Source organism: Quercus robur, chromosome 3, assembly GCF_932294415.1.
Source record: "Quercus robur chromosome 3, dhQueRobu3.1, whole genome shotgun sequence".
NCBI classification, from domain to species: Eukaryota; Viridiplantae; Streptophyta; class Magnoliopsida; order Fagales; family Fagaceae; genus Quercus; species Quercus robur.
This window is the reverse complement of record NC_065536.1, coordinates 35,530,718-35,602,806: the sequence shown is the minus strand read 5'-3', so window position 1 is coordinate 35,602,806 and position 72,089 is coordinate 35,530,718. Positions and strand designations below refer to the sequence as shown.

General features: G+C 37.2%; 3 protein-coding genes across 6 annotated transcripts in view; 2 read left to right on the top strand and 1 right to left on the bottom strand.

The window, feature by feature from the left end:
* The window catches only part of LOC126719574 (exopolygalacturonase-like), an 11,181-nt gene extending 1,028 nt beyond the window's left edge, over positions 1-10,153 (top strand). The window contains exons 3-5 of the mRNA XM_050422106.1: positions 225-740; positions 847-1,072; positions 9,657-10,153. Of these exons, the coding sequence (XP_050278063.1) occupies positions 225-740; positions 847-1,072; positions 9,657-10,153 (1,239 nt within the window). The remainder of the gene's footprint in view (positions 1-224; positions 741-846; positions 1,073-9,656) is intronic.
* A 5,800-nt stretch (positions 10,154-15,953) lies between these two features.
* On the top strand, positions 15,954-17,926 carry LOC126717919 (protein COFACTOR ASSEMBLY OF COMPLEX C SUBUNIT B CCB3, chloroplastic). Its single transcript, XM_050419908.1, has 3 exons — positions 15,954-16,119; positions 16,257-16,300; positions 17,290-17,926. Exons 1-3 carry the CDS (start codon positions 16,077-16,079, stop codon positions 17,827-17,829), a joined length of 627 nt encoding a protein of 208 aa, XP_050275865.1. The 5' UTR covers positions 15,954-16,076; the 3' UTR covers positions 17,830-17,926.
* A 35,126-nt stretch (positions 17,927-53,052) lies between these two features.
* LOC126717918 (large ribosomal RNA subunit accumulation protein YCED homolog 1, chloroplastic) lies at positions 53,053-62,992 on the bottom strand. 4 transcript variants are annotated; one of them, XM_050419904.1, is made up of 4 exons: positions 62,859-62,992; positions 62,328-62,791; positions 59,564-60,323; positions 53,053-53,583 (listed from the first exon to the last, which is right to left on the bottom strand). In XM_050419904.1, the coding sequence occupies exons 3-4, from the start codon at positions 60,121-60,123 to the stop codon at positions 53,181-53,183; spliced, it is 963 nt and encodes a 320-aa protein (XP_050275861.1). In that variant the 5' UTR covers positions 60,124-60,323; positions 62,328-62,791; positions 62,859-62,992; the 3' UTR covers positions 53,053-53,180. The 4 variants fall into 4 exon arrangements, with proteins under 4 accessions (XP_050275861.1, XP_050275863.1, XP_050275862.1 ...); XM_050419906.1 differs by lacking the exon at positions 62,328-62,791 and having other exon boundaries at positions 62,859-62,991; XM_050419905.1 differs by lacking the exon at positions 62,859-62,992 and having other exon boundaries at positions 62,328-62,843.
* Positions 62,993-72,089: the final 9,097 nt, after the last annotated feature.

Sequence of the window (72,089 nt, the reverse complement as noted above, 5' to 3'; positions counted from 1 at the left end):
CCACGTTCACAGAAACATTAGTTTGTAAGTTTTTATGTAATAATATTTGCTACAACTTTACCATTTCTTTTTTATATTGATTTAATGATCACGTTCGTTTCCAAACAATTTTTTTTTATATATTTTTGTATAATTCGAAGAATCGTTCCCATTTTACTAATTAAAATGAAACTCGAGCGCTCATATTTAGCATTTCAATTTATCTAACTTGTAAACATGAACAGAATATAAGGTTCGATAAAGTCACAAATTCAATAGTCCAAGACATTACATCGAAGGACAGCAAATATTTCCACATCAACCTTTTGCAATGCACGAAGTTGCAATTCCAACATGTTACCATAACTGCACCCGCAAATAGCCCCAACACCGATGGAATCCACGTGGGACATTCATCTCAGATCACCATTACCAATGCCAATATTGGAACAGGTGATGATTGCATCTCCGTTGGTGCTGGAGCCCAAGATGTTACTGTTAACCAAGTAACTTGTGGACCTGGCCATGGTATCAGTGTTGGAAGTCTTGGAAAGTACCAAAACGAAGAACCTGTTTCAGGAATCAGAGTTACTGGTGCCACACTTAGCAATACAGATAATGGTGTTAGAATCAAAACATGGCCTGCTTCCACTTCTGGAGCTGCTACTGATATACATTTCGAGGATGTTGTCATGAAAAATGTTGCCAATCCTATCATCATTGATCAAAACTACTGCCCAAACAGTCAATGCTCAAACCAGGTTATTATAAACATCTCAAATATATACACAAATTTTGATGTTAAAAAAAAAAAAGTTAAACTACTAATATCGAATTCTTGGGTGCGCTTTTTTGTTTTGTTTTCAGTCTCCCTCTAAAGTTAAGATCAGCAATGTTAGCTTCAAGAAAATTAGTGGCAGTTCTTCGACAAAGGAAGCTGTGAATCTTATTTGCAGTAAGAGTGTACCATGCCAACAAGTGGTGCTTTCTGACATTGATCTCACGTACAAGGGAAGTGGAGGATCTGCTACTTCCACTTGTACTAACGTCCAGCCTGCAGTTTCGGGCAAGCTGAACCCTCCTGCTTGTGCCAGTAAAAATTAATGAAATGCTTCCCAAGCTGTTAAAACTAATGTACAATGAACAAATACAATTCGCAGATACGTTATCGGAGTTCTATTCTAAATAGAATCCCATCTAACATGTTCCCTTTTTCTTTATTTAAATGAAACTGTGGAATTTTTTTAGTTATTTTTTGAGTTGTTTAAGTTCAGCCTTTTGTTGAAATCTGCTATGATCTGTAGTGTTGTTGTAGATAGTAATTGTTCTATTATTGCAATTGAGATCATTCTTAATAAAAAAAAAAAATTATTCAACTCTTCCTAAATGCTTTTTATTCTTAAGTAATACAGTCCACCAATATTGTTAAGCATCTACTACCAATCCAATTTAGTACACAATCGAGTAAGTAAACAAAAACAAAATGAGCAAAATTTTAGGTTTCAATGGAATTTTGATCGTTTTTTAGGTTCCGGGGGTATTTTGGTCATTTTTGGGTTTTAGAGGTATTTCGTTCAATTTTTAGGTTTAGGGGGGTACTTTGGTTTTTTTTAGGTTTTGAGGGTATTTCGGTCATTTGACGGGTTTAGGGAGTATTTTGGTCATTTTAATGTTTTAGAGGTATTTTGGTCATTTTTTAGATTTAGGGGGTATTTTGGTCATTTTAAGATTTCGGGGGGTATTTATTTCATTTTTAGGTTTAGGATGTATTTTGGTAATTTTGGAGGTTTTATGGGTATTTTGGTCTTTTTAGTGGTTTTGAGGTACTTTAGAGTTTGGTGATTTGTAGAAATGATATTTAGGCTTAATTGGGTACCTAGTTAAAAGCCAATTAACGTTAGTTATAATTGGGTCTAATTGGGTTACTACCCATTTAACCCAATTAATAATTGGGTGGGTTTAGGTCATATTTTAGTTGGTGGGTTTGCGTGGGAAAATGGGCATGGGCTGATTTTGCCAACTCGACTCAACCCATGGATAGCCCTGGAGATCACCATCATCAACCAAAACCAAAAGCCCATTCAATTGTATCTCTTTCACAGAGTCACTAAATTACATGCCAATCCTTCAGTAAAAAAAATATTTCGAGGCTGCTAGATTTATCCATTTAGCTTGGTACTTACACACCTAACACGTATCTATAGTACTATTTAAAGATATTGCCCTGTTTGGGATCGTCTATTTAGATGTCCAAAATACCCTCAAATTCATCTGTTTCTAAGGCTTAAATCATAGGGTTAGACATGTAAAATTAGTACTTCAAAACCACCTAATTTTTGTCCAACTTAAAAAAAATAAAAAATAAAAAGTTTTTTATCCCACCTCCACATTTCTCTCTCGCATTAGTAGTCAAGTACTAATACAACTTCTTCTTAAAATAAAAAATAAAATAAAGCTCCCATGAGTAAAACGTGTGGACCCAAAAAATAAAAAATGAAAAGCATCGTCGCACATGCGAAGCACATGTGATGAGGCTAGTTACTTTTAATCAAGCTTATGAGAATCATTTCTAACTTAAAGAGTAAAGACTAAAAGCCAGGCCAAGCACCCTACCATTTCAGTAAATCGCATGCTAGTGTTCTCATATGCCATAAGTAATAAGAAAATCAGGTGATATAACTCGAATAGAAACAGCATCACTAGCACTGCTACCACAAAGACACCATGCCTAAGAGGGATAGTGCTAGAATTCCTAACCTAAGAACATCTTTAACAGGTTCCTTAGTGTCAGCAGTAGTCTTACAAAATATTCAGACAATTAGAATATTCATATAAACTGAAAAAATAACCCGAGTTTGTAGCAAGGTTCTACTAGACAAGCTAGAAGTCACAGATTATGAGAGGATTTACAATTCCCTACATTGTAAGAACAATATTTCTTAAAAAATATTTTTGTATGAAGATCCTTTAAACCTCTTAATCTTGACAATATTTAAGCAACGACACCAGAAAGGAATTGGAAGCTCTCCAAGATTTTTGTGTTCTCGTTAAAATATTTCTCTAGCCCTATTTCCTCTGCCTTTAGAGTTTCTTTATCCGCAGCAATCCTAGAGTTTTCAGTTATCACAGACTTTAGGCAATGCCTCCAACACGGAACTAGAAGGAGTTTGCAACAGCTAGGCTTTTCCCCTCTACGAATAGGCTTTTCATAGGAGAACTGAAATCAAGTAAAGAGTTGGTAACACTATCAAAATGCTAAAAAAAAAAGGTTTAAGAGATTGGATGTAGTTAAATTAGTCTACTTTTGTGACAAAATGAATCATATTTATCAAATTATGAAGCACTGACGGTTATTGGGAAATATTTATTTTTATAAATATACTCGTTTAGAATACCATGATTATAACTTTTAGCATCTACTCCAAGAAACTAGCAAATTAGGTATAACAGGAGATATATAGGACACATACAAACTTCCAAGATAGTAAGGAAAATGATAGAAGTCTTATCATCATAACCTTCTTTCGCTCTAGATATATGGTAGTTTCAATGATATGATTTGGAGTAGCAGTGCATTCTAAGCCTAACAAATAAGGTGGTTCAAAAGAGGTGGTGATACTAAGCCAAAACCCAACCTAAAGGTGGTTCAAAAGTAGACTATCTGCATGGAAGAACTATGGCCCTAAGAGAGTCATGGCAATAGAAGGGGCTATAAGTACAATGTCTAAAGATGATGACTTGAAATCTTCAGTCTTTCTAGTGTACAACAATGGTCTACGCTCAAGTACTCGATTAGTGGAAGTTGAGAAAAATGACTGTGGAACCACTTCTCTGTTATGTTTGGTGCACTAAATTTTAACATTCTCAGATTATTACAAGGAAGCAGATTGACCTCACATTGTTCAGGCTAATGTGTAATTACAAGATAAAGATTTGATGCTTTCAACTCAACTCTCACAAGATCATCGTTGAGTTCCATCTCAATCAACTTGGCTTTAATAAGACCGAAGAACTTTATACTTTCCAATTCGTGGCACTTCATAAATTTCATTTCTTCTATCACATGACTCCCAGCAACTAGTTTTTGAATAGTTTATCATCTGCATCAATGCAAGCTAAAGGCAGTGTTTTCAAAGAGGATAAGTTTATATTACCACAGTTTGTGTCCAACTTACACCAACATAGAGTCAACACAGTTATGGATTCTGCGTCCAAAACACTTTGAGGTAATTGATACCTTTCATAATAGTAATCTTGATCAAATATACAGTATCCAGGAACAAAGATTGGGGATAGCTTTTGACATCACTCTTAACCACATAGTTAATCCAACGATCAACAAGAGAAAATGATTTGCGATTATCAAAGTAGTGAATAAGTGAAAATTCCTTTATACTTAGCCTCCTTACAATGCCTTCCTAAAGTTCTTTCCCCCAAGATATAAAATTCCCATAACTTTCTCTAGATATCCATATTTTTCAGCACCTCGAAAGAACCAAACAAGGTTGTGTGAACTTTTAGAACTAGGATTGCAGTCCACACATGTTTCCATCTCTTAAATAGTATAGAGGATTGAAAAACTTCATTGATGGAAAGCTAAGACAGAATATGTTGTTGAAGATAGTCTAGTAGTTCAAACACCCTGTCCACATCTATGTTGTTCTTGTGATCCATAACGTGGGAAGCTTCCTTTGTATGTATTAACAAAGAATACAATATTTTCTTTTGTTTTTACCAATGAAATAGGAATAGGATTCCTATACCTATAGGAAATAAAATAGATTTTGTCAATGGTTGTTTGTTTGTTTTTTTTTTTTTTTTTTTTTTGATGTCAATGCTTCATTTTTTTAATACACTAATTTTCAATTCAGGTAACATTTAATTTTTTTTCCATACAATTACTATATATTTTAAAAGTCATGTGTCGGGTCATAGATTGAACCCGATTAATTAATTCAATTACCCAAGTTGATTGATTAGGTCAAATTACATGCCAAATCATGGAAGTGCACACAAATCATCAAATAAACTAAAGTGCAGTGGAAATTAAATTATCATGGTGATTTGTTGACTAATGGGAAAAACCTCTCGCAAGGCAAAAACCCTATCGGGTGATTTTTGGGTTGGGATTTGTACTTGGACGTTTTTCAAATTTATATTCTAAAGAAAATTCATTTCAAATTGATAATTAAGTCCTCAAAAGAATAATTATTTGAAAGATAATTACTTCTAAAAGCCTAATTATCAATAATTCCCACATTATCAGATTATCCCTTTTATTCCTATGCAACCAAACTCTTTTTAACCAATTCAACAACCAATCTCATAAATTATTTAATTAATTTTAATTATTGACTAATCAAAATTAATTTCAATTAATCATGAAAGCTCGAAAATGTGTTAAAACACAAGAGCTGTTTAGACCCCCAAAATAAAAATTACGGCTAGATTGCTTTTACTCTAACTTATCTAAGTGCGGAAACAAGAGTAAATAAAATGCAATCAACCGATACTACTCTAGTGCATAAACAAGAACAGCAAACAATACAAGTAAAGCACAAGAGTAAAGGAAGAGAGAATGCAAACACAAGATAACATCCTGATGTGTTATCGAAGAGGAAACCGAAGAACTCGACGAAAAACCTCTCCGCCGCCCTCCAAGCGTTAAATTGATCCACTAGACAATAAGTTGGGATACACGAATAGCAAGAGACCCTCCAAGCCTAATCAACCCAATGTACCTAAGCCCTCCAAGTTCTTACTCCAACAAGGCTTCTCAGAACCATGTCTTGTCTAGCTTTCCGAATCCCGCAATACGCCCGATTACATCCGCCAAGCCTCACCGGCTTCTTTTGGCTTAGTCCCCAAAGCTTCCCAAGCTCCAAAACACTCTCTACACTCTGAAAAGGTGTGGGTTGTATTTGGGTACAAATCTCCTCTCAAGGTATGACAATGGAAGAGGGAAGGAGAAAAGGCTAGAATGATTTCTCACTAAGGATGAGTAGCTCTCTCTCTAAAAGTTGGGTGTGTGTGTTGTAGAAAACCTATCTGGGGTTTTTCTCTCTTAATGGCCTCTTTTACTTTTGTGGGTAATGAGGGTATATATAGTATGGGTGAAGGGTAAAAAAGTCACACTTAAAATTCTTCCAGGCAGAGAGTTTCGCGACTACCTTGCAGGAAGGCCTTACCTGCGAGACACTTGCGAAACTGACAGCCTGACATGACTCTTCAGCTTCCAGTCATGTGCTTCTCATGTGGCTACTTCACAGGTTGGCTTCTCGCGAGCTTCTCACGAAATCCACTTGATCTTCAATTAAGCTTGAGTCTTCACCAACTTAATACTAAACCCAATACAATAAAATCCCACAAAATACAAGGAACAAAATTAAAGCGATTACAACACTTTTTGTCATGGAATAAGCCAACATTAAAACGTAGTTATAAATTACAACTTTACAAATCAAATGTGATCGGTTTCACCCAAATGAAATGCATTCAAATTGGTTGCTAAGAAAGTGAGAGAAAAGAAAATAAGACTTAAGAAAAAAACCTTGATGCGACATTTTTTTTAGAGATTAAATCTGTAAAGATGTGATATAAAACCGAAGTATTATACCTTCAGTCCCAAAATACCACATCATCTTATTACATATTAAAAAATAAACACAACCACACTCAACCAATTCTAATCCCCATTTGAAAATCCAACCAAATTGGGAGTTTATTGAGATGCTATTAGGTGTGGTAGGATATATTCAATCTCTTATTAGATGGTGTAAAACATGGGTATTACACCCCATCCTTACCATATTCGGATTTTTTTTTTTTTTTATGTTTATTAAAACAAATTTGTTATTATTTTATTAGCCATGTAAACTTTGGTGCACATCATTTATCACATGAGTCCGAATTTGATAAGGACGTGGTGTAAACTCCATAGTTTATTACCCCTCCAATTATAGTGTGCCTGATCAGTATTTTGCAAAATAATGAATAGGTAGTATCACACACATTCACTACTCATCCAAAACTCATATGCTCTCTCACCAAACAGCCACCGGCCAATCTTCTTCAAATCCACCTCTCACTGGTTACTGCCACCATCATCCATGGCCATGACTCCAATCAAATCACCTCCCACAAATGAAACCCAAAAGTCACAGCAATTATAGCTCCATATCTTACCGATTATCCAAATTTACCATTTCAAACTAACCCAAAAATCAAACCCAACCTCAACCACTTCTCAAAGTCAAACTCAACAGCATAGAAATTGAGATTAACTACATGTTGTGGTGATGGTGGTTACCAGCAAAGGTGTGACGCAATGAATCTCGACCTTGGGTTCCTCATGGTGAGAATAGAGAAGATGAGAGAGAAACGAGACTAGTATGGACATGGGATCAACAGTGGTGACCTCTGGTGAGCAACAACAACAGCAGCAAGAAAGGATTGCTCAACCATGGCCAATGATGTTTGCACTCAAAGAATGGGTCTGAGAGAGATGTGCTAGGATTTTGTGGTTTTAATCAAGTTTTATTATATGTGTGCATCTTTGGTGTTTTATTTTAAAAAGTCTAGCATGGCACTCATTTATGTTGGGGTTTATGCCCTAAAATCCAATTTATTGGCATTTCATAAATAATTAATTTGTTTAATTATATGAGACTATTTGCAAATGAACTAATGGGATATTGTCATAGTCCTTGAGATGCATTGTATGTGATTTAGTCACAGAAGATATAAATCACAAGTTCCTTGTAAACTCAAAATATAGTTTGTAGTCGATAATGAAATTGGGCGTTTCATCTGTGAAGACTATAATACATCAACTAAGATGGTTTGTCTTGATCATGGAAGTGGAGACTTTTAGTTGATGTGTTGCTGTGTCTTAAGAGTTAAGACATATTGAACTGGACCGCTGTGAGATTAATTATTCAATCAACAATTGTCACCTGAATAATTAATCTCACGACTTCTAATTTCATAGACTCTCAATCCTGAGAGGGTAATGAACTTGATCATGAAATGTAGGTTACTTTGGTATATCAAGAGTGAGATCTAACATTCACAGTCAAAACCTCAGTATGTTGGGTAACCACACGTAGTGTTGATGGAACACATATTCTCAAGATGGAATCCAAAATCTCTTTTGTAGAGACACGAAATATCCCCTTGAGTTAAGTTTAATGGGAACTAGTTATTCAGATCGCCTACTTTAGTAAGGAGTTACTAAAGCTTATATTTATTGAAATTGGATTTCAATAAATGTGAATAACTAAAAGATTAAAGGGGTACTCAAGAATAAAATAGTTGTTTACAAAGTGACAGTTCCTTATGACTTTGTTCACTATGGATATTTCATGGAGGGGTCAAATGATATCATTAAAGTCTTGGGATATAATGTTTTAAAAAGGCATAGAGTGCAATTATATTTATATAGTGGTATTAAATATAATTAATGGTAACTTTAGACTTGTCAAGAGTTGACAGATAAGCTCAAGGCCCATTGGAGCTAGAGTCTTATTTGTTCCTTTTGGTCCCATCTCAAGCCACGAACTAAAACCCAATTAGGCAGGCCCAAAAGGCTAACCCAATTAGATAATCAATTTTTATTTAATAAGAGTTATTAAATAAAGTAACTACCAATGTAGTTAGAATATACGTATGATGAAAAGAAAAGAAAACAGTTTTTCTCTACAAGGGAGAAGAAGAAGGACTTTCTTTGAGGATCAACGTACATAAAAACTAGTTGAGAGACTACTCTTCTTGGGCACCATGTGTAATTGAGATGATGATTAGAGGTATTCTCAAGTCTTAGTTTTCAAATTTTACAGCATCAAGGTATGCTTTCTATTCTTTGTTCTAGAATTCAATGTTACATGTTTTCTCTCATGAATGAAGTTGATCCGTGATTGTTGTTTCCGCTGTGTGTTTTGTATGAGATGCAAAACCAATTTTTCCAACAATTTATTGGATGGTGTAAATAAAGAGGGTTTACATCACTTACTTACAGAATCCTAGCAAGTCAACCATGGAGTTTCGATAAGTCCTTGGTGGCTATTCAATGCTACGACAAAGGTACACATGCACAGGATTTACTCTTTGATAGGGCTCCTTTTTGGGTGCAAGTGTATGATATCCCCATACAGTTTATGAATAAGGCTGTGGCTGAAGGGATATGCTCAAGTATCGAGGAAGTTTGCGCATCAGATTTCCCGACTATGGAGGGTGGTGATTTCTTGAGGGTTCGAGTTGTACTTGATATTTTGAAACCTCTTGGTCGTGGCCGGAAAATCACTCTAGACGATGGCACAATGGGTTGGGTTTCGTTTAAATATGAGTGATTGTCGAACATTTGCTACTGGTGCGGGTGCTTGACACATGGGGATAAAGACTGCGATCTATGGATCGATAGCGAAGGTACTCTGCCTGTTGAAACCCGTCAGTATGAAGCATGGCTGAGTGCACCACTTTTCAGCCAAACTCCAAAATCTACAGTTGTTGTTCCTGGTTTTTACAAGCAACGGAAGGAGACTTTGCATACAAAAGCAACTAAGGGACCTTCCCTTCTTTCAAACCGCAAAACTCACCGGTGTCTCTACCACCTCCGGTGGTTCCTATACGGAAGGTAACTCCTGTATCTTCGCCTATCATTATTACTAATCCCATCTTAGATGATAACTCAAGGATTTGTGAGGATTTTCCTCCGGGTTTTGAGGGTCAAGGAGCAGAAAAAGGAAAGTTCGCACGACAACTACAAGAGATTGATGAGGACTTGGCGAAATTTGAGGATATGGAAGGAATTAATACCAGTGCAACATCCTTACCTTATAAGGACTCTAATACATCAATTCCTTCTGACTTTGAGGAGAAGTATGTGACTCCAAATACCTTATTTTCAGCAACCCGTGATCTCTCCGCACCAATTATTGAGTCCATGTCAGCTGCTTTTCCTATGAGGGATATTCCAAACACACAAGAGACCCACCTCCAGGTCACTCATCCACCTGGACCAAGGTGGACAAGTGTTTCTAGGACTGTCTCAGGGGTTTCTGAAGTCTTAGACGTGCATGTAGGGAATAAAAGAGTCTCACACTCGGCTCTCAATCATTCTGGGTTACTAAAAAAATCAAAGCTGGTTTCTCAAGATGGAAAGGAAAACACTTCATGATTGGCGGAGGCTGGTTCCCATCCCCGCCAAGGACCATGAGTCTTCTATGTTAGAACTGTCAGGGGCTTGGGAACCGCCAAACAGTTCAAGAGCTTGGAGATTTCATCTGAGCACAAGATCCCTCAGTTGTGTTCTTGGATATGGCTGGATGAAGCAAGGCTTGGTAACACGTGGTGGTGGTTTAGCTCTCTTTTGGAAGAAAAATTTCAGTGTATCTGTTGAACCTTCATCTCTACATCACATTGATGTAGTGATAAATAAAGGCAAGGAAAATGCATGGCGCTTCACAAGATTTTATGGGGCACTGAAGACTCACCTTAGAGATGAGACATGGAATTTGTTAGGTGATTTGCACAGCCGGTTTTCGCTACCTTGGCTGTGTGGATGGGACTTTAATGAGCTTCTAAAATCGCATGAGAAGCGCCGAGGCCGTTTACGACCTTATGGACAGATGGAAAATTTCAGACAGGTGCTAGATGAGTGCAACTTGCTAGACTTGGGATATGCAGGAAACAAATTTACTTGGTCAAAAAGCTTCCCAAATGGTAGAATGGTGTGGGAGAGATTGGATAGGGCCGTGAGCATGGTGGAATGGATTGATATCTTTCCGGTGACAAAAGTGCAGACCTTAACATGCGTAACCTCGGATCATAGCCCGATTTTAATCATACCGGATGGTTTCAGTGCAAAGTTAAATCGTCCCTGGTGCTTTGAACAGATGTGATTAGAGAATAGAGGTTGCCATGACACGGTTAAAGGAACAAGGGAGCTGGCTGCCTCCGGTTCACCTATGGCAACAGTAATGTTGAAGATTGAAGCGTGCCAATGAAGCTTAACACAGTGGAGTAAGCACTCTTTCTGTAACGTTTCAGTTAAGTTGAAGGGAAAAAAGAAATTGCTTCAGGCAGCTGAACTGGAAGCGGCGCAAGGAAAAAATATTGAACTCTTCATGCAGCTCAAAGCCGAGGTCAGTGACTTACTTAGTTTGGAGGAGAAAATGTGGCAACAGAGGAGTCATGTTCATTGGATGGTCTCTGGGGACAGAAACTCCAAGTACTTCCACAATCAGGCTTCTCAACGTTTCCGTCGCAACACAATTTCTGAACTCCGTAATGCCGAAGGCGTTCTAGTTTCTGGTGATGAGGGTGTCTTGGCCATGGTGGTGGAATACTATTCAAGTTTGTACACGTCCTCAGTTCCGATTGAAATAGAGGAAGTGGTGCAATTCATTAAGCCTGTGGTGACAGAGGAAATGAACAGAGACCTGTTTGGGGTCTTTTCTAGGGATGAGGTGGAAGTGGCTGTGAAGCAAATGGCACCCCTTAAGGCACCTGGACCTAACGGCATGCCCCCCATTTTTTTCCAAAAATTTTGGAACATTATTGGGAATGATGTAGTTGAAGCAGTTCACTCATGTCTGAATTTGGGAAGTATCTTGTCAGGTTTGAACCACACCTTTATTTCTCTAATTCCCAAAGTTAAAAGTCCTGAACTTGTCACTAAATTTCGCCCTATTGCTCTATGTAATGTATTATATAAACTTGTGTCCAAAGTGCTAGCTAACAGATTAAAAAAGATTTTGCCCCATGTTATATCAGAATCACAAAGTGCCTTTCAGTCGGATAAGGCAATCTTAGATAATATTCTTGTGGCCTTTGAGCTAATTCATCATAAGAAGAGGAAGAAATCAGGGAAAACAGGACACATGGCTTTGAAATTGGACATGAGTAAGGCGTATGACAGATTGGAGTGGCTTTTTCTCCAACGGACCATGGAAAAGATTGGATTTCATTCGAGATGGGTTGGCTGGATTATGGAGTGCATTAGATCGGTCACTTATTCGGTGTTGATCAATGGTGAACCAAAAGGCCACATAGTTCCGACTAGAGGTATCTGCCAAGGGGACCCCCTCTCCCCCTACCTCTTTCTCTTATGCTCGGAAGGCTTGAATGGTCTCATTGAACAAGCTGTGCATGATAAGCATATTGAAGGCTTCTCCCTTCTTAAGCATGGCCCAAAAATATCTCACTTATTACAGACGACAGTCTCCTCTTTTGTCGAGCAAGAGTGGAGGAGATGGAGAAAATACAAGAGCTATTTAGGAAGTATGAGTTGGCTTCGGGGCAAAAAATAAATTCAAGTAAAACCACAATTTTCTTTAGCAAAAATGTTCCTACAACTCTCAAGGAACTCATTCAGAATTCTTTAGGGGTCCCCGAAATTAAGGAATATGAGAAGAATTTAGGCTTACCAGCTGTGGTTGGACGGAATAAAAAGGCAAGCCTAAATTATATCAAAGACCGAGTTTGGGGGAAACTCCAAGGATGGAAGGAAAAGTTATTATCTCAAGCTGGGAAGGAGGTTTTACTGAAAGCAGTAGCTCAAGCTATCCCTACTTTTGCTATGAGTTGTTTTCGTCTACCGGTTGGTCTTTGCCAAGACATTGAGATGCTCATTCGCAAGTTTTGGTGGGGCCAAAGGGGAGAAAGGAGAAAAATTCACTGGAAGAAGTGGGAGGTGATGTGTAAACCAAAAGGGGAAGGAGGTTTGGGGTTCAAAGACTTATGTAAGTTCAACGAAGCTATGCTAGCAAAGCATGTGTGGAGACTTATTCATGACATGGACTCTTTATTCTATAGAGTGTTCAAAACAAAATACTTCCCAAATTGCTCAATCTTTGAAGCAAAATCATCCACGGGCTCATATGCTTGGAAGAGCATTCTAAGGTCTAGGCACTTAATTGGAAGAGGAGCAAGATGGCGGGTGGTTGATAGGCAAACCATTAAGATCTTTTAGGATGCTTGGCTACCAACTGATGCAGGTAGAATCACAACACCTCACTCTGATCTAGCCCTGGAAACAACAATGGTTGTGCTAATAAATCCGGTCTCGGGATGGTGGAACGTTCACTTCATTGATAGCCATTTTTATCTGCCGGATGCAAAGCTTATAAAGTCTCTGCCTTTGTGCTCAACCCCACAACCTGATATTCTGATCTGGCCCAAGGAAAAATATGGAAACTACTCTGTAAAATCCGGGTATAAGCTACTGTGAGTGGCAAAATGAAGAGCTGAATCGGCACCAAGTTTCTGATGTTGAGAAGAGCTTCTGGAATAGCATTTGGAAGATTAAAGTTCCTAGAAAGATTAAGCACTTTATATGGAAAGTGTGCTTAAACTCTTTACCAACAAAAGAAAACTTGATGAAACGAAAAATTCTTCAAGAGGCAGTTTGTCAACGTTGCTCAGATGGCATGGAGGACGTTTTACATTCTTTGTGGAGCTGTGACAAGTTAAAAGCGGTCTGGGAAAAGGATTTTGACTGGGCGGTCAGGTCTGGGAATTCACTAAACTCCTTCTCCAAGCTTATAAAGTTGATCCAAAGCAAACCCCACTCAGTGGCTTTGTTTGCAGCAACGGCTTGGTCGGTCTGGTACCACAAGAACAAGACCCGTCTGAATGAAACCACCTTACCCTTGGAAAAGATCACTGACTTCGCAAGAGACTACATCCGTGACTTCAATAATCTGATAAAGATCCCTCCTTGCTCATGTTATGCTGTTCAGAGGAGGTGGTGTCCACCTGTACCAGATTACTGGAAAGTAAATTTTCATGGCATAGGCGTGGTCATTCGAAATTCCAATGGCGAAGTGAGGGCTGCTTTGTCCGAGAAGATCAAGAAGCCACCTACTGTGGAAATCCTGGAGCTACTAGCTGCCAAGCGAGCAGTGTTATTCTCCCTTGAAACCGGTACTATGAAATCAGTGATTGAAAGGGATGCTGAGACAGTGATCAGGGCACTTCAGTATGGCGGCTGGGAGAGAGCTCAAGGGGGTCACCTAATAAAAGATATTTCTGCTATAAAAAAACTATTTTCAGAGTATTTCCTTCTCTCATGTTGGTCGGCAAGGCAATACAGTCGCTCATGCCTTAGCCCAGAGAGCAAGACATTCATTTCCTTTTTCTGTCTGGATGGAGCATGTTCCACGTGACATTGTTTCTTTTCTTTCATCTGATTTTCATATTCCTTAATTAATAAAGCAGCAACACATTTCCTTCTCAAAAAAAAAAAATATATATATATATATATATCATATTATATATAATAAAAGTTGGGCTTAGACGCCGTAATTACGCCACGTGGCTTCACCAAATTGCAGAAATTTTAATAAATTTTTAAATTTTAAGAATAGATATATACAAATTTTTTGGATAAATATGATAAATCAATAGTTGTGTCTATCTAAAATGTTATCAATAAACCCTAAAATCAATAGAATATAGCACTATTTAAAGTAGATCAATTATTGGATTTTGATATCATGATACATAAATCAATTCCATTGCTACAAGGGAATGATATCAATTTCACACTTTCATTCTATATACACGACATGCTGCAGTCTATCCCTCTCTTCAGTTTTTTCCTTATTTACAAGGTAAATTTCTATCTTCTCAATCTAAAAGCTACAATAATGTTTGTTTATAATTTAATTTGTTGTGCTCGAATATGGTTCTGGGGATTTTCTTAACTTTTGTTACGGTACATATTGATGGTTTTTTTTTTTTTTTTTTGTGGACATATATATATAAAATAACTCATAGAACCATACAATTTTTTTTTTTCTCTATTCATCTCTTCTTCTATATGTATTTGTTTACTCTAATTTATTCATCTCTATTCATAATAGCTATCTTCTTTTTATTTTTTATTCATTGTGTTTCTATTTTTCTATTGACGTGATTCAATTATTGTTTAAATTCTATTATTTTTATAAAGTATTTTAGATAATGCAATTCATTTTAATTATTGATATTTTTTTTAATTTGGTGTTTTTAATTGATTGAGCAGATTATTTCCTCACTAAGGGCAATATCAAAATGGCTAGACACGGGTAATTCATATGTAAACTTTTACATTTATATTGCAATACAATATATATATATATATATATATATATTTCTCTTTATGTACCTTTATTTATCTATTTTTGAAATTATTTTGAGTGTAGTACCCTAGAAGGTCTAGATACTTATTTTTATTTTATTTTTTTTGTAATTTATGGAATATTTAGTTCAGTCATATATACAAGAAATTTTATCACCAAATCTATTTGGGATGGAACTCATCTACAATATGAAATTAGGAGATTTATGTGAGAAGAGCTATCTTTTTTATTTTATTTTATTGTGTTTCTATTTTTTCTATTAACATAGTTCAATTATTACTTAAATTCTATAATTTTTATTAAAAAAATTTAGATAATGCAATTCATCTTAATTATTGATATTACTTTTTGATTTGGTGTTCTTAATTGATTATGCTAATTATTTCCTCACTTATGACAAAAATTTACATTTACATTGCAATCTAGATACTTTATTTTTGTAATTTATGGAATTTTTTTTTGGTTATATATGCTAGAAATTTATTTATGGTTAACACTTCTACTACTCCACATGTTAGCAAGTATAATAGAAAGATTTTTAGTGCCATATATATATATATATAAACAAATTAAAATTTTACTACAAAGAACTTCTAAAAATTTAAAACTTGCCATAATTTTTAAAAATTACTATTTTTTTTGTTATTAAATTATATTATAGTATAAAAAAAATTTTAATTTATATATAATTTTTTTATTAAGCCTTGCATCGCACGGGCATAATACTAGTATATATATAAAATAGACCAAATTAACTGCGAGAACAAATTGTGACCAAAGTAAAAGCAACCCCAAAAAATGATAATTTCTCCTATAAGCTAATGTAGATGCTAAGCGGGTCACATTTCTAAGGATTTGAAGCCGACCCAGCCAGCCCGATCCAATTATATATTTGCTATTAGAGTGAGTCCCAGGTCCCAAAAAAACTGGAAAGATAACGTTCCCCCCACCGCTCTTTCTGGACGCTAGACTACCATGGCGACCTGTTCTCACCTTCTCAACCACGTTCAAATCAAAGGTACAGTGCTTTTTTTTTTTTTTTTTGGTTGGGAATTACATCTGTAAAGTTATAACAACTATTTCTTATAATCTTTTTCAAGTTGGGTTTCCATGTTACTCATAGTTTCGGGTTGTGCTCTCAATTTTTTTTCGTAGGATGGCCTTCTCTGTTATCCAATCGAGGGCACTCCCATTTTTCTGTGAGTACCCAAATCTTTCTTTTCCAGATATTCTCTTGAAATGGGCTTGCTGAGATTAGTTTTTAAGATAGAGACATCTTTCAGTGTTTCCTTCTCATTTGTTTCTAAATTTGGCATATGTGTGTGTATATATATATATTATCATAATGAATTCAAAAATCAACATGGGCTGTTTTGTGCGTGTCTGTTTTATTAGGATAGGGTACATTACACGAGCTATTTGCCTATCTTACAAATTTTCTGTTGTTAATGTTATTAACTCTGGTTTTGCATAAATCATAAGTTGTTTTGTTTGACATGCAGATGGTGATTGTTGTCACCATTTTGTTATCTACGAAAATTATTGATTTTTGGGAGAAAAGATAGAAATTAAAATTATTGATGATATGACAAAATCTAGTCCACCCGTTTCAAAATGGATGAAAAGTATTTTAGAGAGACCATGGTACCTAAGAAATCTAATTTCTAGAGGATCTTAATCTTTGGTAACAATTTTTTTGCTACAGAACTTTTGAATAAGAAAGAAAAGATAGAGCCCTTCTGCTTGAACTTTCAAGAAGAGGTTTTTATTATTATTATTTTTTTTTTTTAGCACATAACTAAAAATATCATCTGTGTGTGTGTGTGTTGGGGGTGGGGGGAGAGGAGGACTGCTAATCAATCAAGCTGAATTAGAAATATGGGGCGAATTTTGTATCTATATGGTTTTCTGCTGAAATCCTAGAGTTGCAATGTGAGACTTCCAAAACCTATAAAATATCCATGAAACTTAAATTCTTTATTGTAATGTATTTCCAGTTCTGGACTCTTTTTCTGCAAATTCATTTATTTGAAGAAATATTGATAATTAAGTTACATATTTCTTACTATTTTTAATGAATTTCAATTAAGAAATTCTGATCCCAAAATATTTAAAATTAAGATCTCTGTCCTTTTCGTGCTTGTTGGAATTATAGTCCTATCCACATTTGCCTTTCACCTTATGGCAGGAAAGCTTTAGGCATCCAGCTAAAAGAAAGTCACATCGGCGTTCCCAGCTTGCTCAATGCAGCTCATGTTTTACAGATATCATGGCTTTCCCCAGCAATGAACTTTCACAATTAGATGCATCTCTTTTAGGAGAGCCATTTGATGTACACGAAGTGGCAAAAATTCCCACGATCAACATACTGGAGATATCACAAAATGCTGGTATAGATTTTATGCAGAAATTGGCATTAGCTGATTTGGACCCTGCTTCAGCAAAACTTGCAATTGGGTTCCTAGGACCCTTTCTCTCAGCATTTGGTTTTCTGTTTATTTTGAGAATAGTAATGTCCTGGTACCCAAAACTTCCTGTTGGAAAGTTCCCATATGTAATAGCTTATGCTCCCACTGAACCACTTCTCATCCCAACCCGTAAGTTGATTCCACCCCTTGGTGGAGTTGATGTAACTCCCGTGGTCTGGTTTGGATTGATTAGTTTCCTTAATGAAATATTAGTGGGCCCACAAGGGCTTCTTGTCCTTCTTTCTCAACAAGTTAGTTGATATACATCTAAAGGATGTTGGTATGAAGAATGCTTATCTATTGAAACATTTTTCTCTGCTGTGATTCTTATATGGAAGAGTGATTAACCTTTGGACAGTACAGCGTATTAAGGGTTTTGGTTTCTTATCCATTATATGTATTATGTATGGTGGTTTGCAATGTTTGAAGAAAATCAATAAACATCCTTTTCCGGGTCCTTTTTCGGCTTGGGCTTGGGTTAAATACACTTAATTATAAGTTAATTTTAAAAAATTCAATATACATCTGCTAACAATTCTTTAAGAGATCTTAAAAGTGGAGGTCATATGGAATTTCTTCCTAGGATAGTTTGTCAAAGAACAGAGCATATCCTTTAAGCATACGGAGAATTGTTTTAATGGGTCCAAAGTGGTTCCACCATTCTATGAACTAAGAGAGAAAAATAAGACAGATATCATAGTTAAAATAGAGGAACATAAGGCGTTGATAGTTTTTTTGTGTTGAAAATAAAAGAGCACTCAACCACTCTACTTTTATTCAAATAACAGATTGAAATGGTTGGGCCAATAACTTGTAGCCGAATGGTATTGTTTGGCCTCCTTTACGAGGAGAACTAATGTTCAAAATCCTTCTCTCATTTGTTGTAAGAATTGAATTTTTTTTTTCTTTTTTGATAAATAAATTTTTTTAGAAGAAAGAGTTCTACCAAATAAACGAGGTGTATACAGCGAGTACAACTATTTGAGTAGAAACCAATTGCTTAGTATGTATATATGTATGTTTTAGGTTTGTTTAGCTTAGTTCTCATATGTTTAGGCCTAGGGTTAATAAGAGAACATGCTCACATGCTAAATTTGTTAGATCAAAGATTAGGGTTTAATATGTGTATGAATATCAACATGAACATGCATAAAAATATGATCATGCATCAAAACATAGGTGTTGTGGTGATGATGCATTAAGGTAGGTAAAGTAAGTACATGCATTATAACATGAACATGCATTCTTGTTTGATGATGAACATGAATAAAACAATATGAAATGAACTTGTAATGATGATATGATGAGATGCTAGCTACCTTGAGATGCTAATATGATATGGTTAATGCCATGTGATTATGAGATGCCATGATATGATGTATGAGATGCAATGTGATATGTTATGAAATGCTATGATGTGGATGAGATGATGATATGCCTTGTTTAGATGAATGCTAGGGTGTATACTTAGATGTATGTTAGGATGTGCTAATATAAAACAAGAGAGAGAGAGAGAGAGAATGTGTGTGTGTGTGTGTGTGTGTGTGTGTGTAGGATAACCTATTATAGGAACCTTTGATATAATTAGGATATGGAATACAATGAGTGGAGGCCGACCTACAAAACGGGCACGATTGGGTGCTTAACACCTTTTCATTCTTGAACCTTAACTCCAGATCAAGATTCTAGATATACAAGGTCCTCTATAAGAGGCCTAAGTTTGGTTTCTAGACCTAAACCATACTACTTAACCCTCCACTTTCCATCTACTTGGCTAAGGCGTATTTCCTAGAGCACAACGATCGTGTGCAACAAGGCAAGTTGAACAAAATCACTGGATGGGCGCTTGTGCCCATAACTACGTTGCAAGAAATAAATACATAGCTAGCATGTGAATATTATTTAATATATATATCTAGCATGTGAATATAATTCGACAACATAAAAACGAAGAGAAATGATATAAAATTTTCACCTTATACCTTCAAAAGCAAATTTATTCTCCATGTGTCATTCTAAAGCACAAGACACCATAAACCAAAATGGCTGGAGTAAAGGAAGGGGAAAATGTTAGCTTGATTGGATTTCACTAATTCAATCGAAATGAATTATGGACATGTCACAACTTCTTTAAAAATTATGCCCTTAAAAAGAATTTGTCGTAAACATTTTTATTTGTATAAAATTTTCATTCCTTCAAAAAAGAACTTTTATTATTAGAAAGATGAGAAAAATATTTATATCCCTTTAAAAATGAAACCCCTTTTACATTTGAAAAAAAAAAGTATTTTCTCTTTGAAAATCTCAAAAAATTTTGGTAAGGTTTATCTTTTAAAAAAAAATGTTATCTCATGAATTATTGGAAAATGGGATTTTGAAAAAGATTATCTCATGAGCATTTATGAAAAGAGATTTTTTATTGGAAATCCTTGAAGAACAAATTTCTTTTAAGAAAAAAGGGATTTTTTTTCAAACCTTTTTGAAAGAGGATTTTCTTAATGAAATGGTTTCCACGGTTATATATAGGAAAAAAATTGTTTTAAAGGCAAAACTCCATGGGTTTTTGTAAGTATTTTTGAAGGAGATTCAAATTTTAAGCCTATTGGAACTTAATCTAGAAAGTGATTTTGAAAAGTGCATCAATCAAGGCCTTATTTAAAAATGCCCCCTTGGAAAGCTTATATTTAAGGATAACTTGAAAATTTCTCTCTTTTTTCATTTGAAATACTCATATTTGAAAAGGGATAGCTTTGGAAGTCTTTTGGAAAACAATTTTAACAAAACCTTTTAAGAACGCATTGTTAGAGAGTTCGTCTAAATCAAGCCTTTCATTATTTGGTGGGATAGGGTTTATGGTATTAGCTAAAAAGCAAGCACCTTTAAACCTTCTTACTCATGAGAAATCAACAAGGATAATTGTCACACCCTTTGTTTAAAAAAAAAATGTCAGATTTTTCTTTCGACCCATGCGTGCCCCACCTACCCAATTTGTTCCCCACCACTCATTCTCAAAATATCTCCTTTCCTTTGACTGGTCATACACCTCACTTTCTTTTCTTATTTATTTATTTTTTTCACACAAACAAAAATACACTCATATCTCCCTCTCTCACACTCCCACCGGTGCATTACTCCACCACCTCCACAATTATTTTCGAGCAAGTTTCACAAAAATAAAAACTCCATAAAAACTTCTTAAGTTCCAAAACCTCATCTTGATGACGCACAAAAATTGTCAACAAGGTGATCATCCACACACGTGCCAACGAATGTACCTGAAAAACAAAAAAGAAGAACTAATCAAAGGGCACCGGTGGGGTACCGGCCAAAGGCCCTCCAAAGGTTAAGTTAGTGATAGAAGAATCTTCAAGAACTCAAGAATGCCAGAGCTGGGGAGAATTCACGTACCTCAAGAAAGGTAAGGCTTACGATTTATATAGGGGAAGGGAACCACCCCGAATCCCTTAATACGGGGGAATTTCCTTATAGAGAGAAAGGTTCCAAGATACTCAGGATTACCTTTCCATATAGGGAAGATCTAGTTGCATGGTAGGGCTTTTGGCCGTGATGTGCAAGTAATCTCCATGTTAGGATGTGTGAGTGGGCCCCACATAAGCCAACCCTATGAGGACGGGTCGTCGGGATCAAGGGCTGCCTAACCCATTGGCCTATGGGTTGGTCATCCCCCTCCCCCCCTCTAGGGTGAGTCTTCCCCCCTTTGTCAGAAAGGTTCGGCACCCCATGTCTTATTCACGTTTAAATTATCCTCATCAGCTGCCTCCTACTCCGTGAGTTGTCGGGATGGCCAACAAGTCACGAAGTCATCATAAATGTGTCACATTGTAAATAGAGGCAATTATGTCCTTCTAATAGGGTTAATGACATGCGTCACTTCCTGATTGGGGGAACCAAATGTCGCGATACTTCATTTCCCATGCTAGACCATCCTATAAATAGTCCAATGCCGTTACTGTCCTCATTACCTGAAAATTTTCCATTCTGATCCTAGAGCTCAATTGTCAGTTCCTTTGCTTCGTCAATCTATCGTTCGTCCGTACCTTAGGTATGCACCATCGGTCTCTTTTCTTCTCCTTCTTCCTCTTTTGTTTGTTAGTTGCACACTTAGGAAGTAAAGTAGAATCTTAGCTTTCATTCGTCGCTTATAGGTGAGCGATGTCTGGAGATAGTGAAGCGACGAGTGAACGTACCCCATCAATCCGTATGAGTTCGGATGACGACTTGTCTAGTCACTCTAGGCTTAGGTACTCATCAGACGACTCGTCGGTATCTGATAGGGAGTCTACATTTGATCCCTCCTCGGGGAAAGCCAGTCCTTCGAGGTAACGACCAAGGGAGGTTATCCTTCCCGATGATTGGTCCATTCATGACTTCCCAGTTGACATGAGCGACGAGGTCTTTGGCAGACTAAGGCCCCGTTTCTAAATACCTGATAATGTGCCCATTAGGAAGGGTGTCATAGGGGAGAAGTGCTATGTCGGGAGATCATCTGACGTAGGTTTCTACAAGACCGCCTTCATAGCTGGGCTTTGTCTACCCCTTTCCTCCCTGCATCGTCGGCCAGCCTCCTTCATCGACGTTTCTGTCAGTTAGATAGCCCCTAATGCTTGGAGGATCTTCATTGGGGCTGAGGTGCTGTGGGGTTAACTTAATGGAGGTCATCGCTCTTTAACTCTAGAGGAGTTCTTCTATTGTTATAAACCTCAAGTGATCCCTCGATCTATGGGATTTTATAACTTTGTGTGTCGTCCGACTGCCCTGAGGTTGATATCTGATATGCCAGACTCCAATCGTCAATGGAAAGCCAGGTTCTTTTTGGGTCCTTTTATGACCACTCTTGGGGGCTTCTGAACAAGTCTGGTGATTCGTCGATGCTATCTAGGATATCGGTTTACATTCTTTATTTAACTAACATATCTTTTCTATTTGTTTTATTCACAGTGCGCTTAACGATCCTTCCTGAGCAGGAGGGATTTTTGGAGAGGGTCTTTGAGATACCTTTTGAGGAAAGGTCTTGGAAGAAGCTTGTTTATTTAGACACACTCCATGCCTTCTGTGGTGGACCCATCCCTTCTGAAAATGCCCGATGGTTGGATCGTTCCTCACATGTTCGTAAGTATTTTTGATCATCGCTCTTTCTATGCTTTAGTTCATACTTGTGCCTCTCCTAACCCACTCGTCGATTTCAAAGATGGAGTCAACGAAGAATAAATAGGCTAAAAAGAATAGGCAAGAGAAGATTAAGAAAGCCGCTACCTTGGGAGCTCAAAGTGGGGGATTGTCGGCCCAGCCCATTCATGCCTCCAAGAAGTGGAAGCACACCTCCGATGTTCAATCGTCAAGTAAAGGTGTTAGTGATTCATCCATTCGTCTAGAGGCATGCAAAGTTGTTGTTGATGCTCCCCATCATGGAAAGGGGAAGGGTCTCATGACCTCCCAAGGCCCCGTCGTCCCTCCTCCACTTCCTTTACTGGTGAAGGATAAGGGCTATGTGGTGGATACTACTCGTTCCATCGTTCGGGATGCTGATCTGGATGAGTGCTCAGAACACAAGACCGACCTTTTGGGTGACTTTGGTCTTCATGACACGATGAGGGTATGTTTCCATTTCATTCATCCCCCTACGTAGACTCATCCCTTTATGTTCTTCGTCCCTCTCTAACTTTGACTCGTCCCTTCTTACTCAAGGCTTGGTGAGGATGCAAGCTTTGCAAATTCGTTGCTCATCTTGTGAGGCATCGATCAAGCACCTATTAGATCATTTGGAGTTCGAAGTAGATAACTTGAAGAAAGTCAAGGATTCTTCTCGGGCTCATGACCAGGAGGTGATTGATCTAAAGGCCAAGTTGAGTGGGATGACCCATCAAACTGACAATCTGGTGAAGGAGAATGCCAATTTGAAATCTGAGGTGGTTGTGCTTCATGAGCATATAGAAAAAGTGGAGGAGGCCATTAAGGAGTACCAGGTGTCTCAACCCTATTTTGATTAAATGGGGGGTTACTATGGGGACGGTTTTGAGGACTTTCATAAACAAGTTGTCTTCATGTTCACAGACCTGGACTTTTCACAAATGCAGATCAAGTTGACTGCCTCGATGACTCCTGCAATCGAGCCAACTCCTGATGATGTGGAGACTAATGAAGAGGTGTTGGTGATTGACGAGCCTAGTGATGTGGCCGACGACCCTGTGGACCCTCAAGAGCAAACTAACAACCCCCCTACCGATCCTTAAAAAACTTTGATTGTACTTTTTCTTTTTTTTTGCTTGTTGTTTTTTAGTCATTGGTTTGTAACTCAAAAACAGTGGCGGTGCCCTGTTTTGGGCCTTAAGTTATTTTTGCCCTTTGTTTTGGGCTAACATTCGTACTTTCCATTAGTTTTACAAAGCTTTCACTTTTAAATTTGTTTGCATTTTGTTCAAGTATCCATGCTTGTCGGTTTTCTTTATTCCTATTCAACGTCTTAATTAATCGTTGGTTTTGGAGGGTTTATTTTAGTGTTGGGCACTAATGGGTATGACTCGTCGGTTATTGCACTCCACTTCTTTCTTTGAGTCGTTGGTTTTACCCTTCAGGTAGGGTTTTTAGTTTTGATAAGGACCAGGTGCACGAGAGTGTCCTTGATCATCTGTCCATCCTTTAGGTAGGACTAAGGATTTGATCAAGTGCACGAGGGCATCTTTGATCATCTGTCCATCCCTTTGGTGGGACTTAGGATTTGATCGGCTGCTCGAGGGCATCCTTGATCGTCTGTCCATCCCTTAGGTAGGACTTAGGATTTGATCAAGTGCTCGAGGGCATCCTTGATCATCTGTCCATCCCTTAGGTAGAACTTAGGATCCTTGATCATCTGTCACTCCCGAATGTTAGACGAAATGGTGTTTCTCCTATAGGTGTCCGAGCAGTTGTCCTATATGCCCATAAGACACTCGATAGTTCGTCCAACCATATCCCCTTTGCCCCCTCCAGCTGAGTCTTGATCAGCTTGAGCAAGGATTGGTTTGTAACCTCGACTTGCCCATTGGCTTATGGGTGGGCAGGTGAAGAGTAATGGTTTTTGATTCCCAATTGATTGCAAAAGTCTTTGAGTGCATCGTTCTCGAAGTGTTTTCCATTGTTAGAAATGAGGGCCCTAAGGATCCCATACTGGCAGATGATGCTCTTCCAAATGAAGCTACGAACATTCTTTTCCATGATGATTGCCAGTGGTTCTGCCTCTACCCATTTGGTGAAATAGTTGATCCCAACAACAAGGAACTTGAGTTATTGTATTGCCATCAGAAAGGGTCCTATGATATCGAATCCCCATTAAGAAAAAGGCCATAGGTCATTCATTAAGGTAAGTGGTTTAAACAGTTTCCTTACAACATTGCTAAAGCATTGGCACTTGTCACATGTCTTCATGTAGGATTAGGCATCATTCTTCATTATAGGCCAATAGTACCCCACTCTTATGAGCTTGTCGACCAATGATCGCGCCGCTGAGTGGTTTCCGCACACCTCCTCACGGACTTCCATCATAATGTAGTCCGCTTCGTCGGGGGTTAAACACCTTAGGTATGGTCGGGAGAAACCTTTCTTGTATAGCACATCCGCTACCAGCATGAAGCGTGCTGCCCAAACTCTCAATCATCGAGATTTGTCGCGGTCTTCAAGAAGTGTCCCGTTCCTAAGGTAAGAGACGATTGGAGTTGTCCAATCAGCTCCCTTCGGAATTATTTGTATGTCCAATTCCTCAATGGCGGGGGATGGCTGAACGAAGGACAGTACCTGTTGACCGACCATCATATGTTCTACAGATGCGACTTTGGCCAATCGATCGGCATGCTCATTTTCTTCCCTTGGGACTTGTATGAATTCTACCACAAATGCTTGGCTCGACCATCTCTTAATAAGGTTGAGATACATTTTCATTCGTTCCCCCTTGGCTTCGTAATCCCCACTAATATGTCTAATGACAACCTGGGAGTCACTATGAAGGACGACTGATGAGGCCCCAACTGCTTTGACCAATCAAGTCTTGTGAGAATGGCTTCGTATTCGGCTTCATTATTCGTCGTCGGGAATTGGAGTCAAATGGAAAATTTGATGGTGTCCCCTTCGGAGGATTGAAGGACCACTCTAATCCCTCTGACATGGTTGTTGGATGATCCGTCTGTTTGAACCCTCCATGGGGTTGCCCCCCAGTCGTCGGTTTCGCCTATTAGAATTTAGTGATGAAGTCAACCAAGGCCTGGGCCTTAATCACGGTCCTCGGGCAATTCCATATGTTGAATTTGCTCAGTTCTATTGCTCATAAGACCAATCATCCGACGGCCTCTAGATTATCCATTGTTTTTCGAAGGGGCTTGTCCATTTGAACTACTATGGTATGTGCTTGGAAGTACGGCCTGAGTTTGCAGGCTACTATGATCAAAGCGAAGGCTAAATTCTCCATGAGGGGATATCTCTCTTCTGCCCCCCTTAATGCTCAGCTGGTGTAGTACACAGGCAATTGTACATGGTCTTCTTCTCAGATCAGAGCTGAACTGACAGCCATGGGAGATACGGCCAAGTATAGAAGGAGCTCTTCATCGGGTTTGGATGGACTTAGGAGTGGTGGGGATGCCAAGTATGCCTTCATTTCCTTGAATGCCTTCTAACATTCATCAGTCCATTTAAAAGCTTTCTTCAAAATTCTGAAGAATGGCAAGCATTTGTTCATAGCCCACGAGACGAATCTGTTGAGAGCTGTGACTCTTCCATTTAGCTTTGTACCTCTTTGACATTCTTCAGGGGGGCTCATCTCTAGGATTGCTTGGATCTTATTGGGGTTGGCTTTGACACCCTATTGGAATACCATAAAGCCAAGGAACTTTCCCAATGATACCCCAAACACACATTTGCTGGTTTTTAGCTTCATTTCATAGAGTTAAAGAGTTTCGAATGTCTCTTTAAGATCATCCAAGTGATGGTCCTCTTCTTTGCTCTTCACTAGCATGTCATCTACATATACCTCAACGTTCCATCTGATTTGTCAAACGAACATCTTGTTTATAAGCCTCTAATACGTTGCCCCCCGCATTCTTCAATCCGAATGGCATGACCTTGTAGCAAAACAAGCTTTGGCTTGTGACAAACAATGTCCTCTCTTGATCAGACTCTATAAGCTTGATTTGGTTGTAACTAGAGAAGGCGTCCATGAAGCTCAACAACTGGTGCCCAACTGTCAAATCTACAAGGAGGTCGATCTGTGGGAGGAGATAGCTATCCTTTGGACAAGCTTTGTTCAGGTCGGTGAAGTCCACACACATCCTTCACTTCCCATTTACCTTCTTAACTATTACTACATTAGCCACCCATTTAGGGTAGTAGACTTCTCTAATAAAGCTTGCACCCAACAGCTTGTGAACTTCTTCAATTGTAACCTTGTCCCTTTCTTGTGCGAAGACCCTCTTTCTTTGTCGAACGGGTGGAAAGGATGGGGAGACGTTGAGCTGATGGACGATGGTATTTGGGTCGATCCCTGGCATGTCTTCGTAGGTCCAGGCAAAGATGTCCAGGTTGTCCTATAGGAAAAGGATCAATCCTTTTCGGACTGAAGGGCTAACTTTTGTGCCGATGCGGGTGATTCACTCTACGTGTTCGTCATCCAAGGAGATGCTTTCTAATCCCTCCATCGGTTCTACATTCACTCGTTGCTTTTCAATGTTCATGATGGTCATCTGATCCCTGTGGTCTTCTCCTATCCCACAATCCGTAGGGAACTTTACTAGTAGGTGGTACAAAGATGTGATTGCCCTCCATACGTTAAGCATTAGTCGCCCAATGATAGCGTTGTAGGCTAAAGAGCAATCCACTACCAAGATGGTGACATCATTGGTGATTTGTTAAGGATAGGTGCCGATGGTGACCGGCAACGTGATGGATCCGACAAGCATGACCTTTGTTCCGTTGAAGCTTACTAAAGGGACATTTGATGGCATGAGCCATTCCTTACCTATCCTCATCTGTTGGAAGGATGGATAGTAGAGGATGTCAGTTGAGCTTCCGTTGTCCACCAGGACGCATCGGGTATTGAAGTCTGCAATGGCTAGATTGATCATCAAGGCATTTTCATGGGGGTGGTGGACTTGCCGGGCATCCTCCTCAATAAAACTAATCATTAGGTCATCCACCCGAGTAAGCTTGGGTGAACAACCAGTTAGCTGGATATTTTGTACCATCCGTAGGTAGGTCTTCCTTGCCTTTCTCGAGGATCCAATCATTATGCTGCCCCCAACGATCATTTTTATCTCTCCAAGTGGGGCCTTAGGTCGTACCCCTACTTGTTAGTTCGACTCTTAGTCCCTTGGTGGGTTTTCTCTTGTCCTTTCTCACCCTACGAACTGTTGTAATTTTCCTTGCCTAATGAAGGCTTTTATCTATTGCTTTAGGTCATAGCAATTAGAGGTGTCATGCCTATAGTCACAGTGGAAGCGACAATATTTGTTCCTCGGTCTTTTGTTCGGGTCGCCCTTCAGCCTATTGAGCTACGCCAAGGCAGGGTCGTCACTAATTTGCATCAAGACCTAATCGAGCGAAGCGTTAAGAGGAGTGAAGTTGGTCATTCACCCCCCGGGGGGGGGGGGGGGGGGGGGGGGGGCTTGACCTTCACTCATCCCTTCTGTCACCTATTTGGGCAGCCTTCCTTCCTCTGTCAGGACAGGGGTCATCATGCTTTTCTCGCTTCTTCGGTCCGCCCTCTCTAGCAATTATGGCATCCTCTGCATTTATATACTTTGTGGCTCAGTACAGCATGCCAGTCATGGTCTTCAAACCATTCTTGTAAACAGAGAACAAGAACTTTCTTGAGCGAAGCCCATTGGTAAAGGTCGTGACCAGGACTTTGTCGTCTGCTTCATCAATCAATAGTGCCTCCTTATTGAACTGAGTGACATACGACCTAAGGCTCTCATTGTCCCATTGTTTGACGATTAGGATGCTTGCTGAGGACCTTTTGTGTCGCTGACCTCCAACGAAATGCGTGACGAAGAGCCCACTTAATTCCTTGAAAGTTGAGACGAAATTGGGGGCTATCTTGCTGAACCATACTCAGGCTGGTCCTTTAAGTGTGGTGGAGAAGGCTTTGCACATAATTTCTTCTGGGACCCCTTGCAAGTGCATGAGGTTTTTAAACGACTCTAGGTGGTCGAGGGCGTCCTTTTAACCCATCGTATGCTTCTACTTATGGCATTCTAAACTTGGCTGGTAGGGGGAAGGATGTGACCGGTGCGGTGAAAGGAGAATCGATACAATGGACTAGTTCATCCAAGTTAGTGGACACCCAACCGTTCAAGGCATTCATCATCATACCCATCTTCTCTTTCATCATCTACATCTCTTGCGTCATGCCCAATGCACCGACCTCCAGCTCAGAGGGATGACTAGTGCCCTGCTGGTCCCACCTATTGACGACATTGTATTCCTCTTGGTTGTCCCTCTCTTGGTGATCATTTGTTGGGGGATGATCGTTATCATGTTCGTCCCTTTCCTGTTAGTCATTCTGATCGTTCGGCTCCCAATCATTCCGTTGCTCCAACTGTCATTCCAACTTGTGGTTCCACTAAGTGAGTCATTCAACCACCGTAGTGAGGGTTTACACCTACCTCTCCAATGTGTTGGGCGGGCTTCCGGTCTCTTGGTTGGTGGTGGCCATTGATCGTGTCAAGACCATACAACTCTTTGTCTTTGAAATGGCGATATGGCTTATCACTCATTCCCATAGACGACATCAACTAATGATGCACAAAAATCATCAGTGAGTTGATCATTCATTCACATTGTCAATGCCAGGCCTCGAAGCAACGGAAACCGCCACCATCGTGGGCCTTCATTCAACCACCCACCGTGGCAACTCTCCCGTGCGCATTGGGGGCCCCATTAGAGGGCCCTTCTCTCTCTATGGGAGTGGTGCAAGTAGTGCGCGTGTGTACTGTGTGGTGTGGTTCGCGTGGGGCTATGAGTGCTCTCTCTTTGAGAAGGAGGAAGGTAGGTCTACCTTTGGTATTATGGCAGGATCCTAGGCCAAATTTTAAAGGATTACCAAAAGTAAGTAGAGTCGCCACCAATCACTAGGTTTTTCTAAGGTGTGATTGGTCACTTGTTTCTAGTTGATTTTATTACCAATCCTAGGTTAATAAAAAAGGCATTTTTCCTAATCTAATGTGGATGGCAAAAAATATCTTAATCCTTAGGTCCAGAAGTTTGGTTACGTGTAAGGAAGGTGTTAGGCACCCTACAATGCCTGTCCAAGGAATGTCCTTTGTTTTGATAAAAACCTTTACTTTTGGAAATTGGTAGTAAAAAACATGATTTTGGCAATGGCATTCGGCGCTTTGCATGCATGGGGACTTTGAAGTTTGGCTTTTTGAATGAGTGTGGTCCTAACCTATGCTTTCCTAAGGTATTCGGCCAAAGTGCCAGATTTCCATGACGAAAATCCGGCAACATGTCATCTTACTTTCGTGGCAGAAATTACGCATTGCTTGCCTTAGGTGACACAAACTATGATGATCACACCAAGAGGGGGCGAGCGGGTATATTTATATACATACATCATGCACAATGCAAGCACAAAGAGTAGGAAAGTAAATGCCTACATCCCTAGAGCATGACCCAAAATATAGGTGCAGGATAGTAAACAGGGGTTGCCATACTGTAGAGATGAGGACGAATGGTACATGGCATGATATACCTAATACAACCCATCTAAGAGAGAAAGGGAGGAGGAAGGAAAGGGGTTTAAAAGAGTTCATAACCAAATGGGAGAGGCTAAACTCCTAAATCTACTAACTACAACCACTTGGCTTATATTTACAGGCTTGCATCCTTGCCCCTTTTTGCTTGTGCCTGGGAGACCGTGCCCTAACTCCATGCATCCTCGCTCCGTGTGTGTACATGCAAAGGCAAAGACAAGAAAAAAGCAGACAAGCAATGGAAGGAAAAGATGCAAAGTGCATATGAAGGAGACATAAAGCATATAAGCATGATAAACATGGCAAGCAAAGAACAAGAAAGAAAGCAAACAAGCGAGAAGGTAAACAAGTAAGAAAAGCAAACAAAAGGAGGTGTCCACAAAGGAAAAATGTAGGTTTGGATCGGATGTCCATAGTGTCATTGTGTTGAAGCACGGACGACACACTAGCAAGCAAGACTTATGCATAGACATGTAAGCAAGCATATAAAGATGCACAGAAAGCCAACATGTGGCACAAACAAGCATGGTAAGCATAGCTTCGCGCAGAGCGGAAAAAGGGAAGGGTATGCACTGAGCGACCCGGCATCTAAAGACGCGTCCCAAGTGGTTACACCCAAATAAGGCCTCGTAGGCGTCAGATGTAACCACACAACCACAAACCCATTAAGGGCGTCAAACGTGGTAAGGCCTAGAACTAGAGAGGCCAACACAAGCATAAAGCATAGAAGCAAGCAAGCAGAGACATGCAAAATAGGGATGATCCCAACCATTTGATATGGGCCAAGGTGTATGGACGATGACAAAGACCATAGGGTCTAGGCACACAAACATGGCATGGCAAAGACAATAGCACATGGCATGGCAAATATAGCCTAGGTCTAGGCACACAAACATGGCATGGATCGCACAAGCACATGGAATATATCATAAAGCATGTAGAGAACATAGATCCAAGCACAACAACATGTGAAAACATATACATAGACATATAGGCAGAGAAACATACATGTAGACATGTAGAAACTTAGCACTTAAACATAGAAGAACATGAATCCAAGCATATAAGCATGTACGGATGTAGATCTAAACATGAAGCATGGAAAAAAGTGCATGAACACATAGATCCAAGCAAAGCGTAGCCAATAACATCATACAAACATATAAACATGTAACCCTAACATCAACCTTGAACTAAAAGAGGCATAAAACATAGGAAAGCATGGCATAAAAACCCTAAGCATGTAGATCTAAACATATGAAAATGTAAGAAACTAGATCTAAGCATGAAACATGGCATAAGGCATAAAAGCAAAGGGATTTAAGCTCGAAACACAAATAAAGCAAGAAACATGCTAAAGAAAGCAATAAATCATGTTATTAAGACAATAATAAGCTTGAAAAAGCTAGAGAAAGATTTAGAAGGTTAGGGGTGTGGATGGTAGCTAAAAAAGCTTCATCCACACCCCTAAATCCCAAATCCCAAGTGTAGAATCAAGGAAAAGAAGATTGTTTATAAGAACAATACCTTGTGTTTTTGGTGAAGAGAGAAGAATCAAGAAACTTTAATGTGTTTTTTTTTTTTTGTGGTGTTTTTTGTGTTTGGAAGAGAGAAAAATGCGTAGAAAAATACCAGGCAAAGAGAAAAACTTAGAAAAATGTGGTTGCCCCCGGTCTGAAGGGTGCCTAGGGCTTTTTATAGCCCCAGCATGAACTTCGAGGCGACAGCCCTTGTAGGGCCGCTAGCCTTAAACCTCCTATGATCGGGTTGATCTTGACACTCTTGGAAAGATCTTGACTTCTTGTTTAAGAAAATGTATGGAACTTGAAAATCTAACAATAGGATCAAAAGTTATGGCTCTTAGAAGTTAGCGGTGCATCATCCAGGATTTCATGATATCTCGGTTGTTCTAACTCTAATTTTGACCCATGAACAGTCATTGGAATGATAATTTGATCATCTTCACAATGGCATTGGTTTCAACCCATTATGACAGCTGGATAAAAATTAGGGTTTTTGAGCCCACCCGGGACCAACTTCGAGTCAAACGCGGTCAAACTTAGTCAAAGTTGTTAAAATTATCCAAGAAGCTTGGGTTTTATGTAAAACCATGAAAAATTTTGTTTTGTGAGGGCTTTAACCTCGTTTGACATTCGGTCAAACCTAGGGTTGACCAAGGGCATTTTGGTCATTTTGGCCCAAAAAAAGGCACTTTGGATGCTCCGATGTCCGAACGGGCTGCACCACGTCATTTTGGATGTTCTCACGGCCCCATGGAGAAAAAAAAATATTTTTGGATTTTTCGGGGTCCAACATACAAATCGAGGATGGACAAAATACAGTATCAACACACATGCCAATATATGTACTTTAAGAATAAAAGAGAAGAACCGATCAAAGGGCACCGGTGGGGTACCTTCTAAAGGCCCTCCAAAGGTTAAGTTAGTAATAGAAGAATGTCCAAGAACTCAAGAGTGCTAGAGTTAGTGAGAATTCACATACCTCAAGAAAGGTAAGGCTTACAGTTTATATAGGGGCAGGGAACCGCCTCGAATCCCTTGATACAGGGGAATTTCCTTGTAGGATGTATGAGTGGGCCCCACGTAAGCTAACCCTAGGAGGACGAGTCGTCGGGATTAGGGGCTGCCTAACCCATCGGCCTATGGGTTGGTTGTCACCCCCCCCCCCCCAAAAAAAAATTGGGGTGAGTCATCCCCCCTTCGTCAAAAAGTTTCGACACCCCATGTCTTGTTCACCTTTAAATTATGCTCATCACATCTTATTTAAGGTAAGAGCTCTTATACTTTTATGGGTTTTCATATTTCACTAAAGGTTCTTGTAAACTAAGTTTTGGAAGTGATATTTTTGTGATTATGTTTATGGGTTTTGTTTTGGAGGACCTATTGGGTGAGTGGTTGTGGATTTTGTACAATGATAGCCATTTGAGATTTATCCATGGTAATGAATTGGGGGTTTTGGCTTTTTAATGTGAAATAGTTGATGAATCTAATTTTTATTGTTTATTTGGAGCTAGTGGAGGATTTACATTTGGGGATTGTAACGGTGGATATTGTTATTTATGATCTTCATGGGTCTCTTGAAAATGCTATGTATATGTGGTGGAAGAAATTCATAAGGTGCTAGAATCTCTTATGGTAAAGGAGAAGCTTTGAATGACATGATTCTAAATTCGAGTCTATGCCTTGTAAACTAAATTGTTGATAAACTTTGGAAGTGGAATACATTATTTGTGAGGTTAAATACTTAGGCTTGCCTAATTAATTTCTTATCTAGTGATTTATAATTCGTATCTAGAGGCAATGTCAAGCTTTATGCTTATCGTGATAGGTTTGCTTGGTATTGTTTAGGTTCTAGCTAATCTCCTTTAGAGCTTTGGAACTAGGCTTTTTTGCGGGTTGCAAGGTAAGTAGTTTTTAATGGTATTTTTTTGGAAAATAACCATGTTGCATAAACATTGTTTTTGGGTTAAACATATTTTGGAAAATTATTTGTGGAACTATATTTTCCTAAAAAGAGTCGTGTTGTAACCCAACTATATAAGATTATAAGTGAAAAGCGCATCATTTTTAATATTGCATTTGGGGAAATGCATGAATATTTGGCATGGAAAAGAAAAGCATCTTTGAACTCCTTTGATAATGGATTTCATCATTTGTAGTATTATTTGGAAATACTAAAGATGCTTTATCTTAACCTATATTATTAGGGAAATTTATGCAATATATTTATGACAAGAAATGGTTTTGAGGACTTTGAGAATATTGTAGATATTTGGTTATTGAAATATTTTATGAAACTACTTTGAAGTGAATTGAGTGTTTTGAATACATTAACCTGTGAGCTTTCGATGTGGTTTTGCCTTTGTTCCATGACATTGGTGATTAACCCGTCTATGTGATATGTGATTATCCCATCTGTGTGACGACCCATCTATGTGACGGCCCTGTCTGTGTGACGACCCGTCTATGTGATGACCCTGTCTGTGTGATGACCCCGTCTATGTGACGACCTTGTCATGTGGCCTTGGGTGAGGTTTCTAGTTTTGAAATGGTATTGGGTATTTTTATGGCTAATATTGACTAATATATAGTTTCGTAGTTATTTTGGGTAGCTTGGTGCTACATTATTTCTATCATTCTTGTCATGTTGTTAATGAAATTGATTTTTCATAAATTAAATGGAAATTCCAAATTATGCATGTTTTGTTAACTATTCTTCATAATGAAACTTGCATTTTTCCCCACTCCTATTAATTATACTACTTACTAGGCTCTGTCTCATTCCATTCTTTCACCAAACTTTTTAGAGCAGGCATCGATCTTGTAAGACAGGTTTTATGGCTAACAATAGTTAGGAAACTATTGATGGAGGTTGGACTTTTATGACGGTGATCCTTAGGTGATGCACATCCTAGAGGAGACTTGAATCACTCTTTTGTAACATATAGTGGTGATGAATTTTATCCTTGAGGTTCGATGTGTAATTATAATTATTCAAACTTCCATTCTTTTGTGACCAATAACCCTTGTAATTATCATAGAGTTTTGACTTAGGGTCTGTTTGGATACCGCTTATTTTGTTGAAACTGAAAACTCATTGCTAAAAGTACTGTAGAAAGGTAAAAGTTAACTGAAATAGTACAATGGAGCCAATGAATAGTACCAAAAAATGCAGTGGGGCCTATGAATAGTAGCAAAAATAAGCTAAATAGTGAAATAATTTTCATTTTTCATTGGTATCCAAATGAAGGCTTATTTTGGGAGCACTTTTAAATGAAATTATTAGGGTAAATTCTAGAAAACTACCCTGAGGTTTGGGTTAATACCAACCAGGTCCATGAGATTTCAAAATTGACCACTTTAATCCCTAAAGACAATTTTGTCCCTAAACACCATTAGCCTTTGTTAGCTTCTCTCTTCTCTCTCTTCATGGTAGCCTCTGTTAGCTCATCTTTCTCTCTCCCTCTCCCTCTGTGAAAATGCAAACTGAGCAAAGACAAACCCAAATCCAAAAAACCCAGCAAACCCTCACTTTTTTTTGTTAAGAGCAAAGGCCCTTCAATGTCCAATGCCTCCATCTCCTTACCCTCTCAAGCCTCACCACATAACAACCCCATCCAATCATCGTCATCCTCTGCCATAACAACCACCTCAGCCAACCACAACCACCACCTCAGCAACAAAACCCAAATCCAAAAAAACCCAACAAACCCACCACAGCACCACCATATCTTAACCAACAACCACCATTGGCCACAAAACTCAGCCAAATCCACAGCAACAAAACCCAAATCCTTCAACAAAACTTAAATCCAAAAAACTTGTAGTAAACCCACCACTCCATCGGAACCCACAACCACCCCCACTGCAAATCGAACTCAGCCCACAGATCCATTACTTGAGACCATAACCACCACCTCACCACCATTGCTACAAAGCCCACAACCACAAACCAAAACCATAAACCACTGTAGACCCACGCTCTATGGAGACCATCGCCAACCATCGCCTTCAAGAACGTCACTACGTTGTTAGGCTCGGTGAAGAGTGGTGTGGAGGACCTAACTTGGCTAAACAAATTTGGAAAATTTGTGAAGAGACGGTGGATAAGAGAGGAGAGGTTGAATGAGAGAAAGAGAGAAACAAAGGGATGAGAGGGAGAAAGAAAAATAAGTAACAGAACTTAACTCCATTAGGATAAAATTGTCCTTAGGGACTAAAGTGGACAATTTTGATATCTCATGGACCTGGTTGGATATTAGCCCAAACCTCAGGGTAGTTTTCTGGAATATACCCAAATTATTATTAAAATTACTTGATGCTAGTGGAAATTCATTGGATTGAATTGCAGAATATTTACATGTACATTTAGGTTGTAGTTTCCTCATACTTTGGACCCTTTTGGGTCTGGGGCATGGCAATAATAAATAAAATACTTATAGTGAATGTAATAAAGGAAATAAAGCACTTATTTAAGTGTGTGTGTATATATATACACACACACTTTTATATCACCATAGATAGATGGATATTCTAAATTTAAGAACGAAGAGTTTAAAGGCATAAAGCAATATATATGTAAATAAAAGACAAGTGTAGACACCTCATTTTGTACCCCTTATGATTCGAGCCCCCATTTCCCAATAATGATATCACTAGAAAGGTCCACAACTAGTCTAGGGCCTAACTATAAAAAGTCTTTAACTTGGAGGATGTTTTGGTCAAATAAAAACATACAGGAACCCTAAGTATGCGCATGCATGTGTAAAGCATGTGTATGCATACTTAGACCATCCACGCTTGCATGTAAAGTTACAGAATGCCCTGTAATGAAAGTTTTAATGGTAAAAAGGGTGTAGAGCTGAACCCACATCTGTTGGGAAGAGCCATGCACCCATCTCCAATCACTATAAAAAGTCTTCATGGCCCTTTTCCCAAAACACGTCAAATTCACTAGAAAATAATTAATCAATGAGGGAGTTTTTATTCTAAAACAACCTCTAATTAAAGTTATCTTGGTTGGGACCTCTTCTAGTCCAAACCTTCTAGTTAAAGTTTACTAACCTTCTAGCTTCTGTGTCATTCAGATTGACCGAGGAAAGAAATCAAAATCAACCACTAAGAGCTCTTTGTTTGAGGTACATATTTTGTCTTTTCTTCTCTTTTCTTTCTCGTTTTTAATGCTTTAATCTTTTTCTTTTCTTTTTTTGAAGATTAAGTTTATTGCTTTTGTATTTAGAAGCATGCTAGGTTAGATTAGGTTTAGATTAGATGTAGTTGTTTGGCTACTTACTTGCTATGTTTTTAGGAAAGGATGCACACGTATGCTCATGCATGCATATGTTCCCTTATGAACATGCATGCGCACGCATATTCAAGCCTAGAAACCTAGATTTAAATGTTATTTTATGTTCTTGTTTTAATTAATTTTAATGCTTATTTAGGATTTGTGTAACCTAGTTTTCACATGTTCTAATTGGAGAATAATAGTATAACATGTTTACATGCTTTGATCATTAGATTAAAGATTAGGGTTTATGTGTGTGATGAATAATATGAACATGCATATGATGCATAAGTTCTACAGTGCTATGGTGCAGTGAGATAAGTAAAGGTAAGACATGCATTATAACATGAACATGCATACTTCTTTGATGGTGAACATGATATGCTTGATGAATAAGATGAATTTGTTGATGAACGTGATGAATATGCTTGATTGATGCCATGTGTACATAATGATGTGCTTGCTACCATGTTGATGTTATTGCCATGTGACGTGTATAATATCTTGATGATGATATGATGAAATGGATGATAGCATGTAATGATATGTGTTTATGTTAATGTGTGTATATGCTTAGATAAATGCTAGGCATATGTATGTGTTGATATTGCATGTGCTATATGAATGCTAGGATGATGTGTATGAAACGCCATGTGATATGATATGATATGTCATGTTTAGATGAATGATAGGTTGTGTGCTAGATACATGATATTATAGAGGATAAACCAAGAGTGTGTCGTGTATATATGATAGACTATTAAAGGACCTTTTGATAGAATCAGGATATGGAATATAATGAGTTAAGGCTGACCCACGAGTCTGGTGGGATTGGGTGTTGTAGACACTAGATTTTGCACCCATGATTTAATCAAGGAAGATGACTGGAATGACGATCCATGTACCCCGAAAATCATGATTGCATTACATGCATTAATTCATTCATTGCATATTATAAAAATGATCTACAGATTCTAACAGTCGCGAGGGTATGTCCGGTTTCCAAATCAAACCATCAAATAAAAAAATATCGCATGATCAAGTTTACACAGTCAACATGCATTGTGTCTAAGTAGAGTCGACCATGCATGATTAATTTAAATTCATTTTGATTGGTTAAAGAATTAAAATTAATTAAATAATTTTGTGATTGGTTGATAGTTAGTGTCAAAAATAGGATTGCTTGCATGGGAATAAAGGGAATAATTGGTAACAATAAAATTGTGGATAATCTGAACTTTATCAAGATTTATTTTAGAGTATTTATCTACAAGATATTTTTTGCTAAAAAGACCTGAATTATCCAAAAAAGAGATAAAAATCTAAGAATATAAATTGAAAACACGTCTAAGTGCAAGGCCCGGCTTAAGAAACCCTAAAAAAGGGAGTCCAAAACGCACCCGAACACGAAAGTGTGATTGGCATCCAAGAGTACCATCCAGCACTTTTGGAGTGCCGAACGACACTTTCAAAGTTCCAAATGACACCCTTAAGAGCGTTGGCCCAACGCTCTTCGGGTGACAATAAGGCACATCCTTTTCGACTTTTTCGCAGAAAGACGCATCCTGATTCGTATTCTACTCATCGTTGCTTATTTTCTAAGCATTCTAGCCTCTATAAATAGAGACTGGATCTCAAAATTTAGTACACTCTTTTACGCTCTCAGAGAGACACTTTCTCATACCCCTAAATTTCTTATATTTGTAATCCCCATTCTGATATTCTCAAGCTAGGATTTTTAGGTTTCAAAGATAATTGCATAAATTTTGAACCCTAATATATCCTCTCAAGAAGAAGAGTGCTCCATGCAAGAGGTTGTTTCTTATTAACCCTTTTTTCTTATATTGCTTTTGTTGTGATGATGCATGTTTATTTATTGTAGTGTAGTTGTTTCAAATATTCATATCATGAATTGTTGATTTATTTTGTTGAAACGTGTTCTTGATTCTTTTTTTTATTGTTATAATCTCTTGCTTAGTTTCAAAATCTGCATGTTATCAATTCTTTTTTTTTTCAACTAAAACGAATCTACATCTTCATTAGATGCAGATCTGAATTTTCCTCAAGTTAAAAACTGATCTACATCTTCATTAGATGCAGATCAGCATTTTTCTTTTTCAAATTAAAAACTGATCTACATTAGATGAAGATCTAATTTTTTTAACATAGCAGATTTTGAAATAAAATTTTAAAAAAAAATTTTAAAAAAAAAAGGATCATGAATGGTTGTGTTTGTTGTGTTTTTTTTATTTAGTACACATAGCATAAATTTATTTCATGGATGAAAACCTCTTCTCAAGAAATCATTTTCATTTTTTTTTTTTTACACATATAAAAACGAATCTAATTTTTTTTAAATACACAAATCTATTTTTTTTTATTATTATTACAAAACAGATCTGATCTTTTACAAATCAAAAACCATTTTTTCTCAGTTCTCAAAAAACAAATCTGATATATTTTCAAATCAAAAGATTTTGTTTTCTTTAATAAGCACAGATCTAAACTTTTCTCTTTAAAAAACCAATCTTTTTAAGTTCTCAAAAACATATCTGATTTTTCTAAACCAAATTCAATTTTTTTTACAACACAGATCTAATTTTTTTTTTTTTTTTTTTTTTTACAAAGAAGAGGATGCATTCATAAATAAACTTGTGTGATTTAGTTTTTTTCATGTGTGCAACATATCATTCATGTCATGCATAAAGGGTATATTGGTCACAAAAGTCTAGAAGACCAGACTTTGTCTGGGCAGAATGGGTGCCTAACACCTTCCCATTCCATACCCTTGCCTCCGAATTTAGTTCTTTTGGATAGGCAGACCTATGCTTTGTCTTTACGTTTATTTTTGGGTAGATTATAACTAGGACAAAAAGCCATGTAATTTTTTGGTAGTTTGTAACTAGGACCCAAAGCCTTGTAATACTCAGTTTATCAAGTTTGTACTTTTTTTTATTCAATGAATGATAATGGAACATTTTAGTCATGTAAAGTTGTATTTAGTTTTTCTTTTTCTTTTTTTTTTTTTGTTTAAAAAATAAGTGGCGACTCCACACCACTTACCCAAAAAGAGAGGTGCCCTAAAAAGCACTCTAAAAATCTCTCTTTTTTGAGAGGCACTTTGGCGGTCTCTCACAGGTGCATAACACTTTTCCATCCCCATACCTAAACCACAAACACGTGCTCTAGTAAGATCAATCCCTCCACAAGTGGCACTTATACATATGGTTCATAGACCTAATCTAGGTGGCAACTCCATTTACATACCCTCTGCCTTGGTCCACTCAGCCGAGGCGTACTCTCCACGATAAGCCACGTTGTGGGCACTTGCGTCCACAACAAGACAAGTATTTAATGGAAATATTTAAATTGCAGGATCTAGGTCTTTCTTGAATAAACTTTTATATCTATAGGAAATAAATAAATGGTTGTCCAATTTAAGGGAAAAAATACACCTCCATTCATCATATTGATTTGGGATATAAATAATAGAGTGGGAAGATCAATCTTGAACAAACCCTACACCCATGGAAAATCAATAACTGATTGTGCAATTTAAGGGTAAAAATACTCCTTCACTCACCACATTGATTAAGGATGTACAAAATGAGCAAGATGAAAGGATGGTTTTTCTTAAATCCATCAAATTTAGTATACAAATGTGGAAAAGGTGTATACCTTCACACATATTATATGCCCATAAATATTGTTGATACTATATTTTGTCTAGCCTCCATTTGCATGCAAAAATACCAATTTAAGCCATGAAAAGCCAAATTTTGTGTTTTCAAACATGGAAAAATAAGGGATTACATGAAATAATTATATTTATCCCAATATAATATTGGATAAATCCTTTTGATGGTACAAGAGTTTAAAATCTCAAATTTTCCATATTTGGCTAAGTTTAACCATCATTGACTAACCATAAACGAGACTAGACAAAGTTTGACCAAAACTGCAACCATTCGATCATGATAAATTTGTATCCATCTTAAATATCATGAAATACCTAAAACAACAGTTCACAAGCCCAAATCGAGGTTGAAATGTATGAAATATCTTGAAAACATCAAAAGTCGGAATAAAATACTTATTAATTCTTTTTCAGATTAAAAAGCCATTTTTTTGGTGTTTTTGTGAAATAAACTGTACAAATTCAGCCACAACGGATGCAAAAGGCCTAAACGAACTTGAACTATGATGAATTCTACGCTTCAAAAAAGTTCTTGACAATATCACTTCCAAATTAAGAAAAATTAATTTTCCAAGACAAGTACTACACAATTTTCTACACTACGTCACCTCCCCCCTTTGTGCAATATATTAGCGACCATAGCTCCAAATTGAATGAGGGAAAAACCTATAGAAACCAGACATCTCGACCTTTCTAACAATATTCAGTTTGAAGAAATCTAATTCCTAGAAGACATCCAAACAACTACACAAAAACAAGGTCAGGAAAGGGCAAAACCAGAAAAGGAAGAATGAAGGAAAATGAGGAATTACAACCTCGATTAGTAGGCCAAAATGTTGGTTCAAGCCTTAAAAAGCAAAAACCATGCTTTTAAAACGTAAGAAAATGAGGAATTACATGGAAAAAAAAACTTTTTTATTCCAAATGGGACTTAGATTAATCATTCTAATAATTCAAGAGTTCAAAATCTCAAGCTTGCCTATTTTGGCTAAGTTTGACCAACGTTGACTAACCCTAACCGGGATTAGTCAAAATGTTGACTTTTAACCATCCAATCAAAGAAAATTTGTATCCACCTTAAAGTTCATGAAATTCCCTTCAAAAAGATAGTTCACAAGCTAAAATAGGAATTAAAACGGAGGAAATATTAAGAGAACAAAAAAACAAAACCCTAATTAAAAAATATTACTTTTAGGTAAAAGTGATGTTTTTAGAGCGTTTTCAAGGAATAAACTATACCAATCTAGCCATAACCGGTGCGTACCACCTATTGAAGCATTATGGGTTAGCTACCTTCCACAAAAAGGGTTTGATGATATCTTCTCTGGATTAAGAGGAATTAATGTCTCAAGAAAAGTGCTACAAAAATTTATACACCACATCACCTCCCTTACGAGTGTGATATCTCAACAATCATAACTCCAAATTGCATGAGGTTAGAACCTATAGACATAGAGAACTTTCCTGGGACACCAACTTTGAAGAAATAAAAGCTCTAAAAGACGACTGTGTAGGTACAATTTTTCTCACATGCCACATGTCTAAATTTCATTTAACCACTCACCAAAAATACCTACTTAAGTCTCATAAATTATTTTGGGCCCCCACAAATATTCCTTATATCATTACCAAATTTGGGCCATAAAATTAAGCCATCTCTATATAAGGCCAAAGCTATTTATCTTTTTGGAAAAACCCAAAAAAAAAATGACAAATACATCATATCCAAAATCAATTTACCTTGTTAGCAAAACCCAAAAATCCCAACAAACACATTAAAGCCCAATGTTACATGGCACCATTAAAAGTCCATTGCTACATGGACTAACATGGCAACTACTACAAAATCTCAAGCCTACACTTGGCAATCACTACAAAAGCTCAGACTTACACCTAGCAACAACCACTATCAAAGCTTAAGTCTACACCTGGAAATATTTTATTAAAAGCCCAAGTACTATTCTTGGAAAAAACTTTTATTGAAAGCCCAAGTATTATTTTAGCAAAAATTCATTTCAAAAAAGCCCAAAAATTATTTGGCAAAAATATAATATCTTACTCAAATCCCAAAGCTTTGGCAAAATTGATTCTCCCAGCAAATACATAAGTCCATGACAATTACGAACCATGGCAAATATTTATACCATATTATAAAGCCATATATTTTATGTAACATTATTCATTTTTCCAATACCCACAGCAAATATACATCAAGCCTATGGAAAAATATGAATATGTGTCACTAATACTTAAGCCCATAGAAATTACACTCAAAACTTATGACAATTATGTGTATTTTACAAACCCATGGAAAACATTTATAAATTACATTATCAAAATAATTATTCTATAATTACATTACAATAATAAAAGCTCATATATATATTACAAACTCATGGCAAAACTGTTCATTATGCAAAGCCCAAAGAGCCATATCAAAGGTACAAGCCGATAATAGAATCTCAAGGACAAAGCCCAACTAAAACAATCCAGCCGACATGTCAAAATCCAGAAAACCAGCCAGCAAATGGAGCCCAAAAATGTAACTAAGACCAATGTTCTAAATACCATTTCGGAACCCATTTCGGTTTGTCAATTGGAACGGAATATTTCGGTACCAGTCTATTTCGGTATGCCATTTCGGGTTATAGCTATTTTTTTTTATATTGTAGGTTATTCATCAAAATCCATATAAATTTTTAAGAATTTTATAATTATAAGTTCATATTTCAACTAATATGACAAACTTATTAAGCCCAAATCCCAGATATCACTCAATAATAATAATAATAATTAATAATAACAATAATAAATTAATAATTATTTTTAGATTATAACAAGAGTAATGATAAAATTAAAATTAAAAGAGGAAAAAAAAAATAAAAATGGTGAGACATAGGTTAGCCACGTGGAGTGGGGTGTCTTAGAAGCCAACACAAATGACTAAAGGCTGAAACTTTCAGCTTTCCCAAGTGACTCACATGTGAAGGGTTCACAAAACTAAAAGAAATTAAAGTATTAACTATTAAACAATAAATCAATACAAGGCAGTGAAGGCAGACTACATGCAAAGGACTAAAAAAGAAGAAGAGAAGAAGCAGAGAACACAAAAACGCAAAAGAAGAAGCAAAAAAAAGGAAAAGCTACCAGCTGTGAGGAGGTGGGTTCCTTCAAGAAACCAACGACGTATTGGTGACTACTGCCACAAGATCATTTCATTCAGCAAAAATTGTTTAAAACTTAAAAAGGTATGTTCTTTTTAGTACCACCCGAAATTGATATATCGGCCGAAATTCAACGAAATAGACTGGAATGGCCGAAACAGGCCAGAATGAACCGAAATTCAATCCAAGGTTGAATGAGGCGGTGATTTGTACTGGCTAAGTGACTGGCACGAAATTTTCCGGCCATTCCGGCCGGTACGGAACGAAATTAATAATAATGACTAAGACAACTTGACAAATTACTCATTTAGTTTCAACCCAACCGGATGATAGCTAGAACCCATAACAGTCACAATTCAGCCCATTAAATAAGATCTAAGAACACGTGTCAAGCTGGGATAAAAACTTTCCTTGGAAGCTGATACCTACTGAACATGACAGCACTTCAGGGGACGTAAAAGAGCTGAAGTCAGCTCACTATCTCCTTCCACTCCAAGTTTCGGTCAGGGAATAAAGGAAGCCAGAGATTCTAGCCTTTTGCCCCTATTGGGAAAAATATTTGACATTATGCCCCTATTTGCAAACTATATAGGGGCGTGCCCCTATTTCGATACTCAGCCACTCAATCATCGAGTTACTTAAATAACTCGACTATTCTGAAGCCGACTTCTGGGCAAGTTCTTGCCATGCTGGTAATCCAATGTGGCTTTTAGGCAATAAAATATTCCCACGTTACTGTTTGTAACTTGGCAATGGGGAAACCGAGTTACTAACGGGATTTCAAATCACTTACTAGCATGTGAAGCTAAACCCGATGGATTGAAAATCGAGTTATTAAAGTTACTCGGCTCTTGTATAATCGAGTTGTTTTACTATTTTCTTACATGATTTCAAATCAGTTATTTACATGTGAAGCTGAACCCAATAAATGGGAAATCGAGTTATTAACGTTACTCGAATCTAGTATAATCAAGTTGTTCTGCTATTTACTTCTTCCCTCCACAGATCAGCTTCTCATGCAATTCTCCTCATCATTTTCAGATCAGCTTCGCCTCATTTTTAGAATTTTCTATCAGAAGTTGGTGTTATCTCTCTATCATCTCAAGTGAGAAACTCATTTTCTTCTTTGAAATACATAGAAAATTTTATTGTGTAGGTAAAAGTAGTTGTAGATATTATAAAAGTTTATCAACCATAATGTATGCTTTTGTTAGAGAAGAATTTTCATTTAATAGGTTGTATTACTTGTGCTTTGGTATTTTCTTGAATAAGTGTTATGTGAGTAGATTAGGGTTATATTAGTTGTTTGGTGTTGTTTGGTGCTACAAGAAATGTACAATAATCTATAGAAACGATGATAAGTGTTATGTGTGTACATTGGGTTATATTAGGTCTTTGTTGGTGTAAATTTCATTGACAAAAAATGAAAATCTTTAGATTTGCTAAAACTAATGAACAGTTAATCTTTAGATTTACAAAAGTTGAATGTACATACTCATCATTGGTCAGACATTAACAACAACATTTTGTATTGCACACAACGTGTAGACAATAACAACAACGTCTAATGTTTATGGTCAAATTTGAGTGTTAATATTTCATTTTTAACATGTAATAATACACAAAATTATGAATGTCTTTGTCGTGTACCATCTTATGTAGCATTACATTATTTACCAACAGTTGATGCGCCAATTATGTTACTAGGCTACAAGCTAGGACTTTACTCAGCGTGATATCTTGACAAAATGAGCGAAAATAACAAATTTACTAATGTAAGCAGTATTTTTCCAGAATTATAATACATTATAAATTATAATATATTTTTCACAAAAGAAAGAAAATCATATGTCAATCAAAACCTATCATGTGCTAAACGAGATTAGTGCCAACATGGATTTATTATTAAAGTCAACTATAGACACATGCTCGGTGAATGACAAATGGCATGATAATTGTATCAAAGTAATCAAATAACATACCTCCTGGCAAGGGGACCTGCCTCCACCAGCGGTTGTGGCGACCTCGTAACAAGGCATATAAATGGGAACCTTGAATATGCCCATAGCTGCACCAACATCAGTGCTCCTCCAATCTGCTTCGCCTTCATCTCTGATGCCTTGCATAGGTGCCTGTACAGCCAGGCTAATGCTCCACTGCCCCAACTGTACCTCTTCGCATCGCTAATTGGTTCAGGAAATATAGAGGCATCACCGACACCTGATCTGCCGACTTGTCCATAAACAGAATCGACCCCAACCACACCAGTATGTGATAGTGCGCATGTTGCTGCACTACCTCGTCAGTAGCATCTGCAGGTAGGGGACCTCTAAACTGTTCCTTTAGCCAACTGACTCTTATCCTCACCCCAGCAAGGATAGACATGTTCTCATGGGGATGCGATACCAGGTCTAGAGGACGATGACCTAATAACTCACGGCACAACGCAGGCCAATCCAGCTTGACACCCCCAGTCACCGGCAACCATCAACAGGAACCCCTGGCATCATCTCAATGTCTTGTAAGGTGATACCCATCTCTCTGTGCGGTAAATGGAACATGTGTGTCTCCGAACGCCAACGCTCGACCAGTGCTGTGATCAATGCGTGATCAAGTTCCATGTTTGGAACCTTAAATAACCCTTCCAAACCCGCCTTAGCTATGTAATGGGCAATTCTTGGGTCTAGCCCATGCCGAGGTAACCCACAAGATCGGTGTCTGCACTTTAGCACGCCTGGCACTACCTACACACGAATGAGCTCTGTCTTAGGATAGTGCACACGAAATAACTATAAGAATGCTACATAATAATAATATGCAATAAACAGTAGGCTAACTAGTTAGTTACGAACATTTTGCAATATGTTAGTTACGATGTTAACTGCTTATTCACTCAGCTCAATAGCAGATAGGATCAACTCAAGATCAATGACATTTTTTAAAATTAGCATTATGTTTCGGAAAATAATAGCAGTGGGTTCATTTTAATTGATTACTATAACTTTTAGATGAGATCTACTAATAGTGAATATACCTTTTCATTAGCCACTACTAATGTTTAATTTTTTTTTTTAGCATTAGTAGTTTCACGATCATTTTCTCTTTGGATTAAATAAAATTCTTCCTAAACCAAAACAGTAATGATACCATTTCCAACATCTATTTTCAAATAATCAAAGAACCCTACAGAAAGAAAAATAAATGACTTTGACACGTCCGAAGTTCAGTACAACTACATACTTGACCGGCGGTAAGCGTCTCCCACAGTGCCATGGATCAATGAGCCAGCTACTGCGTCAACTATGTACCAACCACGGGTCCAAGATCCATATTTGGCAGTTGCTGCATATCTGACACGCATGCAATCTAGTTAATAAACCATTGATCACAAGCAAACATTAACAATACAGCCAGGACTTGCAATTATAAACATTCATAATTTCCAATACACCCAGGACTTGCAAAAAAACATAGAACTTGCATATTAACTATGAAAGTATCATAACAACTAACATGCAAGTTTAGACAGAAAACATGCATGAGATTAAAATTGAAAATGCATGAGGTTCAAATTTGGCATAAAAGAATTTCCATCAGAATCAATCACCATGAAATTTGGAGGGGAAACTTACTATAGAAATTATGTTTTTAAACTATCAAAACTATTACATATATGAAGAAGATAGACATACTTAAGATTCAGGTAAAAGATAACAATAATTTAGGTTGAATTCCCGCAAATCAACACCAGGACTAAACTAAAACCAATAAAGTCCACTGCAGTGAATGTTTAACTCAGGACTTTATCAGAACCAGATTATAATCATACAACCCAAACCCATGTGCTTTATAAACATATAAAAAGGTCGTAAAATAGGTTGTTCACTTGTATGGAGTTAAGGAAAGGTGATTGGTAGGCAATGCAATGAAAGTTTAGCTCATACTTACACCCCCCCCCCCTTTTTTTGAGTCTCAACTAACTCAAGAGTGAGTACATATATAGCTATAGCTTTTAAACTCAAAGTTTGAATCCCATATAGTTGTGTGCATTGTACTTACCTTTACAAAATAGGTTTACATTTATAAAAAGAAAAGCACTAGAGTTTAAACCTAAAAATATTCTATCTTGTCATTTGTATACATCTATATCCTATCTTGTCAGCTCTCAAGCTTGAGTATCATTTTAAGAGTATAAACACGTATACTTTTTTAATGTAGGTATTCATTATCATTTGAACAAATTTATTTTGATGAGACGGTTAGGGGACAAAAAATTAATGTTGTTTAAGGCTTATAGTCATCTCTTGACCAAAAAGGGGTGAAATAGATGGTCCTATGCTAAGAAAAAAATGAGTACAGAACATATGGCATAGAAACTGCACTGCATATGTACTATCCATACAACTATCATTTAAGACGTTTTCTTCCTCTTTTTAAACTTGTGATGATTGAAGCATTCTCATTGATGCAGTGAAAAGAAACTTATATATAATTGATGTAGCAAAAAAGTATTAACTTTCTATCTGATAAATGCAACAATAGGCATTAAGAGGAAAGATGAAACAACAAAAAAATGGAGAATAGAAAAAGAAAGGTTGAAACTACAAAGGATGAGTTTAAGGGTTCAAGACTAAAGAAGTCTGAATTTCTTTGATATTATGTGGCATAAACTTTATACTAAGGCTCTTAAGAGACTAGTTTGCAATAACCCATTAGGAAACTTACACTGTCAACCCTTCATTACACAAAGCCTTCTAATCTTTGCCATTGATGCACATTCAAGGTCATATTTAAATTACAAACATAAGAAATACATCAAGAATATATAGCCATATTAGAAGTTTTCACTATGTTTAATATAGAATTCTAGCCTACATGAAAACGTGCAAGAACTTTCACACAAAGCAACGAGTCATTACCTTTTTGAAGCAATTTAAAGAGATTTTGCAAAAACAATTCAGTGTTGTTCCCAATACCTTGTTCTAATAATCATCCTTTCATTTTATTTTTAGTTCAAAATATTTACTAAAGCTTCATCTAACCACTCACTTGTCAAATTGATGTATCCACAAGATCATTCTCAACTATTGGATTGACCCACTGGTTCTATACCTTTCTCTCTGCAAGCCATTTTTTCTTAGTACCAATGGCCTGACTGATTAAGATGAGAAACTCACTACTGTGCTTAGAAATACTAAAAAGGTTGTATCTATGACAGGTGGTTGGTAGATAGTCTTAACCTTAATTTTGAAGAGGCAACCACAAAAATCAAAAAGCCTACAGCAGCTCAATATTTTACATAGTATACAAGATCATCAAACCAAACAAAACTTTTTTGCATTAAAATTCAGTCTTTCAAGATTCATAATAAGAAACTTGGATGGAGTGTGGAGTACATACTATCTAAAATGTAATCCCATTGTCAATAGCATCCGCAAAGTCGGGTCATGAAAGTGAAGTCTCTAGCTACCTTTCAAGATGAATATTATTTTTTAAATTATAAAATTCAGGCTAGCTATACCTTTTGTTAGAGAAATCAAGAAACCTAATTGAGACACAATTCACATTTCCTGCCATAAGATGTGTCTATAGCTTTATTGAGTCTCTAGTCAGATTATTATAAGTATGTGGAAAAATTATACTTTAAAGCTCCTACTTTAAGAGAACAAATTAGACCCACAATCCGTATTAAAGCCCAAATACAATATAGTTCCAGGGTAAAGATTAGATTTTTTTTGTTTTTTTAACTTTCTGTTGAAATAAACTACATGAATTAAAAAGCAATTTTCCCTAATACAAGCCAACTGTATTTTACATGAATTTGTGCCCTAGTTACGCATCAAAACCTAGTTCAAAACCAAACCCAACAAAGCTCAAACAGCAACAATAATAATGAATAGAGAAAAATCTAACAGAGAAAAGTTGAAGAAGCCACACTCAAATCAGAGTACATGCACAAGCCACACTTAACTCAGATTAAATGCAAAGGGAAAAAAATTGAACTCAGCATTTACAAATTACCTTAATACGTTTCTAATCCTTTAACTTTGAAGATGGATTAGGTTGACCTTCGGCTATGGTGAGGGTTATGGTGAGAGTTTTGGGTGTGGGTTTGCGTTGCACTTCGGCCTATGGGTAGAAATAAGAGAACTTCAAGATGTGAATTTGGCTGTCTACTCTGAACGGATTGAGGGTGGGAGACAGAACGATTTGAGGGTGGCTACTAATTAGACTAAGGGAAGGAGACAAAATATTTTGGAGACATTACATTCAAAATTGCAATTTACATTGGGTTATAACTCAGTTTCCCCATTGCCGAGTTACAAACAGTAACGCGAGAATATTTTATTGCCTAAAAGCTCAGCTTCAGAATAGTCGAGTTATTTAAGTAACTCGATGATTGAGTGGCCGAGTATCGAAACAGGGGCACACGCCTATATAGTTTGCAAACACGAGCATAATGCCAAATATTTTGCCCAACAGGGGCAAAAGGCTAGAATCTCCAAAGGAAGCCATAACCAAACCTCAAAGTTTCAGAAATTCTCAACTAAACAACTCATTCTCTTACTAAGAATACTTATTATTTGGTATAGAAACCAAGCCCATAAACCCTAATGAGAAAACTTAGGAAAATTTGGTTAAGAGGGCACTAAGGGGTAAGGACAGAGTTTCCAGTAGGAGTTGTGCCCAATTATGTGGTGTTAGCATAATTCTTCCCGTAATTGACACCTGATTTGGGTGACATAATCAATCCTTGGAGCTTTGATCCTAATAACAACTAACAAAGATCACTAGCCTTAATGCATGTTCTAATCTTATTGCCTGAGGATAATCTCCAAAATCCCAACATTAAAACCAAGATTAGTTGGATTTCAGCATCCAGCCACCACTACCCAAAAAGGCAAAAATTCATAAAAGCTGAATAGATCATCTTTGACCAAATCTTAGGATAAATCTTCTAGAGATTTATTGTTGATTAGGACTAATTTTGTCTGAGATTTTTTGCTAATCACTCTCCTAAACTCAGCTATAAATAAAGCTCTTCACTAACACACCAAGAGTCCAGGAGATACACCAATGCCCACTAACCTCTCATAAATTTCTTACCTATCATCTTGCTCTTTAGCTCATAAATTTCTTACCTATCATCTTGCTCTTTAGCTCATAAATCAACTTCTTAGTTCTTTAACGAGCTTCTAAGTTTTTAAGCTTTTAGTTCTTAACTCAGTAAATAGCCTCTTATCTCTTAGTTCGTAAATATATCTCATACATTTACCCATAAAAACTCATCTCCCCTCCAACAAAAAAATCCCAGTAGTACAAATGTCTACTAGACATAAATAGCACATTCTCTTTTTTCCACTTTTACTTACTTATAGTCCTAAAATAGCTTAAACTGCTTACCATATATACAACTATCATCATGAGCATGACATGACATAAAAGTGATCTTGCTACACTAGCTGGAATCTCTCTCTCTCTCTCTCTCTCTCTCTCTCTCTCTCTCTCTCTCTCTCTCTTTATTCCATACTAAGTTTTCCTCGTGTATTTGTTATAATTACAAAAATAGAGCCTATAATCTATGTCTATAGATTTTTTTTATTGAGGGCTCTAACATATTTGTAACCATGGAATTTTTTCCACACATTAGCTTAGTGGAGGATTCACTCTCACTAGACCCTTCTGATGAGGATCTGACCGACCTGATTGGGGTCTAGGATTTCTCAACACGCCACTACCTAGAGAGATTGATTAAATTGGCATATCAAGCCTTCAATAGGTGGCGATCGATTCAATTGGCATCATAAAGGCGAAAATCCAATAAGATCTCACCAGACCCAACGGAAATCTCGTTGAATCTAGCTGAGATCTCACCAGATCTAGCAAATCTTGCCAAATATGGCTGGTACAGCAAGTTGGTTCAAGTTTTTTGAATTTTTGGGGGAGGAGACTCGCAACCAACCTGCCAATCATTAGAGTAGTCGGATCAGGCGACAGTTGACTCAGGTCTAGTTGGGTTTTTGGTTGGGTTGGACAGCCATAGGCTCTTTTTTTTTTTTTTTTTTTTTTTTTTTGGGGGGGTGGGGGGGTGTTCCTAAGACACATCTCCCAAGCCATAGTACAACGTAAGAATAAATGGTTCGCTTCCTCCTTGTGTTTTTTGTACATGGAATGTTAGAGGGAAAAACTAGCTAATCGGGCTAATCTGGAGTGCAACTGCCAATCAGCAATTCATTGTGCATCATAAGTGAAACCCACACTTTATCACCTTTCAAAGAATACCCACTCCGTAATAATTAGATCTATCTTCTTTAAATTATCAACGGTCAAAATCCTCCTCAATGCAGCACAGCACCCAAAAAAAGAAAGCCAAAATATCATTTTGATCCCATCAATTTGATCTTATATTTTGGTAGCAGTCAATTTGGTCTTTGTTATTTTTAATTTGTAGTCAATTTTTGTTAGTAAGTTGACGGTAAAGACCAAATTACTACAAGTTAAAAATAACATAAACCAAATTATGTGCTACCAAAATGTTCGTGAACTAAAATGGTCCAAAAAGAAAACATCCAGTGAAACATAAACTTTCCATTTGCTTTTGCCACAAAAAGTTCACACTCCCCTCCCTCCTCAATTCGGAGTAACTCGTTACTTGGAAACCTTCATTTCCTTGGAAACCTTTGTTTAGTGAAGCCAGACGCACCAGCGTTGGAGTAACTCAACATTCCCAGACCAAATCTTTGTTGCATACAGACGTTGAGATTGAATTTTATATATGCACACGAAATGGTTGGGAAAATATTTTGGGAGCATAGGATCCTACCCCAAGGAAGTTGGCTAGAGGATCAGCGAATATAGCAATTTGATGTGTACTTATGGACTCGATGTTATGAATGAATTTTGCAAAATCAGTTAAAATTTGTTTAGTGTTTCTTGCAAGACACTTTGCAAGATGGGGGGCTGCCAGTTACACAGCTTGAGCTTAACTGGAAGTTTAGCCTAAAGTTAAAAAGTCTAAATCTTGCTTGGTATAATCAGTACTCAACTACTGTTGGAAAGCTCAACATTCAAATAACAATATGGAATAAATACCCTGATCACTAATTTTTCACTGAAATGTCGGGTAATACTTTACACCATAATTATGTAAGAAGAAAACACGAGACAATAAATGAAGTTCTAATGGGACTCTATTATTTAATATGACATTATTTACGCTGCATGTGCTTTTTTAAATTTCCAAGAGGACCACTCTTCACTTTCTGTTTGTTACAATTACAACTACTAGTGTTTAAATTTGTACCACAGATAAGACACAAACCTTTGCATCTCGGATCACAAATTGCATTAATGGTAATTTCCACATGCAACATGTCCCTTATGTTCTTTGAAATGTCAATTTCTTTTTCCTCAGGAGGAAAATACAGCCAGTCATCCAAATCGATTAAGGCTTCATCATCTTCCTCTCCTTCCTCGCTTCCAGAAAATGTTTTGGCTTTTCCATCTCCAAAGATCACTCCCATGGTGATAATCTCCGGTTCTTTAATGGGTTCTTCAGTTAGTAATAGTGAGAAGTTGGAGAATACACACTCAGCAGCAGGCTCACCACACCTTCAACAAGAAATTAACAAAGAATCAAATTATATGAAACAGAAATAAATAAATGACAGCATCATAGATGCAAGTGGAATGGGCCCAAAAGGCAAATGCATGCAGATTTTGTTTTTAGGTGACCTAAAAAGTCATGTCAGACACTACATGAAAAGAAATCATTCCTTTTGTTTCTCAAAGCATTTGTTCATACCTTAAGATAGAGTTTCCAACTATCCAAATTCACAAAAGTTTAAGCAAGAAAAGCACTAGAGAAAGGATACAGAAGATTGAAATATTACCACTTCCTTTTTTTTTTCAAAAAATCCCAATATCTGTAGCACATTTGCAACAAAATATAAATATACACAACTCACTTTTTCTCATTTGTTCCTTTTTTTAACTTTCCTTCCGTTGCACTTTTTGCTTGTTTGGCAACAGATGGTCATTTTTCAAAAAAATACAAGTGCATCCATTCCATAGATTTTGTCACCTAGGCACCAAAGCACACAAGAACTCATGCATTGGTGGTTACAGTAGTAAGACCAAACCAAACTACAAAATTCAGCGCAGATTTCATTTGGTAGTTTGAATGATTCTTGATTTGTGAATTTATTTAGAACTGACCAGGTCAGTTCTGATATAGCCGTAAATGGTAAGTGCTCACATAACCCAAACCACCCTAAGAATTTACCACCATTGTATTTCACTGATAAAAAAATAATAAGAATACTGTGCTTTCACATTTCTAAGATTGTGCCACAATTAATCTGCTCATAACTTTTAGCAATGACGTGATGTAACCTTTTAGGTTATTGTAATTTAAAAGGTAGGCATGCACATGCCTGATCTAAAATTCTAAAGTAGGGCAGCATGAGTCACATTATTCTTTAGCATGTGGGGGAACTAAGTACTCACCAATTCAAGCATATGAACGCAGTGTCATAACCCCTTGGAATAAACCAAGTATCATAGTTGCAACCCACTTTGGGTCCAATATGTTTAATTATGCTGGCTTAGGCAGTTCTTACTCACCCTCAACAAAAAGTTATGACTGGAACAGCTTCCCCCCCCCCCCCCCCCCCCCCCCCCCCTCTCTCTCCCTCCAGCACAGGCCCCTTTCATGGCACCAACATAAAATAAATAATTAAGTTGAAGCAACTTGTGAAAAAACTAAATATGGTATCTTTGGCATGAAGAATAGCCTTCAAAGCCATATATGGCTGTTCCACAACATTCATGGCAATGAATATACCAATTTCCTTTACAAAGAGGTCATAGATCAGTGTAAATGGAGTAAAAGAAAAGATAGGATTGCAGCTATTCGGAACTTGATGTTACAACTCCTAGATAATACATTTCAAAGAACATACTTTCACCTTGAGAATAATGAAAAAAAGGATGTAAAATCATGGACAAACCATATCAAGTATTTATGAATCTTATGAACTTCAATCATGTGATCCCTCGTGTCAAAACTTCATGCAATTCGATCTGCATAGGTTCAGTTATCCTGTTTTTTTTCTTTTCTTTTTCACTAACGAGGGTATTCAAAGCTCTTCAAGTACCTGACTATTATCCTGAATGGGTGTGGTATCCCCATCCCACAAATACTAGGAATAGGAAGGAATTCTTGGGGGGTGGCCTAAAATCCTGGCTAGAGATTTCAAATCCAAAACCTCATGGATCTCACGAAACTATAGGAACCACAAAGCCAAGCCCTTGGGGTTACTTATCCTAGTTTTAATTAGTTCTGTCTAACTCTCTCAGGTGGTTATGTATGAATTTCTTACTTTTTCTCTTAAAGGCACATATGAACTTACAGATTAAATACATCTGGTAGCTACTTTTGAAGATCGTGGATATGTTTGGAAGGAGGAATGTCTTCATAAGACACTATAGTAATTCCGATAACATGCATGGCAATCAAGAGACTTTTTTCCCCTTCAACAATTGGTCAAACATCAAAGGCAGTGGCATAGATGATAAATCAAGAATTAATTGCCTTTCTAAAAATGTTTTAAGAAAAAACGAGTTGGAGCAAGATGTTTTGGTTATCTCCTAGATAACACATTCCCGAAAATTACATCTCAAAAAATGGGGAAAGAAAAGTGATTATCTATGCCTTGACTTTATAATTTGTTGTTTCGGTAAAAAGGTGTTTAGGGTATTTGTTAAGTTAATTACCCTAACACATTAATATTATTTATATATAGGGTGATTACAATAATATTACTCTGTTGCTCCTAGCTTAATACTCACACATAACAGTCCCCCTCAAGCTGGGATGTATATATCATCAATCCTAGCTTGTTACATAATAAATCCAAACATGTTTTACATAAAGCTTTGGTAAACCTGTAGAAGTATATGAGGTAAGATATTACACCACTTTTTACTCTCTCCCAAACAATGTGAAAATCTATTTCTATATGCTTAGTTTGCTCATGGAACACAAGATTGGAGGCAATGTGAATTGCTACTTGATTGTGGCAATACATAGACATAGGCATCTTCACATCAGACTTTAATTCCTCAAGTAAATGCTTAATCCGCATAAGCTCGCATGATGTGTGTATCATGCTTCTATACTCAGCCTCTGCACTGGATTTGAAAATAATATTTTGTTTCTTACTTTTCCAAGTAATAAAGTTTCCTCCGAGAAAAGTGCAATATCTAGTAATGGATCTTTTGTCTGAGGATTCGTTTGGTTGAAGAAATAGAAAAGTGGGAGGATAGAAAATGGAAAAGGAGTGGAAAAGTGTGAGGATAAAATAGATTTTAGTTTCCTCTATGTGTTTAGTTGAGAGGATGGAAAAGTGGAGTGGAAAACTCTTTTGTTTGATTGAAAAGAAAAGTGAAAGGATAAAAAATATAGTTTGTATAAATTTACTCCATTGTCCCTATTACATAATATAAGAAATAATTTTTTTATAATCATCAAATAATATATATATATATATATTATTAAAGGTGAAAGCCACCATTTGATTATAAATAAAAAAGCCACCATTGATTAAAACAAAACAAAACAAACCCCACTTTTTGATTAAAAAGACATGTTGACAAAATAGGGGGAAAAATTCCAACATTTAAATCAGTGTTGGTAAAAGCGAGGGGCGCACTTAAGCGCAAAGGCCTCTTGGAGCCTAGGCGCAAAGCACAAAGCGCAAGCGCACGCCTGATTGAAGTGAAGCGCAAATTTTTAAAAAATAATTTAAAAATTTTAAAAATTATTATTAATGAGAAATGCAACAATCAAATGATCAAATTATCTTATAAATTGAAATAAAACTTTTTATATAATTCATATAACATTTAGATATGCCCTACTTTTGCAATTTTAACACAAGAATTGCAAGTCAAGTCATTTTATTTTTTTGGATAAGCTAGATATGTCAATACTTCCATGTATCCTTTCCTAAATCTCCTATATCTATAATGCCCTATGACTAATTAGTAATATTAGTTAATAATTTAATCACTTAATGACTATAACTCTAGAAGAATTAGTTTGCTATGTTCAAAATCAACCACTAAAGTAACTAAACAATTACCACATATATTATATCATACTTTTTTTTTTCATGAATGAGCTAAGAATATGAGGACATTGCAACATGGTAATTGGTACCAAGGAGCTAGGTGGGTTACTGTTTCAAGGAGAAAAAATAAAAACAGAGAAGATCTAGGAGGTTGTGGTTTGGGTTTTAGGACAAGTTATACACAAAATATTTTTTTTTGATAAGTGATTTACACTAAAAATATACAAAATCAATGGTTTATATCAATAATGTCAAGGTCCTATAGCTTTAATTCAGTTTTGATTTTTTTTTCTTGAAAAAAATAAAAAAGCTCCAAAAAGCGCGCTTTGAGCTTTTTGAAAAAGCACAAAAAAGCGCGCCTAAAGAGTGCTTCTTTGAATGAGCTTAGCTTTTGAGGCAAAAAGCGCTGGAGCCTTGGGGCTTCGAGCTTTGAGCTTAAGTGCGCTTAAAGCGCGCTTTTAACAACACTGGTTTAAATCGAAAAAAAATAAAACCCACTGAACTGACACACTACTTGATTCAAAAAAAAAAAAAAAAGACATTAACGTGGAGGGAAGAGGATAGTTTTGGCATTTTCTCAATACCCTTCTCCTTCCCTATTTTCTCTTCCCAAATTGGAGATATAGATTTTGGTGGGCCTGGGGAGAAGATACCTAAGCCCCACCAAAATCCCTCCCCCCTTCCCCTCTCAACCAAACAACCCTCACCTATTTTCTCTCTTATTTTCCTCTCCCCGTTTTCCAACCTCCCTAAAATCACCCCAACCAAACAGGGCTTAAAGATGATCCGACCCTATCTGAATCCCTAAATGCTTCTACCTATAAGTGACCATTAGTTTTATACAAAAGACCAATGCCTGGATGTGCTTTAAGATACCTCACCATCCAAATAATTGCATCTCAATGTGGAAGACGCAGAGCTACCATGTTTTGTCTCACAACACTAGTTGCAAATGATATATCTAAGCAAAGCAAGTGATTGTGAGATAATTCAATTTGCCAACCAAACAACAATATCTGTCAAGATTAGATGATAGCTCCCCTTGATCCACATACAATTCACCATTAGATCCATAGAGTTCCTACTGGTTTAGATCCTAATAAGCCAATTTCTTTCAAAATATCCAACACATACTTTCTTTGTGCTAAAATGATGCCTTCTTTAGATCATGCAACCTCAATACCCAAACAGAGGATTGAGTCACTAACAAACCAAAGACAGAAGAGGATCAAGTTAAATTACATCAAATCAAATCGGCACCCAAGAGTGGAGATCCGGCAGCACACAAGGGTTGGGGCTACAGCAAGAAGCTCCATTGGGCTGCCGTGCATCGCTGGATAAAAACCAACTAGACTCAGGAGTGAATCGCAAACAAGCTACAGCAGTGCAATGTCACGATGACCACGAACAGTCACCAGTGCTAGTCAACTCCTCCAGCCAGGGAATCGTGGTTGGTGATGGGCAACAATGAGAGTTGAGTGAACGACGAGAAACAACGGCAGTTGTGGTCGCTGGAGACTAAAGTTTGGTGGGCTGTGGTCACCGGGGTCACTAGCACAAAATAGGCTATGATACCATGTTGTTCCGATAAAAAAGTGTTTATGGTATTTGTTAAGTTAATTTTACCCTAACACATAAATATTAGTATTTATAACTAGAGTGATTACAATAATATTACTCTTTTTCCCCTAGCTTAATGCTCACTCATAACATAATTCTTCCATTACAGATCAAATCTGACAGAATTTCCTGAAACACTATATGGAATTTTAAATTACATTTTAAGCAAAAGTGATTCCAGAGAATATGTGCCTTGGATAGGTATGTCAGAAAAAGAAAAGAAATATAGACGTCAGCTGGAAATCATTTCTCTTGATTTTGAAGACACCCAATATACATATTGGTTTAGGCTTCATAAGATTAGAATGCCAACAGTAAGAAAATTATCATTTAAACTTTTGTTGAGAATTCATCAAAAAGCAAACCTTCACTTGCAGATATTACAGATATGATTACATAGACGTATTCCAAAAAAATATGTGATATTATATCAAAAGAACAAATTACTGGTTTTATGGACATAGAATTCCTAGTCTCTTAATCATCCAAAACTTCATTTTATGATTACCAGAAGATAGAAATAAAACAAAGCTCAGTAGTCAAGCAATGAGAGTTACTGAAGCAGAAAACAGGTAAGTAATTCAAGACATCTCTAGAGTATGTTTTAGAGCAACACATAAAATATGCAATGAAACAACCAGTAAGCCTAGTAGGTACATAAATGTATTTCAGAACATGACCAATTTAATCATGTCGATCAGAAACAGAGAGAAATAGAGTTTATTTAATGGGAGCACATTAGAGTGAAATATAAAAGAAAAAGATCTCAATATAAGATGGCAAACATGTACAATGAACCACTGAGATAAGCAATTGAATTTAATAGATTAGAATACCTATTGCAGCCAAGAGTAAGGACAGTTTTAATGATCCCATCAAGCCTCAACTTTTGCTTCTTCCTTGATATGTCAATGGAGATCAGAACAGGTGTTCCATCTGGATAATCTTTTACAGCTTTTGTAACCCGTAAACCCATAACTGAAGCCCTAGACTTGGAGATTTTAGTCGAATGCTCTCCTAATCCAAGCCTCTCTAAGGTTGTGCAGTACTCCACATGCAAAATCGGGTTCCTCTTGTAAATAACTGCCCCTTCCCATGGTGACCCCATGTCTTCAATCCCTTCTAGCCCTTGGTCCCCCCAATCAAAAGACACAGATTTTTCTTCAGTTGACTGATTATTAGTATTTATGCAATCTCTTGTGGAAGACATTAAAGTACCATGTGGTTTGCCTCTGACAAATGAATGTCTGTTTTCAGTGAAACTCCATAGAACTTTGTAATGAACAAGGGGGAAGCATGGATTTAGAGAAGAATCTCCCTTGGATTTCAAACTATAAATCTTCAGGCGGTAGCAACAAGAGGGAAGTATAGACATGGAGGGGAGTCTAAGTGACATTTAGTTATGATATCTTGGTATGGGAAAATTTTTGGAATATAAGAGTTTATAAGGCTTTCAGATAATTGGCCATAGTGTCAAATTCTGGATGTAAGGATAGTTGGGACCAGTAGCAATGTGGCTATATAGTTATGGTTGATGTGGCTATATGGTTATGGTTGAGTGAGGAAACTCAGCAAGGGAATAGCAGCAACCAAATTCTGCAAGACCATTGAAAGCAGTTCAGACAAAACAATTGAAGATGTATTATATTGCAAAATTAAAGTACATGCTACAAAATATAGAAACATTAGAATACTTCTAACTTGAAGAAGAAAAAAAAAATTAAGTTAATAAGGGACAATTTTGGTGTTCTTGGCAGAAAATGCATGTGAGGAGAAAGTACCGTGACATAACCACATGCAATAAAAGATAGCCTAACAAAATGGATATTTTTAAAACCATGCACCATATCAGTCAAGAATCAACTGAATATTATTAAAGACAAATGAAAATGAATGGTACTTGATATAGTTAACATCTCACTGGCATTCTATATAGGATGTCATAAAAAATTCTATATAGCATGTCATAGTGTAATCCATTAGAAACTCAAACATTAATCCAATTTATCTCAATTAGAGCAGCAAAGATTGGTAATAAATAAGAAAAGATTCTTATACCTGTATTCTGGGGAAATAAAACCTCCCTCAAACGAAGAGATTTTTTGGAATTCAGAAGCAGTATAATCAATAAATTACTAACAGGTCACCATATTCCTCTTTCTTGCCTTCTTTTCCTTAAGTTTTTTCAACTATTTAAGTTTTTTTAACTATTTAAGTTTTCCCTCTTACGGGTTCACTGGAATACACAATGCAGTTATCCAATTCATCTCAATTAAAGCAGCAAAGAGAGCCGACAAAACTTAGAAAGAGGGGACAGGATTTTACTAGGGTGAGTAAAACAAGGCTAGAAAGGGCTGTTGATTTGACTTTTTCTTTTTCTTTTTTAATAGGTAGATAAAGGTGGGAGGGGAAGTTGGGGTTCGAATCACAAACATGAGGCACCACAAAGAATACCATCATTGCTTAACTATCACTTGAACTTCGAATTTTTTTTTTTTCATTTTTTGATAATTCAATAGTTACAATAAAGAGGGAAGGAGGATTCAAACCCTAGCTCTCCATATAAAGGAGAGCAGGTAATGCCGCTGAGCTACAAGGCTCTTGGCAGTTGGCACTATTGATCTGACTTGAGTCTCGACAAAGCAAATAATTGGGTTTATGAGGGCTTTCAGTTCCCAGCAAATTGGGCCAATAATGCCAACAAAGATTGATGGCTCTAGAGAACAATTCATTGATAATGTCCATTGGGGCTTAATAGAATGTGAGAATTAAGAACAACTTTTTTTTCATTGACATTATAGTACAATAGGGAATTACATTAATGAAGTTGTTTTAGTAGAAACTGAATTTGCCATGAACTCATAAAACTTGGGTTTATAAATGTTAGCCAACCATTCAACTATTCACAATGATGTGCCTGCCATGCTGCCTATTAAGTCCGTGCATGTAGTTTGTAGCAATCTTATTGTAGGTTTTAGAAAGTGGATAAATGGTGGCCAAATGTGATTATAACTTGATAACATTGACCATAAGCTAATTAAGTGCATTGAATTTCTAGGTCAGGCATTTCCGCAAACACTTTGCGTACAGATAATTCGACAAGATAAACTTAGGCATGACCCATTATTTTATGGGTCATGAGTGAACTTAGACTAAATTTGGCGGATATAGGTTTTGATTTTCAGACACAATAACTTAGAAAAAAAAAAAATGACATGTAGAATCATCAAAACTATATTAGTTATTATCAATCAAAAGTCATTAGGATGGAAAGGAAGCTGGGGGTACTTACCGTGCGAATAATATTTTCTCTACGAGTAGAAACAGTATAAAATAAAATATGTGAGAGAGAGAGAGAGAGAGAGAGAGAGAGAGATGAGGTCTATGTGTGTGGCCTGTTGATGTGTAAAGAAGATAAAGATAAGCTGCTCAGAGGAATGTCATCTGGGTGCTTCCCAGCCACAATAACATTAATGAAACTTCGTCGGGATACGGTCAGGAGGTGACGTAAAAGTGTTGATTTACGCCACCAATCAGTGTTTGCCACGTCACATATTTAAAGAAAAACCAATAGACTCTAATACACACAATTTAACTTACTCCGCACACACGTATCAGAGAGCAAAGCTGGAGAAACAGCACCAACGCCTCACCGCAGCGCCATTGTTGGTATATACACCACCGGAAGCTCTCGCTCCCCAATTCTCCCTCTCGGCCCAGAAAACTCCCCACCGCAAACCCACTTCCGGAAAGCCTCCAAATCGTCAACCCAATATTCTCAGACCCATTCTGAACCGCCGCAGTCGTAGACTCCACTGGGCAAGAATTCCGAATCAAAAGCCAAGGGAGTATACAATCAGAGTGGCTTACACGGCATTTCTCGAGCTTCGGATCCGAATTCGAATTGCTCTTTGATCCTTTTTTTTATTCTTTGTTTGATCAGTGGGTTTTGGGAATTTTGTGTGGCTTGTTTGGGTTTTGGGGTTGTTTGATCAGTGGCGTTGATCTTCTGCGGTTTTGATCAGTAGGCTTCATTGATGGTGGCTGGGTTGGTTGTGTTGGGTCTGTGAGGGAGAGATGATAGTGTTAAAGAATGAATATTTGATTGAATAAAAAAGGAGCAGAACAAACCTTGAACTTCGCTGCGGTGGCGCCAGCTCCAGAACGACGCCGCGGCGGGGTGGAGCTCCGGTGGTCAGATGAGAGCAGGAGGTGGAATGGGTTAGGCGTTGGTGCTGTTTCTCCAGCTTTGCTCTCTAATACGTGTGTGGAGTAAGTTAAAATTGTGTGTGATAGGGTCTATTGGTTTTTCTTTAAATGTGTGACGTGGCAAACACTGATGGGTGGCGTAAATCAACACTTTTACGTCACCTCTTGACCGTCTGTTTTCTCGTTTGTTATTTAAACACTGAAAAGCATAAACAACAATACCAACAGTCCCCAAGTGATGACAGATTTATTAGTTACGTAGCACAAGTTCTTTTTTTGCTAAAATTGTGCTATTTAGAAATTTTGGCCCCTTCGTTGCCATATTTAAAGTAGGCCAATAATTTTTTTTTTTTTTTTTTTTTTGGATGAATTTAGACTTTATTAAACAACAAGCTTCCTCCCTGATAATATCATCAAAACAAAAAGGACAACTACCCAACACAAAAGAACCAAAAACTTTACAATTGAGAGACCACTTGGCTAAGGTGTGAGCAGCAAAATTAGCCTGCCTAGGAATCCAAAAAAACTAAAAAATTAAAATGAGAAGCTAACAAATTCGAATATCAAAACAAAAGGATCTAATTCTCTAAGGGGTGGCTGACTTGGATTAATCAGAGTATCATGACAAACCTTAGAATCGGGCTCAATAGAAATAGCTACAGCCTCCAAACTTTCTGCAAATAACAAAGCCCATTTTATAGCTTTAGCCTCAGCCTAGAAAGAGAGGGTGGTGTTCACTTTTTTGGAGCAAGCAGACACCAACTCCCCTCTCCAATCTCTCACCACCATAGCTATTGAAGCAGAATTTGGGCCAACTGCAGCATCCACATTGATTTTAATAGAATAACGAGCTGGAGGCAACCATGATTGGACAGAAGGCGTAGAAACAAGAGGGCTACCAGCAGAGACTCTTATTCTTTTGTGATCAGTCCACAGTCTTAGGATATTGGCTTCTAAAACATCAAACTCAAGCAACATACCTTCAAAATGAATTTTGTTTCTCAACTCCCAAACTAAATCACAGAGAATAGCAGCAAAGAGCAGAAAATCATTTTTTTGTTCTAAGGACAGATCTTCCTCAAAAGAGGGGGGGGGGGGGGAATAAAAGTTGAATGAAGTCAAGATTAATGGAAAGACCCAATACTTCCATTCTCAACCCCTATTGACTCTTGAACTAAATAGCTTTAGTAACTGGACACAAGGCAAAAAGGTGGACAGAAGATTTTGACTCTAAATTACAAAGTGGGCACCTTATGTCACCACTATCAATAAATCTGCTTAAACTTTCCTTTGTTGGCAAACATCCAGTCACTATTCTCCAAATAAGCATCTTAAGCCTATCATGCAAATTAGATTTCCAAATACAACTACACAAAGTGGCAAGAGGAGAGGGGGGGATAGAGCCTCTACAAATCCAATATGCAAATTTAACAATAAACTCACCAGATTGGATTGGAGTCCAAATCCAATTGTCTTCAAAACAATCAAGAGAGGTAGGGATCTTAAGAATAGACTCAATGGTTACAATCTAAAACCATTGCATTAATTTATTAATGTCTCAGATAAGAATTAAGAAGTTGAGAAACCATTAAAATTTCGTCTAAATTCACTCCATCTTTGGGCTTGGGAATAAAATTTGGAAGGTCCAGAACCCAAGGGTCTTCCCAAATCTTGATAAAATTGCCACTCCCCACTGAAACACAATCTACCTTTGCAATCAATTGCTTAGAGCCTACAAGACTTTTCCAAACAGGAGAGGCATTGGTGGGAGCTTGGTGCCTTAGCCAATTTTGCCAAACCTAGTATTTAGCTCTCAATACTTTAACACACAAACAATTCCTTTTAGCCAACGTCCACCAAGCTAGTTTGGAAAGAAGGGCTTGATTGAATTCCCAGAATTTCCTAAAACCCAATCCCCCCTTCTTTTAGAGGTCTACATAAAGTTGACCAAGCTTTAGGAGCCCAGAATGAGCCTGACTCCATTTTGGGGTTCCACCAAAACCTATGGACCACTGCATCTAACTGATCGCATAAATTCTTTGGGAATTGCAGAGAAGCCATGGTGTAAGTTGGAATAGACTGAGCCACAGATTTGATTAAGGTTGCTCTACCTACCCAAGAAAGGTTTTTGCTCTTCCAACCACTGTGTTTGTTCTCCAACTTATCTTTAACTACTAGCCCCTTTAGAAGGGAAGACACCAAATTTCTCCACACTAATACTTTGCCCCGACCAAGAACAATAATTTTCCAAACAATTTTTTAGGGTGATAAGCTCAACAATCTTCGCCTTACAAAAAAGAATAACATCATCAGCATAGCAAAGTTTAGAAGTAGGAGGAGCTAAACTAGAAACTTTGAATGTTGAAAGATTATTACGACTTACCTCTCTATTTACCAACCTCATAAGAATTTCAATACCAATGATGAAAAGATAGGGTGAGAGTCCACAGGAGGGAATAAAGCTTGGACAAAGGCCTCCATTTAACAGCAAGGAGTATTGAATAATGGAGATGCACTGATAAATAAGGTTAGAAACCAAATGCTTTGAGGACCCGAATAAGAAATTCCACTCTATCCTATCATAAGCCTTCTGAAAATCAAGCTTGACACCCACAAAATCTTTCTTCTTCCTAGTGTGTTTGAAGTTATGCACAATCTCCTGAGCAAGCACCACGTTTTCATTTATCCACCTATTGGGGACAAAGGCCTCTTAAGCTGGATCCACCATCTTATCTAAAAGCAGTCTGAGTCTATTCACAAGTATTTTAGAAATTACCTTATAGCAGACATTGCACATGCCTATAGGGTGAAACTGATTGAAATTGCAAGCATCACTCTTCTTGGGGATGAAGGATATATAGGCCTGATTAAAATTCTTCAATAGCCATCCATTACGAAAAAAACTCTACGTAGCCATAAATACTTGATCTTCAACAATGTCCCAATAATGCTTATAAAATAAAGCTGGAAAGCCATCAGGACCAGGAGCCTTTAATGATTTCATCCCAAAAATAGCCTTCTTAATTTCTTCTCTAGAAGGAATTTTACATAGCTCCAAATTCTCTTCATCTAATATGCAAGGCTCAATAAGGTTTTCTATATTGTGGGGAATTCAAGGTCCACTCGATTGATATAGAGTTTTGAATTTTTCTACAAAATAATTCTAAATATCCTCCCTATCATTAATCCATGAACCATCTTCCAGTTTAATCTCTGATATCTGGTTTCTTTTACATTTAACAAGGGTGAGAGATGAAAGAATCTCGTATTCCTATCCCCCTTCCTTAACCACAACTCCTTAAAAATTCTGGTGCCACTTCAAATCTTCCTTGGCTAACCAATCATCCAACTCTAAATTTAGAGAAGCTTTATCTCCAAATTTTCTTTGGTGGGGGGTTTTTGCTGTATTTTAGCAATACTGGCTTGAAGGACTTTAATTCTTTCTTGGACGATACCGAATACATTTTTATTCCATTTTCTCACATCATTTTTTGTCTCTAACAGTTTTCTAACAAGCTTAAACCCATGCCTCAACTTGCACTTGCCAAGTTTTGTTGACCACGTCTCTACTCCTTTCATCTTTTGTCCACATTGCTTCAAATCGAAAGGGATGAACAAAATTTTTTGGCTCAAAGTAAGTGTCAAGTAGAATTGGACTGTGATCTGAGTTGGAGTTGCACAAGTGTTTAACCCCAGCTCTGGGAAAGAGAAGCTGCCATTCACAGTCACAAAGGCACTAATCTAGTCGCTCCTTGATATTGGCCAAACCTTCCCTTTTATTTGACCAAGTGAAGGACGGGTCATAAAAAAAATAGTACTTCTATGCTTGATTTGGATCAAAGTAAAATTGAGGTGGTTTTTGTTTGTGTTAGAAACTGAAAAGAATATGGAAGGACACCCAAAGTGGGCAAGTCACTCTGTATACCTCAGGATAATTGTAACATCCAAGAGTTATGGAGTAATGGTTTAGACTGTTACTCTACCCCACCAAGTCTACTATCCCATTCAATATTAATGGAGTGGTGTGTATATAAACACCAAGAGTGGTACCCATTTTACTGAGAGCGAATTCTGCATTTCTTATAGTGTTTACAGAGTGTAGTGAGGCTTTTAGGTTGTGGATTATGTTTGAATCACTTTAGTAGTGTGCAACACCATCGAGAAACGTTTTTGGTTTGTGGGTTATACAAACTGGAATTCAGAACGTGTTTGAATAGCTGGTCTGCGTGGAGGCTGGCTCTAGACAGCATAGAACAATCTCAAAGCTCCTGTGTGGTCGGTTTAGGTCAAGAGAGGTATGCTGAAAAACCGATTGTTTATATTCCGCTGCAAGTCTCTATTTCTTACAGTTTTCTTTTTTGAAAGCTAATATTTTGTCTTCCATAGCATTTTAAAGCTAATATTTTATAAGGTAGTTAAACATGAAGGGCACTTGTCATTTAGATTACTGACAAAAATAGACGATGGGGCAATATAATAATGGAGTTAAACATAAATTATCAAAACCAAATTTTAAAAAGTAAAGGACCAAAGTAAAAGTAACACCAACCGTAAGTACCAAAAATGTATTTTTGTCCTTAACTTCTTAGAACTTCGGTTATATTGATTTTTGAGCAACCCTAATGTGTTTTCATTTTAAAGTTTTTTCTAATAATGAAAATTTTATTAAAAAAATGAAAAACAAAAATAAATAAACGTCTCTTTCTAGTAGTACACACCACTAATTAGTAATCGTGCCTCACTTGCTTAGTAATTACACCATTTTTTGTCTCCAATGTCCTCTTTACAATAGAAAATTAAGTTTCAAATATATGAAGTTTATGGAATGTTACAAATTAAATCATATGATTTCTTATTCTAGTTGTTGGTGGAAGATTTGAATCATCGTTTTTCTCTACCATATAATGTGTATGGAATGTTTTACACTTTGCACCCTAAACGTTTTTAGTGCACATTTTGCACTCTAAACTAGGAGCTTCATTACACTTTGCACCCCAACATCAAGTTTTCCGTTACCTTGGATGGAAAATTATGGCATTATGTGAAAAGACCTAATTGCCCTTGTTATCAATCCCTTAAAATCAAAGAAGAAATTACACTTCACCACCCTAAACTATACTCTTGATTACACTTTGCACCCTAAACTTTGAATTTTCGTCCAAGTTAATAGCAAACTTAACGTTGTGGTACAAAGTGTAACAAGAATCACAGTTTAGGGTGCAAAACATTCATTCAAAAAGTTTAGGGTGATACATTGTAATTTTTCTAAGATTATAATTAAGCTTTTTATGTAAAAGAATAATCAATTTTTTTGATTAATTTATCTTAGTTTTAGATCTAGACAAAAACTATATTTCTCTATAATTCCAGTGTTGATTCTTCATTCTAATGCAATTCTTTTTGAGTACTCAAGTATTAGATCTTGATTTCTATCATTTGGTATGAGAGCACAAATCTAGTCCTCTTTTTCCATATTGATTTGATCATTTGAGCCCTAGGTGTCCTTGTGTGTTCTTTTTTCTTTTCTTTTTTTTCTCTCCCCATTCAAGATCCTAGAAATCATATCTAGGTTCCTTGTGCCAATCAAAGCTGTGTTGTGTTGTTGTTGCTACAAACTATCACAGATTGATCACTTGTGTTGCCGCTACCATTTGCAATTTTTTGAAGATTGTGAAGCTTCTGATGGCCCAAATAAGGAGATCAATGAAGGGTGGAATAAGGGGGAAATCAAATGGATGTTGGGGAAGAAGTTGAAACCAACCCTCCAATGGGGAGGAATGGTGGATGAAATCAAAATATAGAGAAAGAATATGAAATTGCTGGATTAAGGAGACAAATTGCGCCACTTATGAAAGTGGTGCAGCGTATGTAGCCTCCTCATGAGGCTACTGATGAGTCTGATGACTCTCATTCTCATTTTGAGAACCCTTTTGTAGTTCCTCAAGGGGTAGGCCTTATGTGGAAAGAAATGAGTCAAGACTTTACTATAACTTCAAGGTTAAAATTCCAGAGTTTCAAGGGGGTCCTAAACCGGAAGACTTAGTTGATTGGCTTAACACTGTTGAAAGGGTGTTTGATTATTATGAAGTTATGGATGAAAAGAAAACGAAGCCAGTTGCTATTCGCCTTAAGGGGAAAGCTTTTGCTTGGTGGGAAAAATTGGAAATTTCTAGCCAATGAAGTGGTAAAATCAAGATCAAGAGTTAGAAGAAGGTGAAGAAAAAGCACTATGAGTAATTTCTTACTTTCAACAACACCCAATCACTTTACAAATGCCAACACAATCTTAAGCAAGAAGGTAGTTTGGAGGAGTATATGGAGGCACCCTTTCACCAACTTATAGTAAGGGTATATTTGAATGAAAGTTAAGGAAAAATGCTTGCAAGGTACTTGAGTGGATTGAAGACATTCATCCAAGATGTCCTTAGCCTACAATCATTGTGGAACATGTCGAAAGCCTACAACTAGGTTTTATTGGTGGAGAAACAACAAACTAAGCCTGCTTTAAGGTCTAGAAAATGGGGTTCCAATTCTGGTTATGAGATTTCTAACTAATATAAGGTTGGGAATTTGACTACAAATGAGAGAGGAGAAACTTCTAGGGTTAGGCAACAAGCAGCGTAACCTAAACCTGCTATTATAGTCCCCAAAACAGTCCCAAATAGCCATTGTTAGCAGGGGTAGACAACAATAAGTGGATACTTTCAAATGTTTCAAGTTTGGAGAACTGGGGTATCGATCTTCGAATTGTAGAAAGAAAGCTCTTATGTTATAGGAAGTAAAAGAGCTTGAATATGAAGATGGAAAACTCATTCTTTATCAAACTTCAAATGAGGAGATTGGTGGTGATTTTAAAGAAGAAGAGGGCTCGAACTTGTGATAAGAAATACTTTTCTTGCTCCTAAACTCAATTATGAAGAAGACTGGTTAAGAACCAATATTTTTTATACAATTTACAACATTGAAAGAAGATTTTGTAATTTGATCATTAATGGGGGAAGTTGTGAAAATGTGGTTGTAAGGTTGAATTTATTCAACCATCTAATTGGCTTTATTCCGTGCCAAATTTGCTTGTAATTCAGCATTTAGTAACCCTGTATTTAGGTGGGATTGTTGTAAGGGTAGTGAGTGAGATAGTGTGAAGATTGCTCAAGAGTGTGCAAGAAAACAGAGAGTCGCGGCTGGGACTCGCGACTGGACTCGCGGCTTCAACCCGCCAGAATCTGCACACGTGCCAAGCATGCTGGAAGATGAACAGTCATGCTAGCTGGAGCACTACAGGACAAAACAGGACAACTGGCCATACGGTTAACTCGCGACTGGAACTCGCGACTTAGTCAAGCCGCGAGGTCAAGCCGCGAGCCACCCCTGTTTTGGAAAAACCTGACGTTTCGCATTCCACTCCTCTTCAGTATAAATACCCTTTTAACCCACGATTGAAAGAGAGCTTCCAGAGAGAATTTTGAGAGAGAAACCCTAAAGAAAAACCAGATTGTTTTACCCACAATCTCTACCTTAGAGTCTCATCAAAATCCCTCACTCTCTTCCTCTCCATTGTCAAATCCTTGAGAGGCCATTATACCAAACCTGGTTCTCACCATTATCATCTCTGTGAGACAGTCGTTTGGAGTTCTGGGAAGCAGTTAGGAAGGAGCCAATCTTCATTGGTTGATGCTACGGTCTAGTAGCGGAATCCGGGAAGCTAGAAAAGAAAAAGGTTCGGCGCAACCTCGTTGGAGCAAGAAGCTTGGAGGGCTTAGGTGCATTGGGTAGATTAGGCTTGGAGGGTCTATTGCTGTCCTTGTATCCCAACTGTATTTTCTAGTGGATTGATTACCGCTTGGAGGGCGGCGGAGAGGTTTTTCGCCGAGGTCTTCGGTTTCCTCTTCGATAACACATCGGGTGTTATCTTTGTGTTTGCATCTTCCTTCCTCTCTATCTCTGCCTTTACATTATCTGCTGTGGTTAATTTTGTTATGGCTTAGATAGTTGTTTAACCAATTTCATATTGTAGCATATGTTAAGTTTCCGCACACTTGTTGTTTGACATATTGCTTGTGTTGGTTAAGTTGGTTTTTGGGGGTCTAAACGTTCAAAAGTGTTTTTGTACACGTTTTTTGAACTTTCAGTGGTCTCTCAAGAGGTGGTTAATAAGTTGAAGCTTACCACTCAAGATCACCCACAACCCTAGAAACTTTACGGGTTCAAGAAGGGTAGTGAGGTGAAAGTAACAAAGTGTTGCTTAGTGCCATTTTCTATACAAAAGAAATATTTTTATGAAGTTTGGTGCGACGTAGTACCAATGGATGGGTGCCATATCCTTCTTGGAAGACCTTGGCAAAATGATCGTCAAACGATGCATGATGGGAAGAAAAGAACACATCATGCAAACTTCCAATGTGACTATTTTATTTTTCAAAGAAGTCTGCAAGCTTCATAATGTACCCCTATCTATTGCTTCCGACAAGGATGCTAAATTTCTTACTCATTTTTAGCAAATTATATGCCACAAGATAGGGATTGAATTGTCTAATGAAGTCTTGGGAATCTCTTGAGATGCTTGATTGGTAAAAATCCTTGGAATTGGGAAAGTATCGTTGCCTTGGCTGAATTTGTTTACAACTCTTCTCTTAATTAAACTACTGAAACATTTCCTTTTGAAGTTGTGTATAGGAAGAAAAAACCTTTGAGTGTCTTAGATTTGGCACCATTGCCACTTTCTAAGGAGAATGCAAGAACAATAGAAATGATAGAGTTTATGCAATCTATCCATGCTCAAGTCAAGGAGAGAATTGAACATTCAAATATAAACTACATGGGTGCTACAAATATTCATCGAAAAAGACTGACTTTCAAGGAAGGTGACCTTATGTGGGTAATTTTGAATATGGAAAGGTGTCCTCATGGCTCTTGTTCCAAGTTGTGGGCAAGGAAAGTGAGTCCATGCAAAGTGTTGATTAAAATCAATGACAATGCCTACACAATCCAACTACCCATCATCTAAATATTTCTAATGCCTTCAATGTGAAGCATTTGAAGCCTTATTTTCTAGCTAAAACTTAAGGGATGATGTAGCCACCATCAACAGCCAGTCACCCATTTTGACCTCCATTAATCAGCCACTTATTTTGACTTCTCAGATCTGCCATGTGT

Coding starts and splice junctions, on each gene's coding strand:
- LOC126717919 (XM_050419908.1), top strand. CDS start 16,077: ATGGCGACCTGTTCTCACCTTCTCAACCACGTTCAAATCAAAG. Junction 16,120..16,256: donor CAACCACGTTCAAATCAAAG/GTACAGTGCTTT, acceptor TTTTTTTCGTAG/GATGGCCTTCTCTGTTATCC. Junction 16,301..17,289: donor GAGGGCACTCCCATTTTTCT/GTGAGTACCCAA, acceptor ACCTTATGGCAG/GAAAGCTTTAGGCATCCAGC.
- LOC126717918 (XM_050419904.1), bottom strand. CDS start 60,123: ATGTCACTTAGACTCCCCTCCATGTCTATACTTCCCTCTTGTTGCTAC. Junction 53,584..59,563: donor CTTACTCTTGGCTGCAATAG/GTATTCTAATCT, acceptor TTCTTGTTGAAG/GTGTGGTGAGCCTGCTGCTG.